Below are 72,089 nucleotides of genomic sequence, written 5' to 3' on the forward strand. Positions count from 1 at the left end.
TTTATTTTATTTTTAATTTAATTTAATTTAGTGTGTGTGTGTGTGTGTGTGTGTGTGTTTCAAAATCCATTGTTTATGCAACACCTGGATGTAAAAGAGCTGTAAGTGCTCATGTTAAATTACCAGCACCATGAATTGTTAGAATCCTGAATCTGACATTTCCTAGTTTTGTAATCTTGGCATATAGCTTCACATCCCTATTACTTAAGATTTATTCAGATGTCAAAGGAGAATGACAACAATGCTCATATCGTAGACTTATTTTGAGGAACTATGAATTAATAGAAGTAAAATGACTGGAACAAATAATATAGCAAGTGATGATTACTCAATAAATGTTAACTTTTTTTGGTATTTATATCAATACTAATATTACAGAATAGCTTTCTTAAAGGCAATGAAATACCTCTGAGCTCACAAATAGGTGAAATATGTGAGTTTCTAGTGAAGGATTTGCACCCAGGTGTAATGACTCCACGATAAGTCTTGCAATTTTACCCCCCAAACTTGTTCCTCTGGATTTGAAGTCCCCAAATCTATATTTCCTGAATAAAACGCCATGAATAAATGACATAGAAAATGATCAAGTATCCCATTACAGGGATGAACTGAAAAAATCACCAAAATCCACATTATGTTCCAGGGGAGGACAGACCTACTGAGTGCCTTGAGGCAAGTGCCCTGTGGGGTGAAAGGGAGCCAAAAGCAAAGTTAATCTAGTGTTCTATTTTGATTTGAATTTACCAGGATAAGTAGAGTTTCTCTAACATTGTGTACTTTTTCAAATGAACCTACAATTGTTCAAAGTACTGATAGCCCAGGTTCATGTTAGATCTCCTTTAGTCATCATTGGTGAAAGATCCCTAGGCTTCATTACACTTACAAGGGCTAAGTAACTATTGGCCAAACAATAATTTCATTAATTACCTAGCATCATTTGCTCATGAATTCCAGAACAGCAAGTTCCTTATGAGTTTAACTTACATTTAAATGCAATGAGATAAATATAGTGTCTTATCATAAGGACATGGATTTCGTCGATAATGCTTGAGTTAGCATTTCAGTAGAGAAATGGTTAAGTAGCAGTGTTGTTACTAATGCAGTATGTAAATCTTAAAGTCCACTTCATTTCTCTTAACATAGACCTACTTCAGGCATCATGAAGCTCCTTTTCCTTCCTGAAGTACAATAGCAATCATTTCTTTTAATCAAATACTCAATTATTTCACTCTATGTGTATAGATTAACTCACTTTGATCACCAGTCATCCCTAGAGAAGCTAATCCTTTGGATATGCAACACTTACAAAACAAAACCAAAAACAAAACAGCTTTTGCTTTGAAAGCTTCATACTTTTTGTCAGTTTGTGCTAAGTTCACTGTATTTTTAACAAACCTTATTTTTTGCAACAAGCTCATATTTCAGGGCTATGACTACCTTCCTGGCATCAAAAGCTTAAGTAACAAATAATAGTGGTTGAGTTGCAGAGGCAGTAATGAACATGGAGCACCTAAAGTATTAACATAAGCTGCAGGTAAAGAGCTGAACGTGTTCAAGTTGAATCACTTGTATAGTGACTTAGAACAGAAAGATAAATCCTACCTAATTTTCACTGAAAGCAGCAATGGTAATGTATGACCCTTATTGGAAAGAGTCTGTAGTTCTCAAGAAAATCAAGCAAGCACAAGAATTTGGAGGAAATTAACCAGAAAAAGAAAAGAGATATTTCACTTCAGCTTACAAAAGATTGTTATTTGTATGTGAGCAATTAATGAAAACAAAATAATTTAAAAATTTTATCAAAATGAGGCAAACACAAAGGACATGTCTGATTATCCTTAACCAGAATGGGAATCATATTATAATCATACTTTCAAACTCTTACTTTCCTCTCATCTGAAAGAAAGTTAGATAACATTTTCTCTTCTGTTTTTATGCTGCCAGTCATACTGTCTCAGACATACTTGCAGAAGGGGGATTTGTATAATTCTCAGATGTGCTTGAATGGGAAATACGTTAGAAATTATTCATTAAGTGGTAAAATCTGAACATGAACTCTGTGATGCAATAATAGATTTTATTTATTTATGTATCTATTTATTTATCTAGATGTTTTTTAAGTAAGACTCAAGATATAATTAAATTTCAAGTAGAAAATTTCCTTTGATAATTCTTGTATCAAAAACATAATTTTCATATACACCACATATATATACATGGGTCATGTCTGTTTTTACATATTAAAAAAATCACTTTTCAAACCAGAACAATTTATAAAGCAAGAATTCTCTATTGGCATTATAAAATGCATTCTGTTAACAAATAATATTAATACAACACAAATTAATAACCATTCTTTGATATGAATAACTGAAATTCTTTACAATGGCTCACTTACTACTTATAATAATTTATTATAATAACTTATTATTATAATCCCTTTCACACAGCTTATCCTATATGCATTTTAAACAGCTTCTCTGACCATACAGCAACCCAATTGCGCTTTGTTAATGTCTCCATATCATTGGCAAAACCAGTAAGAATCTCAGCCATCTTTGCCACCATGTTTATTTTTCTTATAAGGATAACATACATGGGTCATGTTCTTTTTTTAAAATATTCTTTTACTGGGGCACCTGTGTGGCCCAGTGGGTTAAGCCTTTGCCTTGGGCTCAGGTCATGATCTCAGGGTCTTAGGATTGAGCCCTGCATCAGTCTTTCTGCACAGAAGGGAGCCTGCTTCTCCCCTTCCCCTGCCTGTCTCTCTGCCTACTTGTGATATCTCTGTCAAATTAATAAATAAAATATTTAAAAAAATATTATACTAATGTGATATAATAAATCATGTCCCCTTCAAACTTGGATGTTACAGCTCTAACCTGATCTAACCAAATCTAACTGATCTGACTGGATTTGGAGAAAAGGCAACTAAAGTTGAATGAGGTCCTAACAGTAAGATACTAATCCTATAGAACTTGTGTCTTTATAAAAACAGGAAGAGGCACCCAACATTTCTTTGTCTTCTGACTTGGGAAGACAGGGAAGACCATGTGAGGATACAGTGAAAGGCTCTCATCTGTAAGATAGAGAAGCCACACCAGAAACCAATCTGTTAGCACCCTGATCTTGGACTTCGAGCCTCTAGAACTATGAGAAAATACATTTCAGCTGACATGCTTCAGAGCGTTCATACAGGCTTGAAATCAATAGAACATTGATGGATTCTAAAAGAAGCAGTGATTATTGATTTCCCTACATTTACTCCTATATTTAAAACATATTTGAACTCTTTTTCTTTTTATTATTATTGTTATTATTTTTAGAGGGGAGGCAAAGGGAGATAGAGGATCTTAAACAGACCCCACGCCCAGTTGCAGCTGCATTCTTTCTCTAAGCAATAGTAAATTTCTTTTGCCTGAGCACCATTTTTATTTTTAGTTGTATCATAATTGAGACTAAAATACTTACCTACTTCTGAGGTGTGAATTACAATAGAAAGATTCCCCATTTCATCACCGTCCTCTGGCACAGTCCTCTCAAAATAACTCCTGCCTTTGAACTAGATCCTGATGCTGCTTTAACTCAGCCATGTCCTGATTTTCATGTGGTTGGTGATATTACTATGGTACTCAGCGTAATATAGTAGTAATATAGGTAAATGCAGGCAAATGTGTTTTAAGTTACATGTTTACCAAAAACTTTATTGAGCAGTTTTTGAATAAAGATACATGTTTCTCTTTATCTGCTCAGTGATAAAAATGGCTAATTGCAAAGTAAGAGTGAGCTAATAATAAAATACCCCCGAACACACACACATGCACACACACACAAACAAATACACAATTGACTGTTACACTAAATGGCCAGATAAGAAAGAAGAGTGGGAAAACTTTTTATTGACTGGAAGAAGTTTGCTGTCTCCAGCCTCTGCGAGGGGCGCTTTGTCTTACAAGTAAGATCTGTGCGTGCTGTTCTGGGGGAGATGGCAGGTATGGTGTAGCTAAAAGGGTCAGAGAGGTTATACCTGTTGGGATTCCTGTTTCAGTCACCTCTCAAAGTTGAGAACTTTAAGAGCTTGCATTTGCATTCATGTACCATCTGGAACACTAGGACAGAAACTGGAAGAAAAATGGAGCTCTATCTAATTTACTCTGATTTATTTTAAGTCAACCTTTAATAGCAGTAATAGAAATTATAATAATAAAACACATTTAAAAGTGAAAAGGTTGGATCTGGGACAACAGGACTAGACTGGCACTGCCCTAAACAACAGGAGAAATATGAACATTTTATTAATCAATGACATTGTATTTGCCTTACTGTAAATGGATTCCTTATATTGAAGTCCAATAACTTTAATCGGAAATTTCTTTATGTATATCATTTAATCTGTTTGTTTGTTTGTTTTTCTGAAAAATACTTTGCCCTTTCAAGTATTTCTAAAACTTGATTTAAACTTGAAAATGCTTGTGTTATAACATGTATATATTTGTTGTTTTCATTTTGAAGTTTTTATTCTTTGGGAAATACCTTGGTACGGATATTGGATAAACTTTTCATATACATACATTTGTTCCTCTACAGAGCTTTTTATTTTTTTTAAGATTTTATTTATTTATTTGACAGATAGAGATCACAAGTAGACAGAGAGGCAGGCAGAGAGAGAGAGAGGAAGAAGCAGGCTCCCTGATGAGCAGAGAGCCTGATGTGGGGCTCAATCCCAGGACTCTAGGAACATGACCTGAGCTCAAGGCAGAGACTTTAACCCACTAAGCCATGAAGGTGCCTCTCTATTTTGTTCTTTATTATTCTTCCTTTTCTCTGTATTCTTAGATTTCTCTTACTGTGCTTTCATCAGTACATGTTTTTCTTTATATACCAATTTTTTCTTTATTTTTATATATTTTAATTATTCTTTCCAAATCCTTTCTGCACTCTGCTAAGACGGGCATCACCCTGTCTCCTTTATCTTGAATCTTACATATTTTCATTTAATTTTTAAATAAAAACTTTAAATAAATTTTAAATAAAATAATTTTAAAAATAAAAATAAAAAAAAATTTAACTCTATAAATTTTAAAATATTTTAAAGTACTAATTGTTTTCATTGAGTCAGTAGCAAAATTTGGGGAACAGTAAGGCTAATGCTTTAGCATTTGCACTTTCTGTTAATCCTCCATTTTTTTCTCTATTTTTGCATACATACTGTTCTTTTTTCTCTTTAATTGTCTTCTTAGAAGAAGGTGAATAAGTTTGTGTTCTGGAAGAGTGATTTAGAGTAAGTTTATTTTGTAATTGAACACACACAGTAGTGTTCAAAACTATATAACTATTCTCCAAAACTCAGGGATTTTTTAAAATATGAATTTCTTTAACTGTTTTATTACACTACCCAATGAAGAAAGAAGATGTGAATTTTTCACAATGGGAAATTTCTTTTGTGTCCCTTAGACCCTGAAAAAGGTTAATTCATGCAAATGTGGCTTGATATATGTGTGATTCTATCTAGATCTAGGGAAGTACCTGCTGTTAACCTTGACATTCCATTCTTGCTGTTAGGAATAAGGATTTGGATTTTGCATCTGTGTATATACCATTTAGCTTTGACATGTACTTTTCTGGTTCTTTTAATGATTTAAAGCTGTAAAATTTTCTTTTGGTCTCATACTTTTGACATCTCTCTGGTTTTCACTGCATTCTGATTTTCTTTTTTTTTTTTTAATTACCTTGCAGGGCACCTGGGTGGCTCAGTGGGTTAAAGCCTCTGCCTTCAGCTTAGCCAGGGCCCTCGGATCTAGCCCCACATTAGGCTCTCTGCTCAGCAGGGAGTCTGTTTCCCTTCCTCTCTCTCTCTCTCTCTCTCTGACTGCCTCTCTGCCTACCTGTGATCTCTGTCTGTCAAATAAATAAATAAAATCTTAAAAAAAATTACCCTGCATATGGTTTTTGTTTTTCCTAGTTTTCCAAAATAGAGTTTGCATATTTATTTCTTGTTCTCCCAATGTTTTTGGTTATATTCACAAATAGAAATGGAAAATTCTGGCATTATTCCACAATCTTCTAACTCATGTCTTTATTTTCTTGTTGTTGTTTCTTAGCAAAATATCCTTAAAATATTAAAACAAAATTCTTGTATTCTTAGGGATTGTGGCTAAATAATGCTTCTTACAATTAAGAACTTTCACCCAAGGTTCTGAGGACTATCTTCAAGTAGAAAATATTTGATACTTGCTATTTCATGTCTACAATTTTCGGAGTTTTTAAAATTATGGATCTTCTAAAAAAAGTTACCAAAAAAAAAAAAAAAGTTACACAAATGTATGCATGCAATCTAGATCCAGAAGGAACTCATTCACTGAGGACTGGCTAGGAGAAATTTCAGATAATGTTAAATATTATTAATAATTTAAATATACAGTATCAGCACTTGTTTTATAGTAAGGCACATCTTCTATTTGAATACTATACAGAGATAATTGGATTTCAAAAAAACGTATAATCTGGAGTTTTATTTTAATTCTTAAATACTGACAATTTTTATAGAATTACATTTTTTAGATTATGTTAGGTTAAAGTCATATAGCAAATTTCAAATTTCATGGACTTTATAACTTTCAAAATAGGGAATTTTGAAGTTAATATTTTCCTTCTTTTTCTTTATGCAACATATAAAAGAAATAAAACAATTTATTTTGTTAACTTGCACACCTGGTGTATCATTGTTTGCTATAATGAATCTTTCAACCACCATTGTTCTTTTGTGTTCATAATGATACTCCATGATCATCAAAGGCTCTGGATAAATCCTGAAAGGCATCTATTTAATAATTTAAGTTGAGTTTCTTTGGTTTGCAAGATTTGAGCCTAATGAAATATAAAAGTAGCTCAATTGGTTCTGTAGCTTTAAAACTAAACACCCTTAAATATCATGAATATTTGAAATAAACACTACTCTCACTGTCATAGTATAATATTTTAAAACTATGAAATTTTAAACAGTATTATGTTGATCATGAAAACAGTGGAAATGTGGACTCTAAATATAATGTTTTCATGCAATATATGTGTATGCATGTACTTGCTTATTAAAATTATTATTCAGTCATATAATTTTTCAAAATCTGTGTAAAATATGGCATTAAATTATGGTCAATATATAAATTTAGTGTTAAATTACTTTTAGCATACTAAATTCAGTGGATAAAATATGCAAACATGCAATAAATATAGAAAACATAATTTAAAATGCAGTGAAATTATTATGTCATTATGTATGGAAACCTTAGAAATAAATTTTGAAAAACTTTATCTAACCAGACACACAGCGATATTATAAGGTAACTTAATTATTTTACTAATTGGAAATACCCATGTAGTACAAACAATGGATTTGTGCTTAAATAAAAAGCTGAACTGGAATATCTGTGAAATTGTCAGATTTTTTTCCCACTCTGTACTTAAGTTAAAACTTCTACTCTTAGCTATTTATTCAATGAGATTGACAAGCAAAAAATATTTATGAAGGCATGTAGTATACCAAACAGATATTCTAGTATAATAATACAAAGTATGTTATTCTACACTTAAAAATCTTGAGACTAACACATGAAACAAATGAACAAAAGACAGAGTATAGGAAATAAAATGTATAATAAAATACTTTTTTTTTAGAAAATATCAAAGTAATAAACATTCAAAATGACATTTGGTCATTTCTTCCTTTTTTCTTTAGTGATAGTTACTTTTTAAAATGTCCTTTTTTTTTTTTTTAAAAGATTTTATTTACTTATTTCACAGACAGAGATTACAAGCAGGCAGAAAGGCAGTCGGAGAGAGGAGGAAGCAGGCTCCCTGCTGAGCAGAGAGTCTGATGTGGGCTCCATCCCAGGACTTTGGGATCATGACCTGAGCCAAAGGCAGAGGCTTTAACCCACTGAGCCACCCAGGCGGTCCTTAAAATGTCCTTTAGACTTATTTAATGTCATCACTAATATTCAATAGCTCTTAAATTTACCAAAATTTATATATACGTAAATATATATATATATATATTCATTGTGATTAGAATAAGAAATTTGAGATCTAAAGTATAAAGACTCAGTACTTGTCTACAAAATATTCATCACAATATCCATATAGAAGAAAGATATTACAATTTCATCAAATTCATAGAATACAAAAAATTTATTGTTTTATTTATATATATAGGGTAAGTGGCCAGTCTTTCAAAGTCAAAATATACACGTTTATCATTCCAAATATTACCTGTGAGTAAAAATGAATGTGGCTCTGTGCATGTATCTTTATTCTTTCTCAAACACTTTATATCTACCTTAAAGATAGCCTAGGCCAATCTATAATATAGTGTCTCATCTTTATTGTGAAAATACCCGATTTACGTACATTAGGAAATTTGGATGATGTTATAGTACACCTAGTAGAGCTGAAAAATGTATGGGTTAAGCAAGACATTTGCCTTGTGAGTCTAATTTTATCATAAAAAGTGTTAAAATTTGACAAGTATATATAGGAAATGGAAACCTCATATATAACTCGTGAAAATGTAAAATAGTGAAGCAGCCTTTGCAAGTAGCCTGGGAAGTTCCTCAGTTTGTTAAACATAGAGTTATCAGTAATTCTACATTTAATTATACAGATAAGATATACAAAAACATGTACATAAAAACTCATAGCCACATTATCTATAATAGCCAAAGAGTTGACATAACCCAGTAGTTAATCAACTGATGAACAAAGTTTAAAAAGTGGTATACCCCATACATTAGAATATTATTCACCAATAAAACAGAATGAAGTCCTCATACATGTCACAGTGTAGATAAATCTTGAACTCAGTATGCTAAGGGAAGCAGACTAGTCAGAAAAGACAACCTACTATATGACAATTTTATTTACATGAAATATCCAGAACAGGCAAATCTATAGAGACAAAAAGGAGATGGGATACACAGACACACACACACTGAAATACTACTCAGCCATAAAAGAGAATAAAGTTTTGCCATTGGTGACAACATGGATGGACCTTGAGGATATTTTGCTAAGTGAAATAAGTCAGACAGAGAAAGACAACTACTGCATGATATCACTTATCTGTGGAATCTAAAAAACAAAACCCAGATTTATAAATACACAGAACAGACTGGTGGTTGCCAAAGCCAGATGGGGGGTGAACTGGACAAAGAGAATTAAAAAGTACAAACTTCCAGCTACAAAACAGATAAATCATAGGGATGCAGTGTACAAATGGTGAATAAAAGCAGGAATATTATGTTAACTTTGTAGGACGACAGATGGTAAGTAGACTTGTTGTGATGGCCATTTCACAGTGTATACAAATGTCAAATCACTATCGTGTACACCTGAAAATAATATAATATTGTATGTCAACCATATATCATTAATATAGAAAACCATAGGAAATTAAGGGTTGCCTAGGGCTGGGGATGGGGATCAGGAAGGCATTAGATGGGTAATAAAGTATCAATGCTAATGGGTATGTACATTCCTTAGGAAGAGAGAGGAGGTTCTAAAATTAAATTTTGATAGTAGTTTCACAAGCCTGGGAATTATTTTAAAAGAAAAAAAAACTTTAAATTGTGTACTTAAATGGGTAAATTGTATGATATGTGAATTATATCTGAATAAAGGTAATAAAGATATATGAATATTTTTTCCTGGGAACCATTTATTTTTAAAATCATTATATTTAATACTTAATTTAATATTAGATAATATATGAAATTCTACAGGGGTTAAAGCTTCTTTGAACATATGGAAGATGAAAGACTTTTAATTCAATACCCAGTTAAACTGATGGAGATTAAAATAAAAAATTCTGATACATTCCACATATTGCAGTCTTTAATAGGTGAGCTCTCTAATACTGAATTTATACTAAAATGGTAGAAATACCAATTCAGAATTTTATTATGAAATATACCCAACTACTATACAAGAATTGTTTAATGGTATTATAATCAATACTTAAATCCACTTAAAAAAATAAAACCAGTCCTCAAAAATATTAGAGCCATCCTTACCTGCAACTACTGAGTGACAACCTAAAACCATACAGGTCTGATTTGTAGTTAGCTATTTACCCGTAGTTAACTACACCACACACACAAAACGGCAACAATGCAATTTAAAGAGTCTTACCATTGATAATTGAGACATGTCTCATATTGATTCAGGAAGTACTTTGCCTTATCATTTAACATTTTCAGCTTGATGTAGCAAAATAAGCATTCAATAAGCTGTTCACCTAAACAGAGAACCATACTACTTCAATTACACTCGAGTTGATTGAAACCAATTTAATGGTAATTAGTAATTTACAAGGTCAAGAGGCTCACACTTCTTTAACTCCTCCCTGGTTAAATGGTCACAGCTCTTATGTGGATGAGAATGTCAAGTGAAGTAAACATATGAAAACTGTTTAAAAAGGGCCAGTATTTTATGTGTCTAAATCAATAAATTAAAATTAAAATTGTCTGCTTTTCATAATATTTAAGCAATTGTTTTTGGCTATTGACACATTTTTGCTTTTATGATTACTTATAAATATAAATTCAAAATTCCTTTGATTCATTTCCAGAAGAACAGAATCCATATCTTTATTTTATTTTCGGTCCTTATAACTCTGCTTTTAAATTTGGTACTAAGTTTCTTTTTTAAAAGCAGAGAAATCATGTCAGTTTTTGTTGTATAGATGTTTTCTTGACTATAAAGGTCTTACTTTATTATTGATTTCATCACTAAATTACCCAAAGACCAAAATGTATTTATATGTAAATCCATTTCAAAGTGTCACATATAACTCAGAAATCTTAAAAAAAAAACAAAAAAAAAAACAAGTGATCATGGGATGCCTGGGTGGTTCAAGTCATGATCCCAGCATCCTGGGATTGAGTCCAACACTAGGCTCCCTGCTCAATAGGGAGCCTGCTTGTCTCTCTGCCTGCTGTTCCCCCTGCTTATGCTCTCTCTCCCTCTGACAAATTGGTAAATAAAATCTTAAAAAAAAAAAAAGAAAAAGTAGTGAGCATTACAAAATGAAACAAATATCAAGGGAAATTAAGTTGTCCAAGGTCACACACAAATTCACAAAGAGAATTTAGCTTCTTCATTTCCCATTATGTTATAACAAATATTAAATATATATTATATTATTATGAAACAAAACAGTCTATGTCTCTTTTCTTATCTCATATGTACAGTGAACATGTATACCTACATACATATAGGCAGGCACATAATATTAGAAATCATCCAGTATGATTCATTAAAACTGTAGATCAAGCATGTTTCAATGACATAAATGGGTACTTACTTCAATTTCATCAATGACATAATTTGTATTGCATTATCAAAAATATTGATGGTGAGATAGAACTTTCCATTTGAAAAAATAGGACCTAAGCAGGTGTAAAATGCTTGAAAATAAAACTTTCCTTCAGATGGTATAACACATTTTAAGTATCTTCTAAGTTATTTCTGAGGAAGCAAATAGGTTTCTAAATTTCTATAGCTTTGAATGACATTTGAGGCTGATTTAGTTAATTAGACATTAGTTAGTCTTTGTTGCATATCTCACAAAAATGCTTAGTGATATAAGCCTCACTCTAATCTGATTTTAAATACAAAACATTTAATTAACTATTTCTTTAGGCCACTGCTCCATTTATAAACCCTCTTTATTTTTTTTTTTTAAAGATTTTTATTTATTTATTTGACAGAGAGAAATCACAAGTAGGCAGAGAGGCAGGCAGAGAGAGAGAGAGGGAAGCAGGCTCCCTGCTGAGCAGAGAGCCCGATGCGGGACTCGATCCCAGGACCCCGAGATCATGACCTGAGCCGAAGGCAGCGGCTTAACCCACTGAGCCACCCAGGCGCCCTATAAACCCTCTTTAAACTCAACAAATCTTAAGCTCAAAATTAGTCCAGCCATGTACATGTTTAGAAACCCTTTCTTTAAAAGTTGTTTTAAACTATCATTTCAATCAGATGACTAAAATTTTCATCTGAGATTTCTTCAACATGAGATAGATGTTTGAACAGATTTGCTGTCCTTTCCTTCACAAACAACCCTGAAGAAAATGTGGGCAAGAAATTTGGGTGTCTAGCTATCTAGTCAAGATACACCTAGTCAAGAAACATCTAGAGATGTCTTTTTTATTTTTAGATCAAACATAAGACATAACTATAAAAGCGTAAATATTCACACTTCATATAGGAAATATTGAATTACTTTAAGCTGTGTCCACAAACATGTTACTTAAATACTCTTTTCTTTAAGAAATAAGGGTTTTAAAATCACTTAAGTTACAAAAGAGATAAATGGAAGATTTGGGGAAAAATTATTTTCTATCCCAGCGTATTCTTTTTTCTTTATTATTATTTCTTATTTCTTATTATTCTTATTCTTATTTCTTCTTATTTGTTTATTATTAAAGAAAATACAAGTTTTGCGAAGAGTAAATATACCACACCTACTTTTCTATGTTCTTTATTCACTAGACAACAGATTTCTACAACAGAACTTTGGTTCTTAGAAATAAAGACACTGCTTTAAAGAAAAAATATGTTCTTTTATAAAGATTTTTCTGTGATTAAACATGGGCATAGAGAAAACAGAAGTCAGAAAATATCTTGAAGTAGAAAGTCAAAATGGAAGAATTCTTTTAACCTACTTTTTGATGCATTTTTCTTTGCATACTTTATAATTAAGCATTGAGAGATAATTTTTAAAATTTATTGTAACAGCACAGGCAGATAAAAGCATACATTGAATCATTTTCCTTTTTTCCCACTGAGCCCAAGGTTGCCAACTCAGATTTTCAATGGTTATTACCTCAACTTAATCTGAATAATTTTTCATACCAGTATATGAAATAAAATGCATAGAAATTTGTTTAAATGAGCATTTGATGAAATAAAGAGCTTTTAAAAGCAAGAATCCCTATACACCACCTTTAGAAATGGTCATGGGTAACGATTTATTCTTAAAGAGGAACACATTATCCAAAGTCAGTTGTTAGCTTAACTGTATCATAAGTTACAACATGTAGCATAATATGAATAATGAGTCGAAACCAGTGAAATCTTATCATATTTATTAGCTTAATTTTCTTGTATGTGTTATAGGAATTCTTAGCCATGTGATACAGCATGACAATTGAAACGCTAATACTAGCAGTCCCAGTGCATTCTATCATAGAAACACATCACTAGCAAAGGGAATGACACTAAGAGAATAGAAGGACAAACCACAGACTGGGAGCAAATATTTGCAAATCATACATCTGATAAAGGATTTATAGCTAGAATATATATGGCACTATCCAACTATATTAACAAAAAACCAAAAGAACCCCAAAAATACAGCATTTGTACCTATCCTTCACACACACACACACAAAAAAAAAAAAAAAAAGAAGTCTAGTAATATGTCACAACATGGATGTATCTCAGAATATAATGTATAAAATAAGGCCATCCAAAAGTTTGCTTACTATATAATTCCATTTATATTGAACCTTTGAAAATGCAAACTCACTTATATTGCTCAGAAATTCAATCGGTGGTTATTCAGGGAAGCCAATAGTACAAAGAAGCATGAAAAAACTTTTGCATGCAGAAGAGACATGTACACTGTCTTGATTGTGGTTATAGTTTCACAGGTACATTATGTATGTCTACATTTATCAAAATGAACCATTTAACTGCAATTTTGTTGTATGAAGATTTTACATCAACAAACATGTAAACATGTTTTGGAACTACATATTTTGAAGTTCAGTGAGTTTTTCTTTGTAGGAATTTTTAGAACTTATAAAATCTGTTCAGAAAAAGCTGACTGGAATAAAGTAAAAAAGTATTTTTACTGTCAGTCTTTTCAGAGTTTATGTTTATCAATATAAATAGTAAAATGTTATAAAAATGGCCAATGTATAGATGATTTTATAAACATTATTAAAATTTTTTATTCATGAATTATTTTATAAAACAGAATCCTTAGAATATAATTTGGAAAACACTATATAGTAGTGATACCTACTATTGCTAGTTGGCCTTATTGTGTCTTATAGTGGCTAAGACAGACAGCAGAGATGACCAACTCTGCATCAAAGATGTAGGTTTCCATTTAAAAATGTAGTGGGAAGGGAATGCTTGACCTAACTAGATATAACATTTTTATTTTCCTTTGAATCTAGTTGGAGTCCATTTATAATGCCTTGCAATTGGTATATAAGCATTACATCTGTTTATGTGCATCACATCTATGAAAAAGTGGTTAAGAAGAAGTATCCTTTCTGTGCATTTTCTTTCTCTGCCCATTGGCTGAAAAAGAACATTTCTAGAACCCAACCCTATGACCCTCTTAAATTCTGAATTTTAAGTCTTAACTTGAATGAAAAGCAAATTCTCTCAACTTTTGTAGTATCAATATTACCATAGGCAGTAGTAAAACTTTGTCATTGGAAGGATTTAGTTCTCATTGCTCAGCTCCTATTAATACTTGGAGAATTTCGTGAAGGTGCTCCACTTCCAATTTATTATAGTGCAAGATAGGCTTTACTCTATGTATTTTATGTACTTAATTTTCCTCAATATACAACATCAGAATAGAAAAGATAAAAAATGTGATATGCATCCCCAATAGGATTTATAAAGCTTAAGTTCAAATCAAATAATTTTTTTATTTATAACCATGATAGGAAGAGATAAATTGAACTTAAATCCAGCTTGATATCATTGTCATTATCTCTGCAATTGATTTTACACCTTTCATTAAATGTCCCTCAAAGCTTTCTAGACTGAGATGTACACTTTTTAAGACTGAGATGTACTTTGAAATCAAATATATTTTGTGCAAGACACTCATGACAACAATATCTCAATTAGCAACATGAATGTTAATTTGTTTTAGTTTTAAATATTTTCCTGAAGAGTATTTTTGCTTTGCACTATATAATTACTCTCTCCACCATTAGTGAAATTTTGATAACTGATTTGGTATAAACCTAATAGCAAGACTTTTTCCTATTATTGTTAGGAGATAATGCTCATAAGAAAGCTTTGGAAATTACATATTTGTATAAATAAATAAATGTGCCATTCATAAAACTAAATTCTTATCCTCCAAGTTGTCTTATACTATAAAACTTGAACTCTATGATCAAATTACTATTAAATTTCCAAATAAAACATATTTATTTTTACTTTTGATAAAGGTAATATTTTAAATATTGTAAGTTAAATATTACAATTCAAATATAAATTTTTACTTCTGATAAATACAATTTTGTAAATTGGACTTCATATTTTGAAGGCTACATTAAGACTCGTACTTATAGAAATGATCAAATTTTGATAGTAAATAATAACAAAATCAAAGAAACACATTGACAATAATACAATAATACAATAATAGTAGGGAACTTTAACACTCCCCTCACTGAAATGGACAGATCATCCAAGCAAAAAAATCAACATGGAAATAAAGGCCTTAAATGACACACTGGACCAAATGGACATCACAGATATATTCAGAACATTTCATCCCAAAGCAACAGAATACACATTCTTCTCTAGTGCGCATGGAACATTCTCCAGAATAGACCATATCCTGGGTCATAAATCAGGTCTCAACCAGTATCAAAAGATTGGGATCATCCCCTGCAAATTTTCAGACCACAATGTGCTGAAGCTAGAACTCAATCACAAGAGGAAATTTGTAAAGAACCCAAATACATGGAGACTAAACAGCATCCTTCTAAAAAATGAATGGGTCAACCAGGAAATTAAGAAGAATTGAAAAAAAATTCATGAAAACAAATGATAATGAAAACACAATGGTTCAAAAATCTGTGGGACACAACAAAGGCAGTCCTGAGAGGAAAATATATAGTGGTAAAAGCCTTTCTCAAGAAACAAGAAAGGTCTCAAGTACACAACATAACCCTACACCTAAAGGAGCTGGAGAAAGAACAACAAAGAAAGCCTATACCCAGCAGGAGAAGAGAAATCATAAAGATCAGAGCAGAAATCAATGAAATAGAAACTAAGAAAACAATCAAACAAATCAACAAAACTAGGAGCTGGTTCTTTGAAAGAATAAGTAAGATTCTTAAATCCCTGTCCAGACTTATCAAAAAGAAAAGAGAAAGGACCCAAATAAATAAAACCATAAATGAAAGAGGAGAGATCACAACTAACACCAAAGAAATACAAACAATTATAAGAACATACTATGAGCAACTCTGTGCCACCAAATTCGACAATCTGGAAGCAATGGATGCATTCCTAGAGACATATAAACTACCAAAACTTAACCAGAAAGCAGTAGGAATCCTGAACAGACCTATAACCAGTAAGGAGATTGAAACAGTCATCAAAAACCTCCAAACAAATAAAAGCCCAGGGCCAGATGGCTTCCCAGGGGAATTCTACCAAACATTTTAAGAAGAATTTAAAGAAGAATTAATTCCTATTCTCCTGAAACTGTTCCAAAAATAGAAATGGAAGGAAAACTTCCAAACTCATTTTATGAGGCCAGCATCACCTTGATCCCAAAACCAGAAAAGGATCCCATCAAAAAAGAGAATTACAGACCAATATCCTTGATGAACACAGATGCGAAAATTCTCACCAAAATATTAGCCAAAAGGATCTAACAGGATGTTAAAAGGATTATTCGTCACGACCAAGTGGAATTTATTCCAGGGCTACAGGTTGGTTCAACATCCACAAATCAATCAATGTGATACAATACATTAATAAAAGACAGACAAGAATCATATGATACTCTCAATAGATGCTAAAAAAAGCATTTGACAAAGTGGAGCATCCCTTCCTGATTAAAACTCTTCAAAGTTTAGGGATAGAGGGCACATAACCTCAATATTATCAAAGCTATCTATGAAAAACCAATGCAAATATCATTCTCAATGGAGAAAAACTGAAAGCTTTTCTGCTAAGGTCAGGAACACTGCAGGGATGTCCGTTATCACCACTGCTATTCAACATAGTACTAGAAGTCCTAGCCTTGGCAATCAGACAACAAAAAGAAATTAAAGACATCCAAATTGGCAAAGAAGAAGGCAAACTATTACTCTTTGCAGATGATATGATACTATATGTGGAAAACCCAAAAGACTCTACTACAAAACTGCTAGAACTTGTACAGGAATTTAGTAAAGTGTCAGGATATAAAGTCAATGCACAGAAATCAGTTTCATTTCTTACACCAACAACGAGACAGAAGAAAGAGAAATTAAGGAGTCAATCCCATTTACAATTGCACCCAAAACCATAAGATACCTAGGAATAAACCTAACCAAAGAGACAAAGAATCTATACTCAGAAAACTATAAAGTACTCATGAAAGAAATTGAGGAAGACACAAAGAAATGGAAAAATGTTCCATGCTCAGGGATTGGAAGAACAAATATTGTGAAAATGTCTATACTGCCTAAAGCAATCTACACATTTAATGCAATCCCTATTAAAATCCCATCCAGTTTTTTCAAAGAAATAGAACAAATAACCGTAAAATTTATATGGAATCAGAGAAGACGTTGAATAGCCATAGGAATGTTGAAAAAGAAAGCCAAAGTTGGTGGCATCACAATTCCAGACTACAAGCTCTATTACAAAGCTATCATCAAGACAGTATGGGACTGGCACAAAAACAGACACATAGATCAATGGAACAGAATAGAGAGCCCAGAAATAGACCTTCAACTCTATGGTCAACTAATCTTTGACAAAGCAGGAAAGAATGTCCAATGGAAAAAAGAAAACCTCTTCAACAAATGGTGCTGGGAAAATTGGACAGCCACATACAGAAAAATGAAATTGGTCTATTGCCTTACACCACACATGAAAATAGACTCAAAATGGATGAAGGACCTTAATGTGAGACAGGAATCCATCAAAATCCTTGAGGAGAACACAGGCAGCAACCTCTTTGACCTCAGCCACAGCAACTTCTTTTTAGGAACATCTCCAAAGGCAACAGAAGCAAGGGCAAAAATGAACTATTGGGATTTCATCAAGATCAAAAGCTTTTGCACAGCCAAGGAAACAGTTAAAAAAACCAAAAGACAACTGACAGAATGGGAGAAGATATTTGCAAACAACATATCAGATAAAGGGCTAGTATCCATAACCTATAAAGAGCTTAGCAAACTCAACACTCAAAGAACAAATAATCCAATCAAGAAATGGGTAGAGGACATGAACAGACATTTCTGCAAAGAAGACATCCAGCTGGCCAACAGACACATGAAAAAGTGCTCCACATCACTCGGCACAGGGAAATACAAATCAAAACCACAATGAGATATCACCTCACACCAGTCAGAATGGCTAAAATTAACAAGTCAAGAAATCACAGATGCTGGCGAGGATGCAGAGAGAGGGGAATCCTCCTACACTATTGGTAGGAATGTAAGCTGGTGCAACCACTCTGGAAAACAGTGTAAATGTTCCTCAAAAAAGTGAAAATAGAGCTTTCCTATGACCCAGCGATTGCACTACTGGGTCTATACCCTAAAGATACAAACGTGGTGCTATGAAGGGGAATGTGCACCCGATCAGTGCTATAAACATAGCAGCAATGTCCACAATAGCCAAACTATGGAAAGAACCTAGATGTCCATCACCAGATGAATGGATAAAGAAGACGTGGTATATATATATACAATGGAATACACAGCCATCAAAAGAAATGAAATCTTGCCATTTGCGACCATGTGGATGGAACTAGTGGGTATTATGCTTAGTGAAATAAGTCAATCAGAGAAAAACAACTCTTATATGATCTCCCTGATACAAGGAAGTGGAGATGCAACAAGGGGGGGGTTGATGGGTAGAAAAAGAAAAAAGGAAAGAAGATGGGATCAGGAGGGAGACAAACCATAAAAGACCCAATCTCAAAAAACAGACTGAGGATTGCTGGGGGGAGGGGGGTCGGGAGAGGGTAGTGGGGATATGGACATTGGGGAGTGTAGTGCTGTGAAATGTATAAACCTGGTGATTCACAGACTTGTAGCCCTGGGGATAAAAATAGATTGTACGTCTATAAAAAAATCTAAAAATTAATTTTAAAAAATTTCTAAAAATAAATAAATAAATAAATAAATAAAACTTTCTTCTTGAGGGATAAATTTCAGATTCCTTTACTTGGCAGTTCAGTTCTTTTACAATCTGACTCCAGTCTATTTTTCTACAAGGGAAAATTCAGACCCAACCAAATAAAAATCCTCATTATTATATTGTCAAATCTGTGATTAAGAATTTTTGTTCCTTGTATTGTTATGCCCCAGTAATGGGTCTGTGATTAAATGAGCGAGACTGATACAAAGCGAAAGTCAAGCAAAGCTTTATTTCACACCAAGCATCAAGAATCTAACCGAACGTTTGGGGCCACGCCTCTTACGAGAGAGGGAGACCCTTCTCTGTTTCACAGTCTAGCTTCTAAGGGCAAAAACCATGTGGTCGGGCCTGGCCACACACAGGTGACCAATGAGATTGTAACACACACAGGAAACTCCATAGTGATGCTCGATGGCCAACTGAATTACAATTTACCCTAGTTGACATTTGACCCAGCCTATTACACCTTGATTAGGATTGGTACCAAAAAGGGTTCCCAAAGGGTGGGGGCCCCTCTGCTACTTGGCAGCTAGGGAGACAGTATGCAATCCCCTACTGATCTGAAGTCTCCACCTAGCCTGACCCACCCTTTTGTCTGGCCTTTTGTTACCTGAAGTTGGTTTCCCAGACTTGTTTTTAAGTGAATCCCCTGGGGGAAAGGAAGCAGGGACAGTGTAACTTTAATGAAAGCCTCTTGCTAAATAGGTCCTTATAGTATGAGCCACACAGAGAGTTGTTCACCTCATGCACTCCTAACTATCCTAAATGGCATCCTAAGGAATCCTTTCCTCCGATTCCTCCCTAAGTGTCCCTGTATTTCTAGAAATACCTGGAATGTAATCATTATAACCTGCAACACAGTGAGATCATAAGCCTTATTCAAATAACAGTGGTTTGAAAAAATTCATGACTCACCTAACCTGTATAGGGACTCAGAAATTTCCATTTTAAACCTGTATTCCTATTTTGCTGTTACTTTTATATGTTCTGGGTTTTGTTTGTGTTTTTGCTCTGCATACCTTAAGAAATATTATTCTAAGTAGGGTTGCTTAAGGTTAGTATTTGGGTACCAAAACCTTAAGAGAAATTTCTGGTAAGTGTTCATATATTCTAAAGAGCTAACTACAGCAACATATATTAAAAAATCAAAAAACAAAACCCTATAATTAGAAAATCCCCAAAGACAAGTAATATGTTAGATGTATTCTTCACTATTAATAGATATGATGAAGTTCTAGACCCTAGTTGAGGTTCGGTGGGCTGAGGTCTGGAGCTGATGACCAAAAAAGAATTCTTGAGACATCTTTGGTGCAAATTGGTGGTTTATTAAAGCACAGGGACAGGACCTGTGGGCAGGAAGAGCTGCTGCCCTGGGTAATGAGGGATGGCAGGTTATGTACCCTGTGGTTGGGGGACGGTGAGGGGAAGGGAGGTTTCAACGGAGTTTTCATATGCTAAAGAGGGCCTACAAGGTGCAGAGATACTGGAGGCCTTGCCCTTGTGGCTTGATCAATGTTGTCTTTAGGCCAGCCATTAACATCAAGATAGTTGGGAGATTCTTGGTGGGATGTCATAATCAATCGTCTTTGTTAGTGAGATTTAGGTTCAGAAGAGATTTAACTATATTTACATTCCTTTCTACCTCAGCCTCCTTCAATTTTGTTTATGGTGGGGAGGGAGATATTAGGGCTTGAGGAACTGAGTTATTTGCCCAAGGTAACTTCTTTGTTAGTGGATTTCTAAGACATTTGTAAGCCAAGGGAGACTCCTGTCCTGCAGGATTGTGAACTCTGCAAGTTAACTATTTGTTTATCATTTATGGTAGTCAGGAGTGCCTGAGTATTGCTACACATATTACTGAGGGGGAGCAGATGGAGAGGGTGTGCAAGGTGCCAGCTGTTGCTTTGTCTTCAGCCAGCCTCCTGCTCCCTCATCAGATATTTTATAGTTTATTCTTATTTTACTTATGAGAATAATATTGATAAAGGATAAGTTATATGCAATATTCACTGGTAATCATTCCAAATTCCCCAGTGCTATGAAATTGTCAATTTGGCTAAGGAATCCTTTCTCTCCTGGCTCAATCAGGATGACTGACCTTTTTTTTCTTCAGGATGCAATGATCCTTTCCTCCTGTAAAAGCCATTCTTGTATTAATCTCTCACAGCTGGAGATGAATTTACTTTGTCTCATTTCACTCCCAATTTTGTTTACAATTTAGCCAAGGTCAATGAATGTAGTCCATGTGAATGAATACATTTAAAATACAATAACTGTTAAGTGATTACTTGATTTGTATAAGAATACCCGAGATTTTTTTAGTTAAAATATATATTTGATGATTTCTCACTCTCCATCTCTATACTCTTTAATAATGCTTTAATTGTTCAAAGCTTTGTTTTGGCACTATTTTTTAAGCCTTCATTTAACAATCTGTTACACATATGTTTTGAATGCCCAATTGAGGGTTAAGAAACCTTAAAAATAATTTGATCCAAAAACTTCAAAAGCCATTTGATCCAAGGGTAGTCAAACTCTACCAATAATTCAGTTTGTCAGTGATTTATGCATGCTATTATTTAGCACACTGTATTAATTTGTAGAACTGCTGGAACAAATTCCCACAGAGTGGTTAAGAACAACATAATTTTTTTTTTTACTTTAAGGTTCTGGAGGTCAGAAGTCTGAAATCAAGGCCATGTCAGCAGGGCCACACACACAGGGCTCAGGGAAAGAATCCTCCTTGTCTCTTCCAGCTTCCTGCTTCTGGTTATTTAAGACATTCCTTGGCTTCTGGCAACATAAATCCGATCTCGGTTTCATTTTTTTTTTTTTTTAAAGATTTTATTTATTTATGTGAGACAGAGACATTGAGAGAAAGCCTGAGAGGAGAGAAGGTCAGAGGGAGAAGCAGACTCCCTGTGGAGCCAGGAGCCTGATGCGGCACTCCATGCGGGACTCCATGCGGGACTCGATCCTGAAACTCCAGGATCATGACCTGAGCTGAAGGCAGTAGCCCAACCAACTGAGCCATGCAGGCGTCCCTCTTGGTTTCATTCTTCACCAGACTTTCTGTGTGTCTCCTTTCTCTCAGCCTTTCTTCTAATGACATCTATCATTGGATTTAGGGCTTAAGCTAAATGCAGGATAATCTCATCTTGAGATCCTTAATTTATAATATCTGCAAAGATCCCCTGCCCCTTTTCTCCCCTGAATAAGGTCACATTTTCAAGTCCAGGGGATTAGGATTAACAATAATTTATTTTATTTATTTTATCCAAAATAATAATTTTGGAGGGCACTGTTCAACCAACACCCACACCAAAACATTCCAAATATGAAGACTCCCTGAAATATTTTTTAAAAGTGATTATTTGATTTATTGAAGTAAAGCTACTTCACATTTTTTTCTCATCCACCCCCTTCACTATCTCTCTCTCTCTGTCTCTCTCTCTCTCTCTCTCACACACACACACACATCATTCTATTATTTTCAGAAACAAGATTAATCCCATTGCTTTAGATTTACTTCACATATCTAAGTAACTTTATTTTCAAACTTGAATGACTATCATAGAAATAACAAATAAAAGATACAAGTATTCAAAAGGACCAGAAAGAAAACTTTGTGGCCATGATAGACGGTAGCAGAAATGTCTGAACTTTCTGCAGTGACTAGTAATTCATGCATATTTTCCTTTTATGTTCACATCAGCTCTAAAAGAGGAAGAGCCTACATTTGAAGCTCCTTCTCATAGGTGAGGAAATTTAAACTCATAAGATCATGGTTTCAGCAAGATCAGATGACTGATGGCAGTAGAGGGCCTAACAAAAGGGCTTAACAAGCTCTAGTCCAGAGCTGGACTTACAGCTTGATTAGTTAGTTCACTAGCAAGCAGAATCTTGAGATAATTCAGAGTGCTTAAGATATTCAGAGTGCTTCCTCCACCCTCCACCCCAAACTCTGTGGTGGGTCAGTCCATTTTTAGCTCAAAGACAGTGCTTTTTCTCAAAAAATGACTTCTCTCCTCCCAAACATACTCAGATGGTATGCTGTGCCTGAGCTTCTGGAATAGATACATTCTCCAGGTTTGAAGTGTTTCCTCTTTAAAAACCAAAGTCTCCTCAAACATAAAAAGTACTGTGAGATATTTCAGGCTTTATTGTAAAAAGGATAGGTGGTTCCAGCAGATAAGATTCCAACAGATGAGAGGAGCTATCAGGGGAAAACATTTTCTCGAAAACTGATACCACTGATACATGTTCCTAGGGTATTCTTTTCTTGAACTTTCTTTAATATAAATACTTTTTTTGATATCCAATTTAAATGTCTTTATTTTTTTTAAAGAATGTATTTATTTATTTGACAGACAGAGAGAGAGAGGGGGAGAGAGAGAGCACAAACATGGGAACCAAACGGAGAAGGAGGAGCAGACTCCCAATGAGCAGGTAGCCCAAGACCAACACAGGGCTGATTCCAGGACCCTGGGATCATGACCTCAGCTGAAGGCAGATGCTTAACTGACTGAAGCACCCAGATGTCCCTAGATATATTTCCTTATAGCTCTTTTTAAAGTCATTTGGATAGAATGCTATCTACATCTATGTCTACAATATCTATATATCTATATCTATATTTAATCATCTTTATATATGTGTGCATATAAAGTGATGCATATGTCAGTAATGTTAATACAGGAAGCTATTATCTACCTGTTAAGAGAATTTTCAACTGAAAGAACACATTTTAATTTTAATTAGAATTAGGCTCAAACTTACCTGTAGATGTATATTATTTGAGAACTTAACAAAGATTTTCACCTTGACATTCAGTTACTTAATGGAAATAAGCAGTACAATTTGAAGACAGACAAAGACACAAAGAGACCCCCAATTTTCAGAAATACCACAATTTGTTAAATATTACATTCTATCTTTTGTCCTCTGGAATTAATTCAATAAATGTTAATAAAATCTTAACCTAAATAAAAGCATATTTTAGTTAAATAAACTAACAAACAAGCATTTTATTATCACATCAACAAATACAAGAGTTGAAGTTGTATTCTTTAAATGGCTATCACTTCACTCGGTTAGACCTGAGTATCTTACTAAAGGGAAATGATATTTATTGGAAGGTATTTATATGACAAATTAAACTTCTCTCTCATAGATCATATTTAAATATATTTTAACTTCATGAAATACATTTACTTTGTATAAGTAGAGTGTAAATAGCTATTTGATGAACTAGTTTACTAAATTAAATTAAGGCACAATGTGAAGGATGTCAGAAAATGCTACCTTCTTGAATTAAGTATTTATAAATAATGTACTAATCTAATACAATTGTAAATCAAATAGGTAAACATAGGAATTACTTTTTTTCTGACAAAATAAATCCACTACTGAAGATTTTGCTTAGGTTATTTCAAAAAAATGCAAAAAATCTTAGCCAGCATGTACAGCAGGATTTTTATAATAGAATGTATGGCAGAGATTTAGTTAATAGGTAGACACCTTTCACATAATTTGAAAAGTGCTCTCTTTATGCAATAAGCATTCATAATAGAAAATGGTGGACAATAATAATCTATTATATAGCTTTATAAAATAGCTTAGCCATAATATATGTCTCTAAATAGGAAGTGAAATGGAGGCATTATTACGTGTGTATGTTGTTTAAAAATTATGACATTAAGTTAGAGCACAATAATACAAAGATAACTACAAAATTCCTAAATGCTTGAGAAACATTCAGTGCTCTTTTAAATAACTGAAAAAAAAATTATAATACAACATATAATATTATAATCTAACTGATAATGAAAATATAGTTACTGAAAATTATAGACTGTGGCTACAGCACCTTGAAAAATTAAATATATATTAAATTTAAATTTATGTATTAGAAAAGGAGAATTTTGAAATCAATTATTTTAGCTTCCCACTTAAAAGCTATAGAAGGATAAATTATAATGAAAGTGGAGAAGGTAACAATAAAAATAAGAGCAGAAATTAATAAATATTAACCCAATCATAAAATAAAGAAAATCATAAAGACAAAATTGATTTTTGAGAGAGACCAGTAAAATTGATAGAGAAATAGTAAGACTGATCCATGAAAAGACATTTCCAATAACATAAATTTTCAACATTAACAGTGAAAGAAGTGAAAGAAGTGAAAGAACAGTGAAAGAAGAAATATAGAATTATTCTATATTTTCCCAACATTATATAGGAAATTAGAATATATTATAAAGAAGTTTATGCCAAAAAAGTTTTAAAATCTATGAAATGGAAAATAACTTCAAAAATACAACTTATAGGGCCTGGGTGGCTCAGTGGGTTAAGCCACTGCCTTCAGCTCAGGTCATGATTTCAGGGTCCTGGGATCGAGTCCCACATCAGGCTTTTTGTTCAGCAGGGAGCCTGCTTCCCTCTCTCTCTCTCTCCCTGCCATCTACCTACTTGTGATCTTTCTCTGTCAAAAACCAAAAAACAAACAAACAAAAACCTTAGAAAAAAATACAACTTATAAATATTAATACAATAAAATATAGATAATCTGAATAATTCTTTATAAGTTATAAGCTTGAATTCATAATTGAAAGCCTTCCTAACAAAAATGTTCTGGGCCAGATAGATTTACAGGTGTATTCTTCCAAACATTTAAAGAAGAATCATAACTAATTGCAGTAATTCTTCCAGAAAATATGAAAAGTGAGACTAGTTCCAACTCATTGTACTTAGCTAAGCATGACCGTAACAAAACCTTGTCAGTACATTTCAAGAAATTTTTTTCTTCTACACCAATATGTTTATGAATCCAGACACAAAAATTCTAAAGAAAATATTTACAAATTCAAAACAGAGATTTCTAAAGAAGATAATACATCAAGACTGGTTAGCATTTATTCCAGAAATGTTGGATTGGTTCAAAAATTTGAAAACTAAGCAATGAAATTCATCACATTAACAAAATAAAATACAAAACAAAGTAGCAGTCTCAATATATTATACTGTCATTTGAAAAAAATAAATACATGTTCATGTAAAAAAATAACTATCAAGGGCCCCTGGGTGGCTCAGTGGGTTAGGGCCTCAGTCTTTGGCTCAGGTCATGATCCCAGGGTCCTGGGATCGAGCCCCGCATCAGGTTCTCTGCTCAGCAGGGAGCCTGCTTCCTCCTCTCTCTCTGCCTGCCTCTCTGCCTACTTGTGATCTCTGTTAAAAAATATATATATATATATATTTATATGTATGTATGTATGTATGTATCTATCTATCTATATATATATATCAACAAACTAGGAATAGGAAGTAAAATCTTTAATCTAAAAAAATCTTCAGAAAAACCAATAGCTAACACTTCATGATGAAATACTGATACCTTTCCCTTCAAGATTGGGAACAAGTATATTTTATATCAGTGCTTTAATTCAGTAATATATTGGATATCTTTGGCAGTGTAATAAGTCAAAAAAATGTTTTAGTGAGTGAGTCTTATGATGAAAAAAGCCCTTATTTTTATTTTTTCATTTTTTATTGTTTTTATTTTTTACTATGTTGTTAGCCACTACGTAGCACATCATTAAGTTTTTTATGTTGTATTCAATGATTCAATACTTGTATAACTTCCAGTGCTCACACAACATATTCCCTCCTTAATACCCATCACCCAGCTTCCCCACTCCCCAGACCTCCCAACCCTCTGACAACCTGTTTGTTTCCCAGAGTCTATATTCTCTCAAGGTTTGTCTCCCTCTCTGATTCTCCCCCTTCAGTTTTCCCTCCCTTCCCCTATGGTCTTCCATGCTATTCCTTATGATCCACATGTGAGTGAAAACATATGGTAATTCTCTGCTTGACTTATTTTACTTAGCATAATTCCTCCAGTTCCATCCATGTTGATGCAAATGGTGGGTGTTCATCCTTTCTGATGGTTCAACAATATTCCATTGAATATGTATCACATCTTCTTTTTTTTTTTCTTTTTTTTTTTTTTCCCAATTTATTTATTTTCAGAAAAACAGTATTCATTATTTTTTCACCACACCCAGTGCTCCATGCAAGCTGTGCCCTCTATAATACCCACCACCTGGTACCCCAACCTCCCACCCCCCCACCACTTCAAACCCCTCAGACTGTTTTTCAGAGTCCATAGTCTCTCATGGTTCACCTCCCCTTCCAATTTACCCAAATTCCCTACTACTCTCTAACATCTTCTTTATCCATTCGTCTGTTGAAGGGCATCTCAGTTCCTTCCACAGTTTGGCTATTTATGGATCTTGTGGCTATGAACACTAGGGAACAAGTGCCCCTTCTTTTCACTATATCTGTATCGTTGAAGCCTTATTTTTAGATGACATGACCAAGTTTATAGAAACTTCAAAGAATCAGCACATTATTAGAAAAAAATGTAAAATTAAAATATTTGCTGAATAGATCCAACATATAGAAATTAATTATGTTTTCATGTACTAATAGCAAACAAGTGAAAAATTAAATTTGAAAAAATGTACAATAACATCAAGAAGACCAACTACATAGAATAATCTATGAAAAGATGCAAAAGATGTCTCTACTAAAAATGACATATATTACTGAGAGAAAGTAAAAAAGATATTAATAGATGTAAGAATATGCTCTGTTTATGGATGACTCAATACTGTCCGGATTAAAATTCTTTCTTCTTTAAGATTTATTTATTTATTTTAGAGAGAGAGAGCACAAGTGGGAGGAGCAAAGGGAGATAGCATCTCAAGCAGACTCCAGGATGAGTGCAGAGCCTGACATGGGGCTTAATATCACAACCCTGAGATCACAACATGAGTGGAAACCAAGACTTGGAGGATTAACCAACTGTGCCACTTAGGCATCCTCAGGATTAAAATTCTTTTATGGATCTGTAGATAAATCCAACCCCAAAGGCATTTTTGTCAAAATTTACAAGTTGATTCAACAACCTATATGGAAGGCAAAGAACCTAGAATAGTCCAGCAAGTTAGAAGGAAAAGGAATAAGCCAAAAGAAATTTCTCTTTATATAAAATATTCTATGGTATAAATGTAATTTTAAATCTACACTAATTAAGACAGTATGACACTGGTACTTGATAGGTGTATTGGTCAAGGTGATAGAACACACATAATGCAGAAACAAACACTTATCTTTTTAATCAATTCATTTACATCAATTGTCTCAATACAATTTAGAGAGGAAAGAGTTGGGAGTCAACAAATAATTGGGTAACAGGTATACCTATATTAAAAAAGTTGACTTGACTAATAGTACAGACAAAAATTAATTCAGAATAAATTATATAATCTAATTGTAAAAAAAAAATATTTAAAAATTACACACAGGGATGCATGGGTGGCTCAGTTGGTTAAGTGTCTGCCTTCAGCTCAGGTCATGATCCCAGAGTCCTGGGATCCAGCCCCACATTGGGCTTCCAGCTCAGCAGAGTCTGCCCCTCCCCCTGTTCTCCCTCTCTCTCTTTAGTGTACTCTCTCAAATAAATAAATAAAATCTTGAAAAAAATAATCATTTATTGAAAAAAATTACACACAAAAATAGATGATAAATAAATAATAATAGACTAGATAGATACAGATAGAGATCCATCATTTCTTTTTTTGTTTTTGGATTTTATTTATTTGATACAGAGGTCAAAAGTAGGCTGAGAGGCAGGCAGAGAGGGAGAAGCAGGCTCCCTGCTGAGCAGAGAGCCTGATGCGGGGCCCAATTCCAGGGTCTTAAGATCATAACCTGAGCCAAAGACAGAGGCTTAACCCACTGAACCACCCAGGTGTCCCGAGATACATCATTTCAGCTGGTCATATATAATTCATAGAAATGCAGATGCATACTCATTAAAAACATTTAACATGTCCACAACAACAAGATTTATAATAGACCTAGGTTGGAAAAAGACAAAACATCTGTGTAGAACAGAATTGGTTAATAAATTGGGTATATTGATAGAATATCAGACATAAAAAAGTCCATGTTTTGTGACTCAATTTATATGATGTTCAAGGTAAAAACAATATGTTCAGGAAAAACGAAACTATATTGAGAGATCTCATTTAATGTGGAAGAAATTTAAATGAAAGAGTCTTGTTACTTGGTGAATACTTAATTGAAAATAACTGTTTTGATAGGATAGTATTCCTGACAAGAACCAATGTTATGGTTTAATTTTAGGATGATTTTATTGCTGTTTTATAAACTTACATATAAGCTTCTAAAACTCATAGATTTTATAATTTTTTAATATGAATCATTCAGTAAAAACAAGATTATCTTAAAATGTTGTTTATTTCTCTGGAATGATACTCTGTGAGAGTTCTTTTAAAATTTTACTGTTAAACTAATATATAAATAAAATAATTCCAAACTGGAAAGAAGATATATTTTTATGTCAAATACTTAATTATAATTACTTTTAATAGAACATCTGAAACTTTTTCCTTTTGTTTGTTTATAATTATTCTTTTAAACATTTTTATTTGTATAATTTTATACAGGATTGTGATTTGAAAAATTCATATAATATATATTTACATACATATATACATACATATAATCAGAGCTTTCAATGTATGAAATTGCTGCTATATTTCTCAATTTATTACTTATTTTTGTTATTTTTGACACAGCAGTATTTGAATTTTACACAGTGCAAATTATCAATCTTTAGTTCCTTTTATATGTATGCTTACCCTGAAAGTGGAAAACAGTCCATATTTTATTCTAGTTCATTTGCCCACAGCTTAAAGAATATTGAAGCATGATGGTACCAATTATCAGTAATTTATTTACTAAATATAAGGAAACTGCTTAATATCATTATTAGCTATAATAAGTATCTGTGCCTAGTTCTATCTATTTTTGGAAGCAACTAGTTATCAAGCACTCCTAAACATTCTAATCTCTTTCCATTTAATAGGCAAATAAATCAATTATTTTTTTTTCATACTCTTCGGTATTCTAGACCAGATTCAAAGCACCTAGGATTATAGCAACACAATGTTATAGGCAAGAGAGAAGACAAGATAAGACACAAAAGAATAAAAAACATTAAGTCCAAGGGTAGCCAAGAAGTCCAAAGAACAGTATCCAAAGGACCTCAAATCTTAAAGTGCTCAAGGACAATTATAACTTCATGACCTGTGGACAACAATGGTAGTTTCCAGTCCAAATGTGATATCTAAGTTCAGGCTGAAAATGATTTGGTTCACTGCCCTTTGTCCATTTATAGAAACCTGCCAGTGATGAACATATATTATACATAACATTCAATTTTTGTGAGATAGAAAAAGCAGGGGTAGTTATTTTTGAGAGTTTTGAGGAAGAATCTGTTCCATTCCTATTTCCTATCCCTGGGAACAACTAGAAATCATTGGTTTGTCGATACACTCTCTAATCTGCTTCCACCTTCACCAGCATTCTCCCTGTATCTCTGTACCTTCAAGTGGCTTGTTTCCCTCTCTTGTTATAAGGACAACATTCATGTTGGATGAAGGGCCCAGCAGCCTTCTGTATGACCTTGTCTTGATGGATTATATTAGCAATAATCCTGTTTCTAAATAAAATAACATTCTGAGATACTTGGTGTCATAGCTTCAACACATCGTTTCTTGGGGACAGGGGTGGGAGGTGGTCACAATTCAACCCATAACAAAGTGTTTCACTTCATGTGTTTTGTCCTGAACTCTCTTCAAGTTGAGTCATTCTGTTTTCTGCTCTTTAAATCTATCAATTTCAGTTCCTGAAGTTACTTTTAATTTGTTTTAATAGATTCTAATTCCTTAGCAAAATTCTCCATACATTTACTTATTTTTCCCATTTTTATTCCAATTTTTTTACACACAATTATATTTAGCTTAAAGTCCTTATCTACTAATTTCAAAACCTGGATCACATTTATTATCTGCTTTTTTTTTTTTTTTTTTTGCTTTTTAGTTTGTATCATACCAAGCCTTGCATTCTTGGTGAATTTTTTTTTTTTAATGTTTATTTATTTATTTAGGAGGGAAGGGCAGTAGTAGAGGGAGAGAGAAAATCAAGCAGATACCCTGCTGAGCATAGAGCCCAATGGAGGGCTTGAACTCATGATCTAAGAGATCATGACCTGAACCAAAATCATGAGTCTGATGGCTAACTGACTGAGACATCCAGGTGCTCCTTGGTTATTTTTAATAAAATCCAGACTGTAAAAATAATTTTAGAGTCTCTCTTAGGGAGAGTCCTCTGGAAATAAAGCTTGAAATAGAGTGCCTGTCAAGAAAATCCCATAATGAGAGCAATAGGCAGGACAGGAAAAGAGAGAGCTAAGAAAATATGTAGCTTCCAATGATACTCAATCTTATTTTAATCTATGGGGGTGGGTCTCAGAAGTATATTGTATAGTACCAGTAGACCCACTCGAGGAAATAGCCCTAACTTTTGTACATTTGTAAAATACAATCATTGGCTATGTTTTAATCCCCCTGTAAGGGAAGAAGTTAGCTTCCCATGAAAGGACTATCTCATTAGTTAAGGAAAATATTTTGGGAAATTCTTTAGACTTTCTGTTAATTATTAGCAAATAGTCCTATTGGCAGCTAGGGATGGAGACATCTTGTTGAAGATGATGTGACACCAAAATATCATCTATTATGGAGACTAAAGGTCATATTATTATCATTCAAGGACAACTTACTCTGGGGTTAATTCTCCTCCAGCATCTAGCTGAGTTGATTTTGAAACTGTAGTTTTCATAAGACTCAATGTGTCTCCAGTTTGCCATCTTCTTGTGCCTATACCTTAAAAGACTCTAGCTGGGACCTTTAAGTCTTCTGAAAGGTCTTACCTCTTTGTGTAGTCCTGAGCTCAACTCTTTGTCTCTTCAATACATACAGACTTTAGAAAACCCCACTTTACTTTCAGAAGTTTAAAGTAAAAACTTATACCTCCCAGCTACATGACTTCAGAATTTGGCAAACATTTTAAGGAGAGCATGTAACACTACATATTGGAACCCTCTAAATTTCCTTTTATTCCTCTCTCTAGCTCATGAGATGAACAAAGCCCTCAACGTTGTGATCTACAAAAGTTTCACTCTGCCCAGGCAAATTCATATTTTAAGTTTCTCCACAATGACCAGGATTCACAAATATTCTCAGGAAAAATATGTGTCTGAAGATTATCAGTTCATCACTATATGGTTCCACACCTCCAGGAACTTAATTCTCATTAGTTATGAGAATTCTCATAATTCTCATAATCATCCTCATTATTTTTGATAACTTTATTTAATTTTCTAGTTTTTCTAGATTTCAAAATTTCATAATCATCCTCATTATTTTTGATAACTTTATTTAGTTTTCTAGTTTTTCTAGATTTCATAATTTCATAATCATCCTCATTATTTTTGATAACTTTATTTAGTTTTCTAGTTTTTCTATTGTTCATGAGAGGAGTATTGGTTTGCACCAAATTACTTCATCCTACCAAGAAGTTACTGTGCTACATTATATCTCTCTTATGTCATAGGATTGGTTAAACTAATAAAATAAATAGCAAAATAGATATACTATAGAGTTTCAGAACACAGAGGTCAATTCTACTTAAAGCAAAAGAAAAGGTGACAAATAAAAAGTGACATTTGCGTCAGGCTTTATAGGTTTGGAAATTTTCCAGTAAAAGTAAAAGTAAACACTTTAGGCAAAGAGAACAGTAGAAACAGAGCCATAAAGGGAAACATATAGAGTTATGGATTTAAAGAATGGATAGGCAATAATAAAAGTTAAAGCTGAAATTTGGTGGGAGGATTAGACTGGCACCAATAATTTCATTATTTTAAGTAGAAAAAAGTTTGCTGAACATTTTGTAATACTTCTTAAACAGTCAATACATTCCAAAGTTATCCTGTAGAAAAGTTAACCAAACCCAAGTATCAAAGTAGGTTAGACATTTTTTACAATATCCTTGATGTCATTAAGGAATTCTAGAGGATTAAAAATGATTAAAATGTCCAACTGAACCTGTAGCCAGAAGAAATTAAAACTGCTTATACAATGTTTCTATAAGAAAGAAAACCAACATTATATTACTCAAAATTTTCTAATTTTATACAGCACATTGCTAATGTCCACCTGAAATGTGTTATTCCCTTTGTATGTGGTAATAGTGAATATGGTCACCCAGCTGACCCATATTTCCTGGTCTCTCTTGTACATAGCTTTTTATGACCCTTTGTCTAAAATCTAATAAATTGAAAGTGGGGGGGGGCGGTTAACTTGCTTGGTCTCCTCTTTCAAAGGAAATTGCTTGCTCTAGACTTTCACTCTCTGTTTCCTCCTATTGATTGAATGGCCAAAATAATGGTAATTATTGCTCTATCATGCAAAGGAAGATTTCTCCAGCTCCAGCATGAAAAATCATGTGGAGCTGAGCTTCCCTAAGAGCCTGAACCACTCACCTCATGGCTTCTCAAAAAGTGAAATTAAATTGTGTTTTATCTAAGCCAGGATCTCTAGTAGAGCAGCTTAGCCCGTATTCTAAAATGTACAAAGGTAACTGAAGAAAAAAAATGTTTCAACTTATAGAATAGAGATAGATAACAGAAAAAGTAGAGCAGGTTGATAGATGGTGAAAAGAGAGGTAAAAAATGGATCCCCTACCTCATGTCTAAAGATTGATTTTTATGCACATACAAAAATCCAAGTAAAAAATAGTTACCAGATGATTAATGAAAATGAAAAAGATTATGAAAAAAATGGAAAAAAATGTAAAATTCAAATGGGAAAGCCAAATTCAATTAAGAATTAATCCTATGTTTATCCACATAATGTATTTTTAATTCTAATAAATTATTGTATTGAGACAAAGTCAGCTTCATCAATAACAAGCAGAAAGAAAAACTGTAATCGCTTTTTTTAATTAACTTAAAACATATTCACCATGTATTATTCTTATTTCTCTCTGTTCGTTGTTTTTGTTTGTTTGTTTGTTTGTTTAAGCAAAAGGGGACTTTTTGAAACAAAGATATTTTACCTCAGCCTTATGATGGCTATATTTCATGACAGATAAACAGTTTTTTTTTTAACGATTTTATTTATTTATTCGACAGAGAGAGAGATCACAAGTGGGTAGAGAGGCAGGCAGAGAGAGAGTCTAAGTAGAGATCTTGATGCGGGGGCTCAATCCCAGGACCCTGAGATCATGACCTGAGCCGAAGGCAGAGACTTAACCCACTGAGCCACCCAGGCACTCCAACAGATAAACATTTTACTAGAAATGAGAAATAAAAGGATTTTCTTTACATTCACAATATTTGATCAATGTTGTCATTGCATTATTATTTGTCATTACAGCAAATAAAAGCACCAGAAATATTATGAAATGTTAATTATTCTATCTCTATTAAAACATTCTAAATATCTACATCTTTGTTCTAGAAATATATTTGCAAATCTGAACTTTTCTGAAGATCACTTCATAAAACATTGCCCGTTTTTATACTACTATAAAAAGCATTTTATTCCATGATACACAAAAAGTACTTTTTCTTTTTTTTGAGACATTATTTACAAATGGTTGAATCTGTTGCTAAACAAGCCATTTAGGAATTACAGATACCAATGTCCTCTGATATCATTGACAGGCAGAACAAATTACCTCAGAATCATCCCTTGGGCCAGAAAGATGAAGCTGTTTTAAAAAATGGTCTTCAAGATAAAACAAGATTACTATCTATCTGAAATAGAACTATAATTTACATTTTGATAAATACTATCCAACATGTATACTAAATTTTAATGTGTACTTAATATTAAACATATGGATGGGTCATATTAATGTAAATAGGTTAGGAAATGAGAAAAAAAAAGTGAATATCTTGAGGCAAAAATTATCTTTTTAGTCATTATATGTTCTTGCTTATAAAAAAAAAATCCTCACTCTCATTTTTTATCAACCCTAAAAAAAAATTCAGTTATCAGAATACTAGTTTTTAAGAGTTATTCCAATTAATTATGTCTGGAGGAAATACTAGAACAGTGCCATAATAGGGACAGCTGTTCCCCTGAGAATACACTTTTTTGGGGTAAGTTCCTTGTAGAAGACTTTTGCCTAAGGTATTGGACCCTCACTCCTCTAGGAAATAATTATAAAAACCCCAAGAGAAAGAGAGAATGACGTGATTACAGAGGTCAATGGCAGACTGGGGATAGCTCACATCATTGTTAAGACTTATCCTAACTTAAAATATTCTAGCATTTTTGAAAAATACATCAACTGATTTCCTGAGAAATAAATAAGGAATTTCCCCAAACTTCCTACAAAATTTTATCAGCTTTTGCCAAAACCATAGTGTTTATATTATGCAATGATAATGTTACAAGCTGAAAGGAACCTAACAGGAAACCTCATATTTTTTTTTTTCAAATTATATTGCTTTGAGCTCCAAATATGAGAACCATATTTTGCCCTAAATTGTTTAAAGGATGTAATTCTACATAAAATCAATCAGTACATTGTATACAATGAAATATTGTAGATAAAACACTAGTTGGCATTTATGTATAATAGCATTTCTCAGAAAATCAAGATCTCCCACAACCAGCAGAATACAATTTTAAGAAATATTTACCAATATATATCTTTAGTATTTCTTGTTAAGAAGTGAGTCTGAGGGAAATGGTGAATAAATAATCACTGTAAATCTAAAATAAAATTTAGTATAAGCAATCTAGAATAATAAATTGAAGATCATATAAGTCATAAGGCTTTAAGTAATTGAATGATAGATTATACGTCTATAAACTACCAACTATAGTGCTACTAATAATTACTAAGGAGAAAAATAATGTAGTAGGTATTATTTTATTTGAAAGCTATTTGATTTTTCACATATTATACAACTAAAAGTAAAAACTTAGGAAATGTACATTTATGGCATAGATTTACAGTAATGTTTTCTTGGTAAATACTTATAACCTAACTCACTAAGTTGTATACATCACACATGTACAGTTTTTCCATGTCAATCACCCCCCAATAAAGTGGTTTAGGAAAAACAAAAACAAAAACAACTGGGGACATCACCAAGATGGTGGCATAAGCCATTCCTGACTTTGCTCCTCATTACAAGAACAACTAACAACCACTTAAGAACAAGACATCGGGACGCCTGGGTGGCTCAGTTGGTTAAGCGGCTGCCTTCGGCTCAGCTCATGATCCCAGCGTCCTCGGATCGAGTCCCACATCGGGCTCCTTGCTTGGCGGGAAGCCTGCTTCTCCCTCTGCCTCTGCCTGCCACTCTGTCTGCGTGTGCTTGCTCTCGCTTCTCTCTCTAGGATAAATAAATAATCTTTAAAAAAAAAAAGAACAAGACATCGCTGAGAAAATCCTAGGACATGGGGGTGAGAGTGATGAAACCTCTTGTACCAAAAAGACAAAGACTGCATTAGAAGACCAGGAGAAGCAGGTACACATAAACTGCATTGTCCTTATCCCAGAACAGCACAGTAGCATGTGGAGAGTTCTTCAGCTTCTTCAGTGGAAAAAGAGAATCCAGGAGGGACAACCAGCCCCCTGCATCACATTGTGAGCTGTTTTGCAGAAGACCCTGCTCTGATCTCATACCACACGAACTACAGGAGAAATACAGGGGAATCTTAAGGGCGGAACCACAAGTCTGACTGTGATGCTGAAGCGGGGGAGGGACTTGAAACAACCAACTCACAGATCTTGTCAAACCATGTTTATACTTGCAACGACACAATCTCAATCAGATGTTTCACTCATCTGTAGAACAAAGACGGGGTTGCACTCTGACCAGGCAACCCTGCGAGGTGCAGATCTGTCTTTATTCAAGTTGTCAAATGGGGACTTTCCTGACCCAAGAGCCTGGTTTGCCCACACCCAGCAAAGAGCTGAATCATAGCAAGTCAATGTGATAAATCACATTAGTAGAATGAAACAAACAAACAAACATGCAGTCATCTCCCTATATGCAGAAGAAGCATTTGATAAAATTCAAAATTGATTGATTGATAAAAATTTTGCTTATTTATTTGAGAGGGGGAGAGAGCACAAACAGTGCTAGCCCCAGAGAGATAGGGAGAAGCAGGCTCCCCACTGAGCAGGGAGCTCAGTGTGGGGCTTAATCCCAGGACTCCAGGGTCATGACCTGAGCCAAAAGCAGACACTTAACTGACTGAGTCACCAAGCAACCTCTCAAGACCTATTTATGACAAAAATTCTTAACAAATTAGATATAGAAGAAGCATATTTTAACATAGCCAAGGCCATACCTGATAAACATATAGCTAACATCATACTCAGTTGTGGAAAGTGGAAAGCTTTTTATCTCAGATCAGGTAGAAGACAGGATGTCCAATCTTACTGCTCCTATATAACCCAGTACTACAAGTCTTAACTAGAGCAATAAGGCAAGAAAAAGAAAAATTATCAGAATTGGAAAGGAAGAAGTAAAATTTTCTCTATTTGCAGATGACCTAATTTAATATACAGAAAATCTAAAGATTCAACCAAAAGACTGCTAGATCTAAGCAATGAATTTAGCAAAGTTGCAGGATACAAAATTAATGTATAAAAATAGTAGCATATATGATGAAGTTCTAGGACCTAGGTGAGGTTCGGTGGGCTGAGGTCCGGAGCCGATGACCAAGAAAGAATTCTTGAGACATCTTTGGTGCAAAATGGTGGTTTATTAAAGCACGGGGACAGGACCCGTGGGCAGGCAGAGATGCAGCCGCCCCCGGTTGGGAGGGATGGCAGGTTTTGTACCCTGCAGTTGGGGGAAGGTGAGGGGAAGGGAGGTTTCAATGGAGTTTTCATATGCTAAAGAGGGCCTACAAGGTGCCAGGATGTCAGAGGCCTACCGGAGGCCTTGCCCTTGCCTTGCCCTTGCGGCTTGATCAATGTTGTCTTTAGACCAGCTATTAACATTAAGATAGCTGGGAGACTTTTTGGTGGGATGTCACAATCCTGCTATCAATCGCCTTTGTTAGTGAGATTTAGGACATTTGTAAGCCAAGGGAGACTCCTGTCTAGAAGGATTGTGAGCTCTGCAAGTTAACTATTTGCTTATTGTTCATGGCAGTCAGGGCTGCCTGAGGGATGCTACACATATGACAGAGGGGGAGCGGATGGAGAGGGGGGTGCAAGGCACCAGCTTTTGTTTGGTCTTCAGCCAGCCCCGTGCTCCCTCATCATATATACACATTAATATCAATTTTTCTGAAAAAAAAAAAAAAAGGAATCAATCCCATTTACAATAGCATCAAAAATAATAAAATACTTAGGAATAAATTTAACTACAATTAAATTAATATAGATATGAGATATCTACACTGAAAAGCCAAAGACATTGATCAAAAAAATCAAGAAGACACAAATAAGTGGAAAGGTACCTTGTACTCATGGACTGAAAGAATTAATATTGTTAAAATATCAATACTAGTAAAAGCTGTCTATAGATTCAATTCTATGCTTATCAAGATTCCAATGTCAGTTTCTATGAAGTAGAAGAAAAACTGCTAAATTTTCATGAACCAGAAAAGATGCCCAATAGCCAAAAAATCTTGAGAAAGAACAAAGCAAGAAGCATTATACTTCCTTATTTCAAGCTACGCTATAAAGCTATAACCTTCAAAACAGTACGGTATTGGTATAAAAAATGACAAATAGAACAATAGAACAGAATTGAGAGCCCAGAAATAAACTCAAACATGTACAATCAACTAATATTTGACAAGAAAGCCAATAGTACTAAGTGAATTTAAAAAAAAAAATGTTATTTTCAATACACTGTGCTGGGATATTTGGATATTCACATATAAAAGAAGAAAACTGAACCCATATTTTATACCACTCCCAAAAATTAACTCAAAATAGATCAACAACTTAAATGTAAGACCTGAAACTCCCAGAAGAAAACAAAAGAACAAAGCTCCTTGACCTGGATCCTAGTAATGATTTTTGGATATGACACCTAAAGCATAAGCAGTAAAATAAAAAGTAAGCAAGTGAGACCACATCAAAATAAAAAGTGTTTGCATAGCAAAATAAACAGTCTACAGAATAAAAAGAAAACTCAGGGAATGAGAAAACGTACTTGCCAACCATATATTAACATACAAATTTTATAAAGAACTCATGCCACTCAATAGCAAAAAAAACCCTAAATAACCTAATTAAACAATGGGTAAAGATCCTGAATAGAAATTTCTCCAAAGAAGATATATGAAAGACCAACAGATATGTGAAAAACTGCTCCCCAACTTTAGACATTAGGGAAATGGAAATTAAAACCACCAAGAAATATTAATTCATGCCTCTTAGAATGGCTATAAACCAAAGCAAGAGATAACAAATGTTGGCATGGAAAAATAGAACCCTGTGCACTGTTGGTGGAATTGTGAATTGTTATAGCTACTATAGAAAATAGTATAGAGAAATTTCAAAAAGTTAAAAATAGAACTACTATATAATGCAGTAATTCTACCTCTGGCAATATATCCATAGGAAAGCAATTCACTAACTTGAAATATGTCTGCACCACCATGTTCAAAGCAGCATTAGTTAAAATAGCCAAGAAATGGAAACAACCCAAGTGTCCACTGATGGATGAATGGATAAAAAAATTGTGGTACATATGTGTAAAGTTTTTTCCGGCGAGATAAACACAACACCAGGCAAAGTGGGTGCAAGATTTATTAAAAACACTCTCCAGCGAAGATTCAGGGCTCAGGAGAAGGGGAGCCGAGAAAGTTGCACCGGGAGGAGGTGGGCACCCTCGGGCGAGGTTCCGCGACTCTGGAAAGCAGAGTGGCAGAAGTCGCGCCCAAGGCAGGGAGGAGGGGGCTTTTAAGGGGTCTTTTGGAAGTTTCCCTTATTTGGATATCTCGCCTGCTCATCGGGATCCCATTGGTCCACAGGAGCCCAGGGCGGGGGTCTCAGATTCCTGCTTGGGCCTTTGTTCTCCTGTCGGAGCTCAGGTTCTGTGGCGGGAACTTTTCGCCATCTTTAGTAGCCCTTCCTGCCAGCCCAACAATATGTACAGTAGAGTATCATTCAGCCAGAAAAAAAGAAATTGTGATAACATGGATGAAGCTTGAAGGTGTTATGCTCAGTGAAATAAGTATGACAGAAAAGTACAAATACTATATGATCTCACTTACATGTATAATCTATAAAACCAAAACCAAAACAAAGAAACCCCACCTAACTCATAGAAAAAAAAGTCAGACCTGCTTCACTTAGTATAATACACTCTCCATTTACATTGTTGTAAACGGCAAGGTTTCATCCTTTTTGTTGCCTGAGTTATAGTCCTGTGTGTGTGTGTGTGTGTGTATACCACAACTTCCTTATCTATTCATCAGTTGATGGACATGTGGGTCTTTCCATAATCTGACTATTGTTGATTATGTTGTTATAAACACTTGTGGTTACCAGAGACTAAGGGTGGGAGAGAGGGATTGGAGAAGGTGGCAAAGATATAAACTTATTTGTTATAAGACAAATAGTGCTAGGGATATAATATAAAATAAGTTGATATATAGCTAACAGTGCTGTATGACATATGGGAAAGTTAGTCAGGGTGTAAATCCTGAGAGTTATCACAAGAAGCATTTTTTCTTTTTTTCTTTCTTTTCTATTTTATCTTTCTGAGGAGATAGCTACTAGCCAAGCTTATTGTGGCAATTATTTTATAATATATTTAAATCAAACCATCATGCTGTATGCCTGGATCTTGTTCAGTAATGCATGCCAATTATTTCTTGATAAATTGGTGGGGGGAGTTACCTATACAAGAGATGGAAAGAGCATCACAACCAACAGGATGGGGATGAAGGTCCTGAAATGATAGCCCGAAAAATGAGAAGCTTTTGTGTATTACTGGATAGCAGGTTTTGAGAAGGGTTAGAGAAAAATCAAACCACACAGACACAAGCCAGATAAGAAAGTCTTATAGAATGGTTATTATTAAGAGGTAGGACAAGGTGGACATGGGGAGCTGTTGTTTAATGGATACAGAGTTTCAGGTTTGTAAGAAACTTTTGAAAATGTCTGGAGGTCTCTTGCACAGTGATGTGAATATGCCTGACACTACTGAACTGTACACTTAATAATGGAAAAGAAGTTAAATTTTATATTATGTGTTTTTTACCAAATAAAAATAAAAATAATTATTGAGAAAAAAAAAAACCGAACAGCTGGTGGTGGTGGAAGCAGTTAAACACCTCCACACATTTAGAGGTCACAGACCAATTTGATTCACTAATAAAAATTGTTTAGAATCAAAGAAAGGAATTATATTTAAAATTTGGCATAAATATTTTCCTCTACATAGATCACTTGTTGAACAGTTTGGGTGTCCTGAAAATTATGAGACACCATTTCTACATTTCTCTGTGCATGTGCACATTTCAATATTTCTGTTAACTAACCAAGGTTTCAATAAAACAGTGAGCAAATCATCTGGCAGATACTAGCTAGAACATACGGTAAATCTTAGCAAATAGATTTTATCAAAGTATCATATTAATTTTACTCCTTTAAATTAAGTTTTATCTCCATCTCAGGATTTTAAAATTCTCCTTTGTTAAGCTAGAACATTTAATAGATACAGAAAAAAATGAATATTTATAGGATATAGCAAAGTGCACATTAGAATGCCTTTATAAACCTTACATTACAAAAAATCGTATATAAACATTTAAATATAGTAAACTTACAAGTATATTTTTAGAAACAATTAGATATAGAGATATCAAAAATTATTTCTGAGGATGAATCTCAGTACTGTTACCTTATATTAGAGTATGACAAAAATTGTAACTTCCTTTTGATTTTTAACAAATAAGTTACAAAATAGCAAACACTGGCACCAGATTTTTGTTCAAGTAATCATTTATTATTGTAATTCATTTTCATTTTCTGACTGGGATATTTGATAGTTTTAGTCACATATCTTAAGAATTTAATTTTTCTGTATCTTTATTGTAATAGCATTGCATACATTTGGTTAGAAATGATTACATTGCTACTGGAAAAGTTATAGTCAGTAATAAAAATTTACTTATTATCTTATTGTACTCTTAAAAATTCTCAATTATAGGTGAAAATTATCATAGATAGCTATGTGTGTAAACATGTTTGTACAAAATTGGTCATTCTTTGCATTGCATCTTAAAGTAGAATTCTCTGTTAAAATGATATCATGAATATAAGCAAGCTTATAAGCACATTTATACAGTGTTATGTAATATTTGTTTAGTCAACAGTAAAATTTATTCAACTAATCCTATGTTATTCTTTTATTATTTTGAGTTTTCAGTATTATTAAAAAGTAATATTACCAAGTTAAATCTTCGTGAAGGTTTGACATTCACTCTTAACTGTCTCACTGAAATGTTAATTTTAAACAAGATTTGTAGTTTTTGTAGGTAAAGTTATGCCATTTCTTATGGTGTGTGCATGTATGTACACATGAGATAAAGAAGGCTAAAACACAGAAAGATAGACATCAGAGACAAAAAGAGAAAACATTAATTAATAACTTAGAGTCCAAAATTTTTGATCTAAAAGTATTTTTCCTTTAAATCTTAATGCATTAAATAAGGCTAAAGAGTGACCATTAGTTTAGTGGAAATAGAACTTTCCTTTAAGAAAAAGTATTTGGTTTCTGGCAAGACAAGATATAAATTGTTTAAAATATATATTAGGCATTCGTATTTTGGCAGTTTTTCAAAATTTATCTTCTGTTGGAATTTTTTTCAGATTAAGGAAATGCAGTCTTAAGAAACAAGTGTTAGAGAGGATGTGGAGAGGAACCCTCTTACACTCTTGGTAGGAAGCAAGTTCGTGCAGCCACTTTGGAAAACAGTGTGGAGATTCCTTAAGAAATTAAAAAGAGAGCTTCCTTGTGACCCCAAAGATATAGATGAAGTGAAAAGAAGGGCCACCTGTACCCCAATGTTCATAGCAGCAATGGCCACAATCACCAAACTGTGGAAAGAGTCCAGATGCCCTTCAACAGATGAATGGATAAAGAAGATATGGTCCATATATACAATGGAATATTACACCTCCATCAGAAAGGATGAATACCCAACTTTTGTATCAACATGGTTGGACTAGAGGAGATTATTCCGAATGAAATAAGTCAAGCAGAGAAAGCCAATTGTCATATGGCTTCACTTACTTGTGGAGCACAAGGAATAACATGGAGGATATTAGGAGAAGGAAAGGATAAGTGAATTGGGGTAAATTGGAGGGGAAGGTGAAGCCTGAGAGACTCCGGACTCCCAGAAACAAACTGAGGGTTTGGAAAGGGAGAGGGATGGGGGGATGGGTGAGCCTGATGGTTATTAAAGAGGGCACATGTTGCATGGAGCCCTGGGTGTGGTGCATAAACAATGAATCTTGGAACACTGAAAAATAAAGTACAATAAAAAAAAAAAGCCTTGTGGATGTGGAAAATCTCTTTATAAACAAATGGTTAAAATGTGCTACCTTTGTAGGCATTTGAGTAATTATAGGATTAATGGTAGTAATTAAAACAAAGAATAGATATTCATTATGTTTCTTACATGAGACATTCTGGTCTGTGATCTGCATCTTAGTAAATTTATGACTCTACACCACTGCACATTAAAAGAAAAATGATACTTTTGCAAGTTAATTCTGTCTGTTAAATACTTCAAAGGGTTTCAACATTACATAAATGTTATGTTTATTTATACTTATTAACCTGTAGTTAGGATTCTTTTCTTATAGCTTAGAAATTTAGTTTATAATTTTCCATATGTAAAACAGAATATTTCATCCAATTATTCATTATTTATATGGATGTCATGAACATCTCTGTTACAATTTCAAGTACAGAGTGGGAAAATGGACAATTCTTAGGTGCATGGAGTAGTAGAAAACTGAACTTGCTTTGTGCTTCCAGCTCAAGTGAATAGGACGTGCAGTCACACACACACACACACACACACACACACACTCTCACACAAATGTAATAAGTGAAATTTTGACCATCAGTAAGAAACTAGCATATCCAACTACGTCATATAAAGTTATTTCATTGATTGGCAAATTAAACGATGAGTACGGTTTTCAACATCAACCATTTCTTTCAGTCACAGAGTCCTTACATATTTTTGAACCATTTGTTTGAAAAGAACCATGAAATTTCATAGAGCAGAAAGAGGACTAAATCATTTTTAAGAAGAGCTGCAGTCAAGTTTCAGCTCCGCTCCACATGAACTTTTAGATTTTGGCTTCATTACATACTTTGTTTTTACAATGATTAAACTAACATAATTAGAAAAACTAACATCTCTGTGATTATGATGACATAATAGCGAGGAATTTAAACTTTTATCTCTTTTTATAAAAATTTTATCATTTAAAATGTTCTGTTTATATATAGGCATCTCGAAACTTTGCTTTATACACAATGTCATTTTTTTCTATTCAATAACTAAGCATAAGTACCACCAAAGTCCACAATAATACTAGTTAAAAGCCATTGTTACAGAATATAACTAGCCACCAAATTCTTCTAAGTTTCAAGAAGATAATTTTTATGAAATCATTGCTTTATGGTGCAATTAAAGAAGTATTTTTTTCACTTATTTGTTAAGTGTTATCAATTAGCTTAATCACTCATTGTCTAAAGTGTCATTGTGAAATGGCAGAAATCACCACTTAACTTTTAGTTGATATTTATGAATTACATATGACATAAAGTTTTATGTGTTTGAATTATTTTGTACAAAATACCTTTAATGTTTATCAACATATAATTTCTATATTTGGGAGTTGTTCTGCACATTGTAAAAAAATTTATCTATACAGAGACCTGCCACATAGAAGTAATACTTTCCCTAAATATCTTTCTGGTGGCTCAATATGAATTAATAAAGGCAAAATGCTAAGCATTTTATATTGACTTCTAAATTAAAAGGGCAAGTCACTTTTTATTAAATTGTCCATAAATCAATCACAGACATGTATCACAGACCTATACCTCTGAAACCAATAATACATTATATGCTAATTAGTTGAATTTAAATTTAAAAAATAAAAATAAATAAGCAAAATAAAATAAAAAAGAAAAGAAAAAATGGGCAAAAGACTGGAATAGACTCTTGAAAAGAGGACATTCAAATGAAAAATATATTAAAAGATGAAAAAAAAATAAAGAAAATCCACAACATTCAAAAACAATTTAGACTATTAAAACATGGAATGCAAAATTATTTGACTGCCCATAGCTATGCAAATGAGAATAATCTATATGTACAATGCTAATTTTTGTTATATATATGTATGTATATACACACAAATAAATATATAACATATATTTATATATAAATATAAAAATACTGTTATTGTTGTTATATATATATTGTTATATATGTATATAAATACATATATAAATATATTTATATTTATGTGTGTGACTATGTATAAATGTATATAAATATATGTCTATAAATGCATATTTATATATAAATATGTATAAATGTATATGAACATATAAAATACATATATAAAAATACATATATATGTACTTCTATATGTATCCACAAAATAAAAATATTTTATTTTTTCATAATTCAAATTATAAGGCAAAAACCAGTACTTTAACAATTTAGTTTTTTTCTTTATTAAAGATTTTTACTTACTTTTTGAGAGAGCGAGAGCATGAGAGAGCACAGGCGGGGAGTAGGGGAGGGGCAAAGGGAGAGGTAGCTGAGCAGGGAGCCCTGTGCAGGCCTCAATTCCAGGACCTTGGGATCATGACCTGAGTCAAGGCAGATGCTAAGCCAACTGAGTCACTCTAACACACCAAAAATTTAGATCATTTTTCATTTTAAGTTTTTATTTTATTTTGATTCCAGTTTGTTAACATACAGTGTCATATTAGTTTCAGTGAAAAATACAGTGATTCAACACTTCCATACAGCATACTTGGTGCTCATCACAACATGTGCTCTCCTTAATCCCCATCATCTATTTCTCCCAAAACGCCTATGCATCTCCCTTATAACCATCAGTTTGTTCTGTATAATTAAAATTATATATAAATTAAAATTATCTTGATTTGTCTCTCTCTCTCTTCTTTTCTTTCTTTTGCTTGTTTTTTAAATTCCACATATGAGTGAAATCATATGTTGTCTTTCTCTGACTGATTTCACTTAGCATTATACTCTAGCTCCATCTGTGTCATTGCAAGATGTCATTTTTTATGGCTGAATGCTATTATATATACTATATATATATAGATATATAGAGATATATATACATAATAACACCTCTTTATCCATGTATCAATTGATGGACACTTGGATTGCTTCCATATAGTAAATAATGCTGCTTAAACATTGGGGTACATGTTACCATTTGAATTAGTGTTTATATTTTTTGAGCTAATATATAGTAGTCTGATTACTGGATCACAATGTAGCTCTATTTTTTAACTTTTACAGAAACCTCTATACTGTTTTCCACAGTGGCTGCACCAGTTTGCATTCCCACCAACAGTGCACTTCCTTTTACTCCACATCCTTGCCAATACCAGTTGTTTCTTGAGTTGTTGATTTTAGCCATTCCGACAAGTGTGAGGTGATATTCCATTGCGGTTTTGATATGAATTTCCTTGATGATAAGTGATGATGACATCTTTTGATGTGTCTGTTGCCCATCTATTTGTATGTCTTCTGTGGTGAAAATGTCTACATGTTTTCTGCCCATTTTTAATAAGATTATTTGGTTTTGGAGTGTTGAGTTGTGTAAGTTTTCATATACTTTGGATGCTAACCCTTTTTGGGGGTATGTCATTTGCAAATATCTTCTCTCATGCCATAGTTTGCCTTTTTGTTTTTTTGACTATTTCCTTCACTGTGCATAAGTTTTTATTTTGATGTGGTCCCGATAGTTTATTTTTGCTTTTGCTTCTTGCCTCAGTTGAAGAGATGGTCTTTTTCCCACTGGATATTCTTTCTTTTTTTTAAGAAGATCAATTGACTCTCTCTGCTTGACTTAAGTCAAGCAGAGAGAGTCAATTATCATATGGTTTCACTTATTTGTGGAGCATAACAAATAGCATGGAGGACAAGGGGCGTTAGAGAGGAGTAGGGAATTTGGGTAAATTGGAAGGGGAGGTGAACCATGAGAGACTATGGACTCTGAAAAACAGTCTGAGGGGTTTGAAGTGGCGGGGGGGGGTGGGAGGTTGGGGTACCAGGTGGTGGGTATTATAGAGGGCACGGCTTGCATGGAGCACTGGGTGTGGTGAAAAAAAATAATGAATACTGTTTTTCTGAAAATAAATAAATTGGAAAAAAAAAAGAAGATCAATTGAGCATATAATTGTGGGTTTATTTCTAGATTTTCTACTCTGTTCTAATGCTCTATGTGTCTATTTTTGTGCCAGTACCATACTATTTTACTACAGCTTTGTAATGTAACTTGAAGTCCAGAATTGTGATGCCTCAGCTTTGCTTTTATTTTTTTAAATTGCTTTTGCTAGTCAGGGTCTTCTGTAGTCCATACAAATTTAAGGATAGTTTGTTCTAGCTCTCTGAAAAATGCTCTTGGTATTTCAATAGGGATTGAATTAAATGTGCAGATTGCTTTGGGTTTTATAGACATTTTAACAATATACATTGTCCCAGTCTGGTGGCATGGAATGTTTCCCCATTTCTTTGCGACATCTTCAATTTCTTCCATTGTGTCTTATAGTTTTCGGAGTATAGGTTTTTCACCTCTTTGGTTAGGTTTAGTCCTAGGTATCTTATTATTTTGGGTGTTCTGGTAAATGGGATTGATTCCTTGATTTCTCTTTCTGCTGTTTCATATTTGGTATATAGAAATGCAACCAATTTCTGTACATTGAATTTGTTTACTGAATTTGTTTATCAGTTCTAGCAGTTTTTTGGTGAAGACTTTTGTGTTTCTATATAGAGTATCATGTCATCTGCTGCAAATAGCAAAAATTTAATTTTTCTTTACAAATTTGCATTCTTTTAATTTCTTTTTGTTGTCTAATAGCTGTGGCTTGAACTTCCAGTACTATGTTGAATAGTGAGTATGGACAAGCTTGTCTTATTCCTGACCTCAGGATATTAGCTGTGAATTTTTCATATATGCCCTTTATAATATTAAGATATGTTTCCTGTAAACTTACTTTGTTGAGGGTTTTTATAATGAATGGATGTTGTACATTCTCTCTCTCTCTTTTTCTTTTTTTTGCATCTATTGATAGAATCATATGGTTCTTAGTCTTTCTTTTTTCAATGTGGTGTATCACATTGATTTGTGAATATTGAACCACCTTACAACCCAGAAATAAATCTCACTTGATCCTGGTGAAAGACTTTTTTTAATATATTGTTAAATTCAGTTTGTTAGTGTTTTATTGGGAATTTTTGCCTTTATGTTCAGCAGGGATATTCGTCTTTACTTTTCTATTTTAGTGGTGTCTTGATCTCATTTTGCTATCAGACTCATGCTGGCCTCATAGAATGAATTTGGAAAATTTCTTTCCTTTTCCATTTTTTTGAATAGTTTGACAAGTATAGGTATTAACTCTTCTTTAAATGTTTGGCTTAATTCACCTGTGAAGCCATCTGGTCCTGGACGTTTATTAACACTTTATCTCTTATTACTTGTCCCTCTTTTTCAATAGATTTTTTTCCCCACTTAAATCCTAAATGCTTCAATACTTCTTGAATATTATCTATCAGAGTAACAATAAGACACCTAAATGTCATCTTCTTTAAAATTAATAAAGCAAAATAAGTGAGAAAAGGTTCAGGGTGCTGAAGTGTGAGCCAGTAAGAAATGCCCCATTGTATTAATATTATCATTTTTTTTTACATTTTGAATATTTATAATTATGTTAGTTATTCCTCAATAAAGTTAAAACATTTTTAAAAAGAAAAAGAAAGAAAACAGGTAATGGAAGTCAAAGGATTTTTGTAAAACAATATGTACATATAATTTGGCACCTCTTAATTTTTTTTCCAATTTATTTATTTTCAGAAAAACAGTATTCATTATTTTTTCACCACACCCAGTGCCCCATGCAAGCCGTGCCCTCTATAATACCCACCACCTGGTACCCCAACCTCCCACCCCCCCCCGCCACTTCAAACCCCTCAGATTGTTTTTCAGAGTCCATAGTCTCTCATGGTTCACCTCCCCTTCCAATTTACCCAAATTTCTTTCTCCTCTCTAACGCCCCTTGTCCTCCATGCTATTTGTTATGCTCCACAAATAAGTGAAACCATATTATCATTTATTTTTATTAAATTCCATGCCAAAGTTGAGGCAGATATAAAAGCTTGAGACTTTCTTTTGTTTAAAAATAAATTCATAGTAATTTCATAAAAATTATTGTTCCTCACCATGATTTTTAACCATAGTATCTGTCCTTTGGGTACTAACATGTACAGATTTCAGAAAATTTCCATCTTAAATTATATTTTGTTTCACATTTAATGCCCATTCTCTGCATTAATATAGTGTCACAAACTCTCTGGTTAAAACCTGAATAAAATATGAGAAAAAAATGTATGAACTTATTTCACTTTGAAATCACTTAAAGATTGAAATCACAATGAAGACACTAACAGAAAGACACAAGTAGAAGACACAAATAGAGCTGCAATGCTGTATATTCATCATTGCCTTCTATTGATACTTAAGTATAGATCACTGGATAATTGCTAATATGATACTGTGACATCATCATCATAATAAATTTGTGAAGTATTTTCAATTATTCTGAATGCAGTTAAGCATAAACTTTGTTATATAGTATAATCCCTTATAGAGGCATATGAGTGGTGGAGACCATTGGGTTCCAAAACAAGCATTCAGATTAAGAATTCTTGTGAATGCAATATCACTAAATTGTCTACAGGCTATATAGTCTGTGGTGGTCTGAGAACCAGAGTACAGAAGCTACTTTTGGCAGGAAAAGAGTGTCCTTCCCTAGAAAAGGAAAGAACACAGCAGACCTGAAACTCCCAACTGAAGACTTAACCTTAATCCTCCAATTGTTTTCTCTATGTGCAAAATGGCATGTTTGAATGTTTAGCTAGCCCCTTCCAGTGTGTCAATTTGAAAACTGTGAAGGCTTTCAACAGACTTTTCATAAAGGAGTTCCAATAAAAAGGATCACCAATATAGTATTGCTGGTAAGGAGAAAATTGTTTATCAATAATTCATTAGTCCATTACCTTATAATAGAATTTTATAAGCATCATTGAAATAACAAGTAATTAATATCATATGAATTAAAAGTAATTTATTCCTATTTTTAAATTATTTTGGGGGAGAATTTAAATCATTCTAAATATATCAAAGTTATTTCTTGGTATTTCCAAATTATTAATATTCTAAAATTGTATGTGAAAAGACATAATAGTCATGTCATTGCTATAAATGCAACACTTGTTAGCTATCTCAGAGATTAATACGCACTGAAAAAACTCAGAATTATTATTTCAAAATTCAAATAATTATTTATTCAAGAAGTTTTAATGACCTCAATTTAAAAACATATAGATAAATATGAAAATAGTTAAATTTCTGTTTTGCACTATATTGCTGTATCTATATTTCTAAAGAAATTATTTTCTCACATTTAATAATTTCTAGTTTTCCCTGGATCAAAAGTAAAGTTTGGTATCTAATGAAGAATTTCTCAGAAATACAGGCTTAGAGGAATGAGATTGGCTGCAAATCCAGACTAAACAAGTTCAAAGTGATATCATAAATTATTAAGGGATCTTCCCACTTGGCAGTTATGGACTATTAGTATTATATATTTACTTGGAGATTATAATTTCATTACGAACAACAAAAACAACAACAAAGAAAGAAGACAGTATACTCAGTTGTGTTTAAGCCACTGAAGAAATCCAAAAACAGCAGAGTCAAAGCATGAAAAACCCTGGAACTCTAAATTGCATCCTTTAATCACTGGTTCTTTTCATGGGACTTCCACTCCTGATACAAGCATGGACTCCTGACATCCTGGATTGACCATCCTATATAAACAATAGCTATAAACTATGCTCAAAATATATACACATACACACAAAACCAATTTAAAGACCCAGGAAAGCATGGTCTTGGATTCGATTGAATTTTAATGCTTTAATCCTGAAGGAAAGCATTGACTACATAGAATAGCTAGAACTCTGGCATGAAATCCATAGTTTTGTGTCTTGAAGAAAAAATGGACAGTTTGGGAAAATCACAGCCAATGGAAATAGGCAAGCACACAAGAAAGAGCCCTGTGCTATCCATTTTTTTGTGCATAAACTCTACCCAAATATTTGGATGACTCCTTAAATATAGAAACATGGGACAGAATCCAAGCAATTCAGCTAAGTAAAATAACTGAGATTTGAGATGCTATTTAAGAGAGAGTTTATATTTTGAGTTCAACAAAGGTAGGAGTTTTCTAAAATAACAATAAAAGAAAAAAAAAGATGTTCAGAATTTAAAATCTCTACAACATAACATCTACCATGTCTAGGATAAAATAAAAATTATTGTGTAGATGAAGAAATATGGAAATGCAGCACAATGTCAGGAGGAAATTCAATCAATAGAGACTGATTCCCAGGCAACACTGACAGGAATTTTAAAACACTTTTTATAGAGAAATTAAAAGGGTTAGGGTGGGGAGAAACAAATAAAAATTCTGAAACTAAAGAACATGTTCTAAAAGAAAGTTTCTACATAACCAGTCATAATAGAAGTGGTCCCTACAGACTTTATAGTAGCTTACTCATGGTAGAATTGAAGAAATGTTATATGTATTCAATCCTCCAAGGTTTTCAAATGTGTGCTGAACTATGGAGGAGCACCTCAGTAATGACATTCACCATTAGCATTTAGTCAACAAACTTTTTAAAAATGATGGACTTTATTGTGAAAAATAGATAATAGGAAATTAATTTTTCTGGAAGTTTCCAAAGCTGTTTATATACACAGCTTTAGTACATCCTACTTTATTAGATATTCTCTATTGATTTTAAAGGAAATCTCTATTCAGAGCTACCTATTTGCCCCTAAAATTGTACTACCTTGGTTAAGGGTTGCATGCTTTTAATAGTCAAACTCTATGAAATTGATACGCATTTTCAGGAGGTAGAGCAAGGACCCTTAAATGTTCAGCACTTAACAGAAGCTCTTCTGTGAAAAAGCCTTGATGAAAGGCCTCATTTGAAAATGAGGACAAGATTGTGTTTTCTAAAATGCTTTTGCAGAGCAAAACAAAACAAAACAAAAGTCAAAAAATGAAAAAGTAAGCTGCATAATAGGAGAAAACATTTGCCAACCATATATTGTGTAACGGACAAATATCCAAAATATATAAAGAACTCATACAGGTCAATAACAAAAACCCAAACTGATTTTTAAAATTGGCTGAGGAAGTAAATAGAACTTTTTTTTTTTTTTCAAAGAAGACAACAAATGATCAACAGATGCATGAAAACATGCTCAACATCACTAATTTTTAGGAAAATCAAAACAAAATCACAATGAGATAACATCTCACACCTGTTAGAATGGCTATCACCAAGAAGATAAGAGATAAAGAGTGAAGATAGGGAGGTAAAAAAATCCCTTTTGCACTGTTGGTGGGAATGAAGATTGGTTCAGACACTATACAGAACATTTTTAAGTTTCCTCAAAGCATTAAAAACAGAATAACCATATGAGCCAGCAATTCTCATTGCTCTTGATCCTCAAAAGCTGTGTAGGAAAGCCTTAATTTGATGTCAACTTCTGATATTCACATTGTTTTGTAACATCCTCCCCTTGAATCTGGATGGGAACTGTGGTTTGCTTCTAACCATGAGACTATGGCAAAAATGATGGAAAGGCACACCCATAATTATACTATATTATGTAAAATCCTATAGTGGTAGCAGATTCACTGTATAGAGTTTCTCCTTTATCAGCTCTGTAGAAGCAATCCACTTTGTTGTGAGTGTGCCTAAGGAGAATACCCCATGGCAAAAACAACAACAACAAAAAAAGCAAAACACAATTTGTCTCTAATTGCAGAGAGTAGTTTCTAGTTGTAGAGGACAGTGCCCTCTGCCCCAAAGATTAATTCTTCCAACAATCCAGGTAAGCTTAGAAGTAGGTCCTTTCCCTGTCAAGTCCCCAAATAAAGGCTGACATGTGAGATGCAGTCTTAGAAACCCTAAACAGAAGACAGAGCCAAATAATGTTCAGACTCTTCACCCACAGAAACTGAAAAAAAAAATGTGTCGTCTTTTTTTTTTTTTTTTAATTTATTAATCTGACAGACAGAGACCACAAGTAGGCAGAGAGGCAGGCATAGAGAGAGGGGAAAGCAGTCTCCCTGTTGAGCAGAAAGCCCAATGCAGGGCTCGATCCCAGAACCCTGGGATCATGACGTGAGCTGAAGGCAGAGGTTTTAACCCACTGAGCCACCCAGGCACCCCAACTGTGTCGTCTTAAGGCACCATTTATGATAATTTGTAAGATAACAATAGATGTAAATGTAAATGCTGTTCTTCACACATTTGCATTATTCATTGTCTCCCCTAGTATCTTTCAGTTTCCACATATTTCACTTTCTTATATTTTCTACCTGCCTCTATAAGCAAATTTAATTTTTCCTGGAATGTTTCAGTTTATTTCAATGAAATATAATTTATTTCATGAAGATATTGTTGAATGATTTTTATGCTTTCACTTTTCAAACAATTTCACCAACATAGTGGCACAGCATGACTTTCCATCTCAATGCCACCTCTACTCACCTGTAGATGTAGCTAACTTTCTGCTCTGCTGATCAGTCTTCTAGAATAATCTAATTTTCTGCTTTGGTGGATGAACAAACTAAACAAATTCTTACCTTCACAGACAAGCTTTAAAAAGCAGCATTCCTGATGAAACATAATCATAGGTTCAACTATTACCCAAGAAGGTAGGAAAGTAACACTTTTTCAGATTTATTCATTCTATTAACGTCACCTTTGACAACAATTTATTATAAAAAGTGACAATGGAAGAAATTAGACTTAAATATATATTTTTTTAAATCTTGCATTAAAATTTACTGGAAATAATTGAGACCTCAAAAGTTTGCCATCCTTTTTAAAAAAATCGAACAATAATTATAGCCAGTTTTTTCTTTAATTTTTAGAACTAGAAAACATAGCATATACACAGCAAGTACAAATTCATCAATTTGATAAATATATGTGGGTACATAAAATGAGCCAGGAAATATGAACATGACATAGTTATCACTCTAAGGAAGTATATAGACTACGAGGAAAATCATGACACAATGATGGCAAAGTATACACCAAGAGTAGATCCCTCAGAGCAATTACAAACAATAGTTTATAAAATTTCACAGATTAAAAATAAATTTAATTATATATAAAATTATATTTCAAAAAATAACAATAAAAATGTTGGAGAAACAAAAATACACTGTAATTGTGAAAAAAAAATTTTTTTAAAGATTTTATTTATTTATAAATAGAGAGAGATCACTAGTAGGCAGAAAGAGAGAGGAGGAAGCAGACTCCCTGCCAAGCAGAGAGCCCGATGTGGGACTTGATCCTGAGAACATGACCTGAGCCAAAGGCAGAGGCTTAACCCACAGAGCCCACCCAGGCACCGGAAAAAATATATATATTTTTTAAAGATTTTATTTATTTATTTGGCAGACAGAGATACAAGTAGGCAGAGAGGCAGGCAGAGAGAGGGGGGAATGCAGGCTCCCTGTCAAGCAGAGAGCCTGATGTGGGGCTGGATCCCGAAATCCTGGGATCATGAACTGAGGCCAAGGCTTTAACCCGCAGAGGCTTTAACCCACTGAGCCACTCAGGTGCCCTCCAAAAAAATATTTTTAAGAGTTTAAGAATGATTTCACTTTTTAAATAAATCATGTATAAGATATATATGGTAATAGTACTATGTATATTATAAAACTTTATTGTGAGTGTGAGTGTATGTGTTTCAATTTTAAACAATAGATATATGATACATAACTGCTGATTTTTTTTTACAAATAACCAAAATATTTGAATGATTCCATAAACAATTTAAATTATTTTTGCTAAATTGTCATAACATAATTTAAAAACGTGCCATAATAACATGGAGAGGCACACGTAGTTGATATTTTCTCTATGTTGACAAAAAAATCTGTATTATATGTTCATATAAAAGGTTCATTTTAACTGACAAGTCCCGTTATAAATCCATAAGTATTAATACAACTTTATACATGCTTATTGATTAAAATTAGTTGTTCGGTTGATGATCTCTCTTTCTAAGATGGTTTACATATTCATGATTGATTGATTGATTTTAAAGTTTATGTAGTTAACATACAGTGCAGTATTGGTTTCTGGAGTAGAAAAGTGATTCATCTCTTACATACAATACCTAGTGTTCATCATAACAAGTGATCTCCTTAATACACATCACCCACCTATCCCATCACTCCCTCCTCCTCCCTCCATCAAACCTAAGTTTATCTTCTATTGTTAAGAGTCTTTTATGGCTTGTTTTCCCTCTCTTCTTTTTTCTTTTCCCCCTTCTCATATATTCATCTGTTTTCTTTTTTAAATTCCACATATGATTGAGATCATATAGCATTTGTCTTTCTCTGACTGACTCACTTCACTTAGCATAGTGACTTCACTTAGTAACTTCATCCATGTCATTGCAAATGGCAAATTTTCTTCTTTATCCATTCTTCATTTGATCACATTTGGCTACTGTTGATAATGCTGCTATAAAATTTGGGGTGCATTATCTGCTATAAACTTTGGGGTGCATGCATCCCTTTGAATCTGTATTTTTGTAATCTTTGGGTGAATACCTAGCAGTATGATTGCTGGATCACAAGGTAGTTCTATTTTTTTTAAATTTATTTTTAAATTGTTTTTTATAAACATATATTTTTATTCCCGGGGTACAGGTCTGTGAATCGCCAAGTTTACACACTTCACAGCACTCACCATAGCACATACCCTCCCCAATGTACATAACCCCTCCCCCCTCTCCCAAGCCCCCTCCCCCCAGCAACATTTTGAAGAACTTCCATACTATTCTCTAGAGTGGCTGTACCAGTTTGCATTCCCACCAACGGTATGAGTTAAGTTCCACTTTCTCTGTATCCTTGCCAACATCTGTTGTTTCTTGTGTTGTTAATTGTAGCCATCCTGATAACATGATATGGTATCTCACCATTGTTTTGATTTGTATTTCCCTGAGGATAAGTGGTGTTGAGCATCTTTTCATGTGTTTGTTGGCCATCTGGATGTCTTTTTGGAAAAGTTTCTATTCATGTTTTCTGTCCATTTCTTAACTGGGTTATTTGTTTTGTGAATGTTGAGTTTGATAAGTTCTTTGTAGATTTTGGATACTAATCCTTTATGAGATACATCATTTGCAATTATCTTCTCCCATTCCATAGGCACATTTCAGTTTTGTTGATTGTTGCCCTTGCTGTACAGAAGGTTTTATGTCAATGAAGTCCCAATAGTTCATTTTTGCTTTTGTTTCCCTTGCCTGTGGTGATGTGTCTAGTAAGAAGATGCTACAGTTAGGGTCAAAGAGGTTTTTACCTGTATTCTACTCCTAGATTTTGATGGTTTCCTATTTCGATGATAGTAGAGGACTTTAACAGCTTACTTGCAGCAATGGACAGATCATCTAAGTAGAAAATCAAGAAGGAAGCAATGGTTTTGAATGACACACTGGGCCAGATGATTTTTACAGATACATTCAGAACATTTTACTTAAAGCAGCAGAATACAAATTCTTTTTGAGTGCACATTGAACACTCTCCAGAATAGATCATATACTGAGTCACAAATCAGTCCTCAACAAGTACAAAAAGATCCAGATAACACCATTTTCAGGCCACAATACCATGAAAGTAGAAGTCAGCCACAAGAAAAAATTGGAAAGACTATAAATACATGGAGCTTAAAGAACATATTATTATTTTTTCCCAATTTATTTATTTTCAGAAAAACAGTATTCATTATTTTTTCACCACACCCAGTGCTCCATGCAAGCCATGCCCTCTATAATACCCACCACCTGGTACCCCAACCTTCCACCCCACCGCCACTTCAAACCCCTCAGATTGTTTTTCAGAGTCCATAGTCTCTCATGGTTCACCTCCCCTTCCAACTTACCCAAAAGCACATACCCTCCGCAATGCCCATAACCCTACCCCCCTTCTCCTAACCCCCCTCCCCCCAGCAACCCACAGTTTGTTTCGTGAGATTAAAAGTCACTTATGGTTTGTCTCCCTCCCTATCCCATCTTGGTTCATGGATTCTTCTCCTACCCACTTAAGCCCCCATGTTGCATCACCACTTCCTCATATCAGGGAGATCATATGATAGTTGTCTTTCTCCGCTTGACTTATTTCGCTAACCATGATATGCTCTAGTTCCATCCATGTTGTCGCAAATGGCAAGATTTCGTTTCTTTTGATGGCTGCATAGTATTATTTTTATTTTTAAAGATTTTGTTTACTTATTTGACAGACAGAGATCACAAGTAGGCAGAAAGGCAGGCAGAGAGAGAGGAGGAAGCAGGCTTCCCGCTGAACAGAGAGCCAAATGTGGGGCTCGATCCCAGGACCCCAGGATCATGACCTGAGCCGAAGGCAGAGGCTTTAACCCACTAAGCCACCCAGGTGCCCCTAAAGAACATATTATTAAAGGATGAATGAGTTAACCAGGAAGTTAAAGAATAAAATAAATATGGGGAAGCAAATGAAAATGAACACTTGGCAGCCCAAAACCTTGGGATACAACAAATACAGTCCTAAGAAGGAAATATATTGCAGTACGGGTCTACCTCAAGAAGCCAGAAAAGTCTCAAATGCACAACTTAATCTTATACCTAAAGAAACTAGAAAAGGAACAGCAAATGAAGCCTAAAGCCAGGAGAATAAGTGAAATAATAAAGATTAGAGAAAAAAATAAATGATATAGAAAGCAAACAAACAACAACAACAAAAATAAAATGAACAGTAGAATGGAATGATGAAACTAAGAGCTAGTTCTTCAAAAGAATTAAGATAAACTGTGTGGAGATTCCTCAAGAAATTAAAAATAGAGCTTCCCTATGACCCTGCAATTGCACTACTGGGTATTAACCCCACAGATACAGATGTAGTGAAAAGAAGGGCCATCTAAACCCCAATGTTTATAGCAGCAATGGCCACGGTCACCAAACTGTGGAAAGAACCAAGATGCCTTCAATAGATGAATGGATAAGGAAGATGTGATCCATATACACTATGGTGTATTATGCCTCCATCAGAAAGGATGAATACCCAACTTTTGTAGCAACATGGACGGGACTGGAAGAGATTATGCTGAGTGAAATCAGTCAAGCAGAGAGAGACAATTATCATATGGTTTCACTTATTTGTGGAGCATAACAAATAGCATGGAGGACAAGGGGAGATGGAGAGGAGAAGGGAATTGAGGGAAATTGGAAGGGGAGGTGAACCATGAGAGACTATGGACTCTGAAAAACAATCTGAGGGTTTTGAAGGGGTGGGGTTTTGGAGGTTGGGGGAACCAGGTGGTGGGTACTAGAGAGGGCACGGATTGCATGGAGCACTGGGTGTGGTGCAAAAACAATGAATACTGTTATGCTGAAAAGAATAAAAAAAAAAGATTAAGATAAACTCATAGCCAGACTTATCAACAAGAAAAGAGAAAAGACCCAAATAGATAAAATCACAAATGAAAGAGGAGGGGTCACAGCCAACACCACAGAAATACAAATAAGTGTAAGAAAATGCTATGAAAAATTATATGCCAACAAATTGGGCAACCTGGAAGAAATGGACAGATTCTTAAAAATTTACAAACTACCAAAGCAAACAGGAAGAAAGAGAAAATTTGAACAGATCCATAATCAGGAAAGAAATTGAATCAGTAACTGAAAATCTCACAACAAACAAAAATCCAGGGCCAGATGGCTTCCAAGGGGAATTCTACCAGACACTTAAAGGGAAGTTAATACCTATACTTCTCAAAGTATTCCAAAAACATAGAAATGAAGGAAAACTTCCAAACTCATTCTGTGAAGAAACCAGCATTACCTTGATTCTAAAACTAGACAAAGACCCCACTATAAAGGAGAATTACAGGCCAATATCCCTGATGAACATGGATGAAAAAATTCTCAATAAAATACTAGTAAATCAAATTCAACAATAAGTTAAAAGAATTATTCACCACCATCAAGTGAAATTTATTCTGGGGCTGTAGGGGTGATTCAATATTTGGAAATCGATCAACATGATACACCATATCAATAAAAGAAAGGATAAGATCCACATGACCCTGTCAATAGATGCAGAAAAACATTTGACAAAATACAGCATCTTTTCCTGATAAAACACCTCAACAAAATATGTGTAAAGATTTATTTTTATTTTAACTGACATCTGGCAGATTATTATTTTTTTTTTTACAATAATTATCTTTTATGTGAGCAAGAATTTCCATCCCTTTAAGCTATCTAGTATTAAGGACTATGATTTGGTTCTATCAGATTAAGAGAGTTTCCTTTATTATGAACTATTTTATTACATAATATTTAATTTCTTTCTTTTTTTTTTTTAAGATTTCTATTTATTTATTTGACAGACAGATCACAAGTAGGCAGAGAGAGAGAGAGAGGAAGAAGCAGGCTCCCTGCAGAGCAGAGAGCCCGACGAGGGGCTCGATCCCAGGACCCTGGGATCATGGCCTGAGCCGAAGGCAGAGGCTTTAACCCACTGAGCCACCCACTGCCCCCATAATATTTATTTTCTTAGAAAGAATTGTCTCCTACCTATCTGCAACACAAACACATATGCTACACACATATCTTTTAATATTTGATGATTATTCACTTTTCTTAAGCAACTGAGTATTTGTGTATATAGAGACAACAATGAAATTTGGACCTTGAAAAATTAAAACATTTAAATCAAAAACTAAAAATTTTGACTTTTATTACTTTTAATACTGTTGATATTCAGTTTTTGCAAAGAAAGAATTGAGGTCATAAAACAAACCAAAGGTTTATCTTGGGTCTTTAGGAATCTGAAACCAGGAGACAGATTCCAGAGGAATGGGAAATGTGCTTTGAGTGGGAAGAAGAAAGTCAGAGTTGAAAAAGGCAAAAACCATAGACTTATATAAGTTGGTTTTAAAGAATTAAGATTTTAGAAGTGGACATACACATGTGGACCTTCCAAGTGGCTTATAAGCTCCATTTTAGGGTCCCCTAAGTACTGACTTCATTTCAGATGTTTCTTTCTGTTCACAATTCCAATGAGAAGAACTATTTTTCTGTTGTCTTTGCTCCATATTTCCCAACATACAGGAATTCAATTTAACATGTCTTAATTTTAGCTATTTTCAAAATAACTACATGAATTTTCCCAATTATTCTTATGCCCCCCCCCCACTTCTTCATTTTCACTCACCCCCATAAATGACTGAGGAATTAGATCAATTAGTTTGCCTACCACTCTAGGAAGACATCTGCTCTCCCTTGTATCTGAAGAGGGCCCAGCATTCATCTGACTTCTCAAAAGTTTGCCAGGCTGCCTGGGAATAGCCCCTCTCCTGATGATGTGAATCCTGAGGTCTGGAGACAAACATGGGGAAAGAAGCTGATCCTAGCTTGAAGTAGAAATAGGAAACTGAACTTTGGATTTTTTGGCAAAGATGTGCAATTCCAGACAGGCATGCAGTGAAAAGTGATTGGAAGAAAGAAAAATAACTACCAGCATTATTAGTTATACAGTATGTGCTCTGTGCCAGGCTGGTGTAATCAAATGTCTCAAGTTCTATTCCTTAAAATCCGAATAAAGGCCTTGTGCATATAAGGTATTTCTGGAGACTCTCAGACATGCAAGGTCTCCAGGTAGTTGAAAATCATCTCCTTCCCTCACCTCCAGTTGTCTCCATCTCTTCAGTACTTCCTAATGCATCTTTCATCCTCCTACCTTTTTCTTGAAAGGCAGCATAGCACAGTGGTAGTGATTGGAGACTTCAGAGCCATATTGCCTAGGCCAGAATCCCAGCACTATTGCTAGAAGCTTGGACAAGTTATTTAACTTTCATGTGAATCTATTTATTTTTTTCATTTGAATACAGTAGTGCCTGCCCCATTTGGTCAACATTTGGAAAGTGCAATGTTTGGAAAGTGATAATAATAGTGAATGGTATCCAATAAACACTGAATATGATTGCACACCCCCTTAAGAAAACAAACAAAATCTCATGGAGGAAAACATATTAAACACTTGTCCATGTGAGTAATGGGAGGAACCAAGTTACTGAATGCTTTTTCTAAGTTCATGATCTTTCAAATTCAGATTTCCACTACAAATCTTAGGATCTTAGTAAATCACCATATCCTTAATCTAAAGGCAATCCTCCTAAGCACTCCACAGGCAAAATAGAAGACACACATGTCTTAAAATAGATAAATCTTGTTAAAAATTTTAATTTAAAACAAGACTGTGTGTTAGAATTAGAGACTTGGGAATATGGGGCAAACTGGTAGAGTTTCAACATCAGGTGTTTCTTAGTTGCAGCAGATTGTATTTTCCAAATATGTAGTTGTCAAATAAACTTATTTTCAAATGTGCATCCCGTATCTTCTTAAAAAGAAGTGCTGATTCTCCTCTTTAATTCGGTCAGTTCGATGTCCCCAACGAAGAGAGTATGGTGGAAGTGAGAGCATGTGACTTTCCAGGCTACTTTATTAAAAGATTAGTGCTATTTGTTGGGTCACTCCTTCTCTTGAAAATGGATCTTGGCAAACTTACGCTGATAAATAAAAAGCTTGCCTACATAAAAATGTCATATTGGAAATATCATGTATTCGGAATATATAGAAATGGACAAAGAGCCCAAGGAGTCTTAGGTGCTCAGAGTATGACGTTCTCAGCCTTGAGATAAATCTATCCCTTAGCCTTTGAACTGTCCCAGATGATGATGCCACATGAAATTAAGACAAATTGCACGTATGTGAACAACATAACTGCTTTAAAAAAACATCCACTGGGTGGCTCAGTGGGTTAAAGCCTCTGCCTTCAGCTCAGGTCATGATCCCAGATTCCTGGGATCGAGTCCCACATCAGGCTCTCTGCTCGACAGGGAGCCTGCTTCCCTTCCTCTCTCTGTCTGCCTCTCTGCCTACTTATGGTCTCTGTCTGTCAAATAAATAAATAAAACCTTTTTTTTTTTAAAAAAAAAAGAAATATATATAACATGCAATATAATTTATCTATTTATAAACTGAACATTTCTAGGGTATTTGCTGTTTTCACAGAGTTGTGCAACCACCTCACAATGAGTTTTAGAATATTTAGAAATTCTGGACCATTAGCAGTTGCTCCTCATTGCCACAACCTCCTCTCACCCCCTAGTCTTGGGCAACTAGTAATTTACTTACTATTGCTATAGATTTGCCTATTCTAAATATTTCATATAAATGGAATCATACAATAGTTTTTTGTGACTGCCTTTTTAAATTTAGCTTAATGTTTCTAAGATTCATGAATGTTGTAGTGTCTATAACTACTTCATTTCTTTTCATTACTAAATAGTAATCAGTTATATGGATATGCCACATTTTACTTATTCATTAATTAGTTGATGGACATTTGGGTTGTTTACCATTTGGGGTATTATAAATAATGATACTATAGATATTCACGTGCAAGTTTTGTGTGGACATAAATTTTAATTTCTTTTAACTATACACCGAGGGGTAGAATTGCTGTGTCATAGAGTAACTCTATGTTTAACTTTTTAAGAATGGCAGAACTGTTTTCCACAGTAACTACACCATTTTACATTCCCACCAGCAGTTTATGAGGGTTCTGTTTTTTTCACATCCTCACCAATGCTTGCTTTCTCTCTCTCTGTTATTATAGTCATCCTAGTGGGTGTGAAATGGTTTCTCTGTGATTATGTTTACATTTGTCTGATGGCTAATGTTGAGCATACTTTCATGAGCTTATTGGCCATTTGAATCTCTTCTTCAGAAAAAATGTCTATTCAGATATTTTGTCTCTTTGTTAATGGTATAATTTGTCATCTAATTAATAAGTTGTAAGTGACTTTTATAATAGATTTCCTGAAATATCATTCACATACCATGAAATTAATCCTTTTGAAGGGATTTTAAGTATATTCACAGTTATGCAACTATTACCAATATTTAACTTCAAAACACATTCATCACTCCTAAAAGAAACATAGTACTCATTAGCAGTCACCCCCCATTGCATCCCTCACCCAAATATGTGTTTAATTTCCACATAATTGTATTCTATAACTGTCTATAAGGTGGAGTATTGAATCTCCAACTATTGCAGACCATTTAGTTGGATTGTGTTTTTCTTATCTTCTTCCTCCTCCCAATCCTTCTCCCCTTTCCTCCTCTACTACTTATTCCTCTTCTTCTTCTTTTTATTCTGCCAATCTCCCTCCTCTGATCTGACTGTTTAATCCATTTACATTTCTGGCATTTACTTACAAGTAAGGATTTAGACCTGCTATTTCTCTATTTGTTTTCTATCCATCTGTCTTAGCTCAGGTTGCTATAACAAAAATGCCAGGGTGACTTATAAACAACAGAAATTTCTTTCTTTTTTTTTTTTTTTTCAGAAATTTATTTCTCACAGTTTAAGAGACTAAAAGTCCAAGATCAGGGTACCAGCATAATCAAGTTCTTGTGAGGGCCCTCTTCTGTACTGGTGATTTGTCCTTTATCTTCACATGGTAGAGAGCAGAGAAAGGAAGCAAGCTATCTCATGACCCTATAAGGACTTACAAGGTTTCTTATGATCTCATCTAATTTTATTACCTCCCAAAGGACCACCTCCTGATACAATCACATGGAGGGAGGTCAACATACGAGGGTTTTAACATATGATTTTTGGTAGGACACGAATATTAACTCCATAACAATGTTTTATGTCTGTCTTGCTCCTTTCTTGCACCATTACTGTGTATTACTTATTTACGTAACTTAGCAGAGCCAAGACACACACAGATCTTACCAAACAGGAAGACCAAGCCCTACTCAAAGATTTGGGAGAATGTTCCAGGAAGGACCCATGGCTCTTAAGCACCTTCAGTTTCTCAGTTTTTGAACTGGAGGATCTATAGTAGCTCTCCTTTATCTGTCCTATCATTGATGTAGGATGTGTGGGGACAGATAACTTTCAAAAGGACTGTATTCAAGAGCTATAGTTGAGATGCTCTGGACATCCTAGATAATGCCATAACAAAGCAAGACTTGAGAGTTTTGGTGAAGGAGATGACTGTATTTTTTTTTTTTTAATATTATTTATTTATTTATTTGACAGAGAGAGATCACAAATAGGCAGAGAAGCAGGCTCCCTGTCAAGCAGAGAGCCCGATGCGGGGCTCGATCCCAGGACCCTGAGATCATGACCTGAGCCGAAGGCAGCGGCTTAACCCACTGAGCCACCCAGGCGCCCGAGATGACTATATTTTTGATGTGAGATGGTTTTGAGTTATTATGACCAGAGGACCACTTCAGACCATATTTTTCAAAAACAGATATACTAATAACTATTTCATCACAGATCATCTCCCTATGATATGAAGCTGAAACTCTACCATCAAGAGAGAAGAGTCAGGTGCCCTCCTCTTGAACTTTGGCAGACTTATGTAATGACCTTGACAAATAAAATGTGCCAGACATCTCACTGAGTGATTTACAAATCAGATACCTCACTGAGTGATAAAATGTGATGTAGCTTCACCTGACTATCCTTCTTGAGATACATGTTTTAGGTGCCCTGAGATAACATGTAAGAAATATGAGTACATGTAAGACACCGTACAGGAGATAACATTTTGAGAGATCACATAGAGATAGAATGAGTTGCTTGGGAAGCTGTGCAAGTCCTCAGCTCTTTGAATCTTCCTAGAATCAACTCCCAGACAACTGAGTGAAATAGTCTTAAAATATTCCATTCTCACCCTCCAACTCTGAGACCTCCAACTCTTAAACTAGACATTGTTAAGTAGGATAAGCCCTCCTTACTGTGTCAGGTCAAAATTTTGTCACAGTCATGCCATAACGGATTGTATTATACAACAATATTTTGGGGTAAGATGTTATACAAAATTATACCAATCATTTTAACCATAAATTTAGTATAAAATATAAAACTTTTGTTAAACTTGAATTAAATATCACGGAAGTAACTGGGTGGTGGGCATTGAGGGCACTTGGTGGAATGAACACTGGGTGTTATATGCAACTGATGAATTACTAAACTCTACCTCTGAAACAAATATTCCCCTGATTTTTTTTAATTGATTTTAAATTAAAAAAAAAATCTGGGGGATATTTGGTACTGAATTAGCAGTCAGAAAATAGTTATAGTTTGGGCCCTACCACTAAGTAACTTGTGATTTTGGACAAATCATTTAATTTGAAGGCTTTGCTATCTTTTCTATAAATGTAAGAAAATGGGCTAAATTATTGCTAATTCCTAGAAGCCTTTTTGTAATGGATATTTATATGAAACTTTCCAAATTTGTTTTACGTTTAACATTATATGCAACCTATTATGGAACAAGACACTGCAAAAACATGGGTATTATTTGGTAAGAATGTGTGATTGACAAAGGAAGTCATTAATTTATAATTATGGTAAGTGCCAATCTAGATAAAACCACTTAGGTAAATTTATTGTAATATAAGTAATGGTTATGTAACTAAAGATATGTTCAGTTATACAGAACTTAATGTCCATGCCTATATCCATGTCACTAGTGAGAAAGGACATTTTAAAACTGTTCTTCACGATTCTCCAAAATATCCAGATTAATACTAGCTTATATTCACCTTATGATTTCGGCAAGGAAAAGAGACAGATTGGCTTCAACAGAGGTCCTTTTGCCAAAGGGATATAAAAGTACTCTGGTAAATAATTCATTCTATGGGATGAGTCCACATGATTTAATCTGAGTGTCCCACTGTTAAGAAAGAAAGGGATTTTTCAATACAATATAAGGTGTTTTACTTAAACATCTAGGAATTTAGTGAACATGTGACAGTAGCAGCTCTCATTCATGAGAGACCAAATATTGCCTAGTAATAGTGGAAGGGATGCAAATGAATGGCAAAATATTGGCAGGGATTCCTTTGTAGAATCTTTTGGGGGAAAACACACCAGATATCAACACAGAGATAAATACAAAAAGTTGGAGGAGATAGAGCTAAGAGGAATACTTCCTTTTTCAACATAATCTAATCTTTTTCAACATAATCTAATCTAATCTTTTTCAACATAATCTAAACTTATCTAGAAAAAACTTTCTGGGAAATTTTTTTCTAGATAAGTTTGATTAAACAGTTATTAGAAACTTTTCAACTGATGCCAAAAAATTTGGCATATTTCAATTGATGGTTGTGAATTTCACATAACTAATATTCCCTACTCTTTAACTCCAAGCTTATGCTTAAAAATATATATATGCATATATATGTATGCATAAGAATATATATGTAATTAGTACTTTACTGTTGGTATGGCGGTATTTTTTTTATTGTCCACAAGATGCCAGGTATTTCTATTCTAGAGATATCTATAATTACTATAAATTTTATAAAAATATTGAAAGTACTTGACATGATACTTTGTTTAAAATATTTCTATTATTCTGAAGCTGGTGTATGGCTGTTCACATTGTATGCTTAGAGCTCTGGAGAGTAGAATGATTGAACTACCTATTTCAGATGTCTATAATAGTTTTGTTTATCTAAAATACACTAATCTACCATGGCAATCCTTTCCACTGAGCCTTGAAGAGCCTTCAAAATACTTCTCAAAACACCACCTTGAGCAATTGCTATCAATCTGTTTAAGCAAGCATTGGAAATAAAATATATTTTTCCATCTCTAGGTTAGAGCTACTCTACAGCAATAGCTACTCTCCTGATTTAGCAGTGTAGATACAAAACTTATTCAGAAAAGGCATAAGAATGTAAATCTTCTAGCCTGTCTACTTCCTAATATGAATGATAAATAACTGAATTGCTAGAGTTCTGGGAGTATATTTCAACTGTTCTTGCTATAAGTTCTCCTTTTCTCAAGGGTACACAGTTGGATTGCAATTTTTTCTCCTCTTTCAAAGTTGCTTATGCACACGTGACTTGTTCTTGCCAATACAATGTAAGCAAAAGTGATGTATATCTCTGAGCAAGTAAGTCCCCATCCCTTGTCAATTGTGAATTATTTGTCGCAATGGAACCTCCATTAGCTCGAATCTGGAGTGGCTACCATGAGAAGAACTCCTGCCAACATACCCTGGTGAGGTAGAAGAGAAACAAAAACTGTTTCATGCCATTGAGATTGAGGATCATTTGTCAAGGAAAATAACTAATATCATGTCTATCATAACTAATTCCAGAAACTGGTACCTAGAAGTGAATCGCTGGCATTAAAAAAAACAACAATGATTATAACTAAAAGGTGTACCTTTGACTTAAGAGCTGAGCAGTTGATGGCTTATGAGTCACTATCAGAGCCTGGAAAGATGGCAACCTATGATATCCACCAGAAAAATGCTTTGAGTGTCATTCATAGTAACTTTGGAGGTAGAATGTATGATTGATAAAATTATGTCTAGAGAAAGATTAGGAAACAGATTTTTTTTTTTTTAGCATGTTTCTGGTTTATGTCTGCTATGGTTGGCAAAGTATTAGAGAAGCAATTACCAAAGTAGTGTGGAACTTTCAGAAGTTGGACTAATGACCTCTGTTACTCTCTCACATAAGAAATAAAAATACTGCCAAAGTATGATAATCAAACATTTAGAACTTTTACAAATAACCAAAGGCACAGAAGAAAAACTGAAAAGCATTTATTGAGACAAACTAGTGAAACTTGGTAAGAACAGTGAGATCTTTGGCATTTTGCTTGGAATTATCCATATCTCCTTTCCCCAACTCCATGGTGTGGTAGTCAGGAGGGCTGGCAGACTCATAGTCAACAGAAGGATTTGCCTCTTTGGGAGTTTGTGAAAAGCCCCATCTTTAGAAAACAGTATTCTGATCTCTTTTGAAAAGTCCCATTCATAACCTTGTTGCTATTTGATCTTATTCCAAGCTCTAGTCTCCGGATAAAGTTCTATTCTCTGGGGCTTATTGAACACAATAATAATCACCTGGAATAGCTAACATCTCAGCTGAAAACATGTTCACACAAAAATCTGCATGCAAATGTTTATCCATAATTGGCAAAAATTTCAAGCAACCAAGCTTTCTTTCAATGGATGGATGAATAAGTAAACAATGGTGTATTTATGCAGTGTGTGTTACTTAGTGAAGAAAGGAAATGCCCTTTCAAACTGCAAAAAGACAGTTTAATCTGTAATGCATATTACTAAATCAAAGAAGTTGGTATATAAAAGCTACATTTTATGTGATTATATTATGTCAATCTAGAAAAGGCAAAATTATACATGCATTTAAAAGACTGGTGGTTTGCCACAGGTTCAAGTTTAAGGAGAATAGAATAAGTGAAGCACATGGGATATTTTTAGGGTAGTAAAGCTGCTATATGATAGTGTCATGGTGAGTATATGACAGCATGCGTTTGTCAAAACCAATAGAACTTTACAGTCGATAGAATAAAACTTAATATATAATTAAAAAATCATTTAAGAGCAGATCTCAGTATGGAATGCAGAATGTGACAAAAGATTCTAAATGCATTACAAATATAGGAAACTACTGAAGGAAGTGGGGGAAGCAATACTGAGCTAAATAATTTCAGAACATTTAGATCCTTGAAAGCCAAAGTTAAAGGAACTATAGATTTATATTCTAGATAATAAAGTCGTTTCCCATTGAGTAAAGGTTAAGAATTCTGAAATCACTATATATTTATACTGGAATTAAACAATTAAGTAAATAAATGGCACATGGTGAGAGTCCAGTTTTTCACTATTGGAGTGAGAAGTTATAGATAAACAAGGGGAGGAGGCTAGAAAGATCCATGTTGAAACAGATTAAAGTTGGATACATCAATATGAATGTATGTTTAGCTTAAATAGATGCAGATGATTATATATACAAGTGTTTGTGGATATATATGTACACACAAGCTAGTACACACACACACACACACACACACTTTCTTGCACTGTCAGTTGAGTGGCCTAGAAATAATGGCACTTCACTAATTTCGCAAATGTTTATCCTATTGTATAAGGTTTTCCCTCCCACTTTTTTGTTAGTGTTCTTTGACATACAAAATTTTTAATTTGATGAAGTTCTATCTATTTTATCTTTGATTACTGTGTGTTTGGTATCATATGTATAAAAAAATCTTTCTTAATCTAAGTTCATGACATTTTTCACATTTCCTTCTAAGAACTTAATAGTTTTAAGTTTTAAATTCAGGTCTTTGACCCATCTCTGTTATATTTATATATAGTGTACAGTAGGGGCTCCAAATTCATTCTTGTGCTTATAGATATCCAGTAATACCAACAATATTCATTAAAAATCAATATTCATCGATTTTTGCCTTGCCAAAAATCAATGAACTACACTGTACTGGCTTGCAATTTTTTGCTAGATACAAAACTGTTCTAAAAGAAATAAAAAATTATCTTAAAAAAGCCCCCTGGGGGGGTGCCTGGGTGGCTCAGTAGATTAAAGCCTTTGCCTTCGGCTCAGGTCATGGTCTCAGGGTCCTGGGATCGAGTGCCACATCGGGCTCTCTGCTCAGCGGGGAGCCTGCTTCCTCCTCCCTCTCTGCCTGCCTCTCTGACTACTTGTAATCCCTGTCTATCAAATAAATAAATAAAATCTTAAAAAAAAAAAAAAAAAAAGCCCCCTGGGATTTCTATTGGAATTTTACCTACAAGTCAATTAGGAAAGAACTGACATATAAATGTTAAGCTTTTCAGTTCATGAACATGGAATAACTTTCTATTTACATAGGTTTTTAATTTCTCCCAGAAATGTCATTTTTAATTCTGTATTTAGAAAGAGTTCTAACATTTTCTTTTCTGTTTAGTTTATTTGAAGTAATTTAAGTTTGTTGGCATCACTGAATTGTTTTTAGCATGCCATTTAATTAATCAATGCTACTAAAATTATATGTGGTAACTACTAAATTTACTTAGTTTTAGTAATTGTTTTGAGGGTACCTTAATATTTTCTATGTAAACAATCAAATATTCTGCAAATAGAGGAAGTTTCATTTCCTTTTTTCAAGGGATCATGTTTTTTTCAAAAGTTTCTCACTTTATTGACATATCTAAATACACTAAGACAGTGTAGAACGGATTTAGTGACAGGTACCATTGACACATTCTTGGTCTGAGAAGGAAAGTATTAAAAATATAAATGGTTAACATAATTTAATTGCAATTATGCAGTGTGAAATTCTGATTTAAGATCATTAAAGAAAAATTAAAAATTCACACTTAGAGATTATCAGATAAAACTTCCAATTAAATATTGTAAAAATTATCACTTCAGTTTGGCTAGGGAAGTTAATGAAGACCTGAGAATTTAAATGAAAATTTCCTTTTATTGAAATATGTATATATAATATAATTCCATAAGTTTAAACAAATGAAACATTATAAATTTTTAAAAAAGAAAAATTGAATTGTACATTTTTAAAACAAGTTAAGAGAGAGAGAACAATAAACCACAAGCAGAGGTAATGGCAGGCAGAGAGAGAAGCAGGCCTCTCTGTTGAGCAAGGAGCCCCATTTGGACCTAGTCCCTGGATCCTGGGATCATAAGCTGAACCAAGGACAGATGCTTAACCAACTGAGCTACCTAGACACCCCCTAACTGAACTTTCAAATGTGAATATTAATTCCTCATAGTTAAATATATAGGGAATTCTACTCTAAAGTTGCATTAAATATGATATCATATTACATTGAAACTTAAAAGTTCATAAATTGTATACATGAATTCAATATGGTTTAAACCTACACTTAAAATGTTACTCTAATAGTTAAATATCTTTACAGATATGACACAGGTAAGATAAATAAAAAGGTATATAAAAATAGAAACCTAGAATGTGCCAACTATGGATGGTAGAGCAATACAGCCTCTGTACAAATTTCCCTAGTAAAATAGGGCAATTACCTTTCTTTTTGTCTGAATTAGATCACTATAAAATAAAGATAGCACCACTTTTATGTAAAGATAATCATTGCTTTATAGAGAAAATTAAGTTATGTGTGTATACACACCTATATAAAATACTGACAAGGATTATGATACATAATGTTTACTATATAAAGGTATAAATTATTAATATTCTTAAAATATCTACATACTAATTAAATTACTTAAATCTCAATAAGGATCAAAGGCATTCACCTTAATATATTAAATGCCAATTTCTCATCCACAGCCATAAAATTTCAAAATGCTGACCATTCTGTATATAACTTTGAATGTTGCTGTCCGAACAAATTGTGTTCATTTCATCTTACTTTCTTCCTATATTCCATGACTATTGTTTTATATCTGTACCTTCAAGATTTTTGATGACTGAAATATATTTCACCATTCTGTCGATTCAATGTATTCTGCTTTTACCAAGGAAAAGTAAGATGCAAAGCAACTACAGATAAGCGTAATGTAATTATAACCCCTTAAAAGTTACTCAGAACAACCACTTCAAGATTTTTAGGATGATTTCCTGACATAAATTACATCACACTGTATGGGTTTTATTTTCTCTT

This window comes from Neovison vison, chromosome 6 (assembly GCF_020171115.1).
Source record: "Neovison vison isolate M4711 chromosome 6, ASM_NN_V1, whole genome shotgun sequence".
NCBI classification, from domain to species: Eukaryota; Metazoa; Chordata; class Mammalia; order Carnivora; family Mustelidae; genus Neogale; species Neogale vison.